Here is a 72,089-nt window from a genome sequence, read left to right as displayed (position 1 = left end):
ACATCATATTACACATTGTCATTATTTTTTATAAATAAAAATACACAAATATGATAAATAATTGATTTAATGTTGAAACTATATATAAGGAGAGAGATAAACATTGAAAATATATTGAAATAACACATTTTATTTAAAAAATTATTGAATAAAATGAAATAATAAAAATAATTATATGCCTTTCTATTTTTATAAAAACACCATATTTAAATAAGTTTACATATTTCAACAATTAATAAGAACTCCAAGAGCTATATAAATAAACATTACCATAAAAAAGACCAAAATCGTTTAGATCAAACACAGCAAATATAGTTAAAATGAAACGAAAAAGCCGCCACTATATATAAAAGCAGTAAAATTTTCCTAAAATCTCCGAATATTATCGCTAGCATTCTTGGTCCACAAACCTCATTAATAAATTGACTTCCTCGAGCTTCCATTAACACATATGGTACATTTACTAGTCTAAAACGAATGACATTTTTTTGCAAAACAATAATTTATTTATCTATACTCTTATATAATAATGCATTGTATTTTCCTTGACATTAGATCACTAGGATGTCGTTGATAGTTTTATATTTCGATTATTTGATCCAGGTCTACTTTTGTTAGCAAATTTAATTATTTCAAAGTATCACGGTACACTGTTCTATATCTTAGCAAAATGCTGTCTAATTTATTCGCTGATTCTTTGAATTTCACATTATTCGAATTTTACACTCAACAAATTCTAGTTACATCTTAGCTATGGAACAAAGTTTAAATCAATACTAAAATATATTATGTTTAAAATAAGTGTCTAATTATTACCAGTCACTACAGTTCTTGTTACTATTCTTGATGGACAAACCTCATTAATAACTACTCACAACACAACAAGAATCATTTTCTTACCGGTTCTTGTTCACTAAATTTTGGCATATGTTGATAATTATTCCAGGTCGTTGAAAATGATGTGTTATAAGTGTGGCAGCTAAAATTCCCACTATAAATAAAAATGATGCTGTTTGGATTTTATAACTTTTAAAAATGTAATCTTTTATTCTGCACTTACTCTTGGTCTTTCATATTTTAAGACCAATGTATGTTAGACCACCAAGAATAATACTACAATTTAATTATTATTAGTTTAGAATTATTAATGTAATACAAAATCTAAATATTTTAGATTTGTTTGTTGTTTTGGTCTCGAACGTATCGATCGACTCGAAAAGAATGGATCGCCGTTAGAAAAGGAAGACAATATAGTTTCATAGAGTTTATTTTTTTCTATGATCTATTCTAATCAGGAGAGTGCGCATGCGCCAAATTCGGATATGTTGGGGAATAATGTATCCTCTTCTTTGATTACCTGTTAAGGTATATATTATCAGATGTAGACACTATACCAAATAAATACTAATACTTTTTGTGTAATTACAGTATTACGTAGTATACGTTGCGTAGAAAAACAGTGTTGTTCTGTACCCAGTAAATTTCTTGTAAACATAATTGATGGTTGTCAAAAACTCAGGCCTCTGTCGATTTCCTATTATATAACATACAATTATTTGTAAATAGTATTCAAAATAAATACTAATAATTTGTTCGGTTAAATACAAAGCTACAATTTCACAAAACACAAAGAATCCTGTTTTTTTTTTCCTAAAAACGTAGACAACCAAACGCCCAATACTATTCACAGAATTGTAAACCATCGGAAAGGGTACTTGCCAAGGTGTTAAATAAAATATAATGGCAATTATCATTACCTCCTTTAACAAAAAAGTTCTAAGTGAATGGCACTTTCTGTCAAGGATGGGACTTGTCTGTCGGAAGTACCACTCATTTTTTGTACCATCACTCATAGCTGGCGCCACTGACTCCGTCTAACACTTATTTGTGTAATTAATAAAAGGTTGTATTTAAATGAGTACTTTTAACTAATTTAATCATAAATGAATGTTACTTATCTTAGTGCTTAATGCTTGACATTAATATAATTTATACAAGAATTTGTATTTCAAATATATTCAATGTAATTCTCAGTTAACCGTAATAATACAGTTTATCCAGTAATAAATATTTATTATATTCAACAGTCAGCTTTTGGCAAATAACAGACATCAAAAATATTTTTACAAAAAAAAATTGAACCGACTTTAAAAATTAAATAAAGAATTCACTAAAATGTAAAAAATAATGAAACACTGACTTTTAACAAAAAAAAACTTTTTGAAATAAAATGTGTACGTAATAATCGTTGTAATAACTAAATAAAAATCTGTGCTTAAAACGTTTTTTTGTGTTAAAAGTCTATGTTTCATTATTTTTTACATTTTAGTGAGTTCCTTATTTATTTTTTGAAGCCGGTTCAATGTTTTTTTGTAAAAATATTTTATTTTTCTCTTTTTAGTGTTAGATATTTACTCAATAAATTACGCGGTTATTTTCTTAAGTATTTCAATGGATAGCCCAGTAAAAGTACAGAGTGAGGAAAAGTAGAATATCAAGAAACAATGATTGGAATTAAAGAATGTTTCAGGCTCGTCTAGGTGATTTGATAAATGTTGCAACCAAACTAGAAAAACGAAAGTTGGAAATCGAACCCGCAACCTCCGCAAATGAGCTTAAGGTTCTAACTATTACACCATGAAAACAGTTGCCTACCATGTATCTAAGACTTCCCTTTTTCTAAGAAGAAAAAGAAATTTTAAAGGCAGGTACAATCTGCCTTTAAAATTTCAGGTTTTGCCCCCTTCCCCGATCTGATCCTAATTTAATTCCAATTACCCTTTCGAATAAAAAAATAATTAGAATCGGTCTATATTTGACAACATACATTAAAAATAAAAAAATGTAGAGCCGAATATAGAACCTCCTAACCTCCTCCTTTTTTGTCGGTAAAATGATATGAATTAATTACTATTTTTAAATTGAACAAAAATTACTTTTGAGTGCTGAAAGAGTATTTGATATCAGTTTTTTGTTGCTATCACCAAATATCTACAAATCTCTTACAATATAACTTGTATTTGATATCAGTTTTTTGTTGCTATCACCTACAAATCTCTTACAATATAACTTAATATTATATTTAAGTAGATCGAAAGCTTGTAATGTAAAAATTCATAGTTTATTTTATTATATTAATATTGGAATATTAGGTACTTATTTTGTTGTATATTCGTTCAATTTTCTTTCCAATGTAACTACCATTATGATAATGTTTATGTTAACCACATGGAAAAAGAAACGAATTACTGAAAGCCATTAACCTTACAAATTGTAATTATCATTCAGGGCGCGAACCCACTTACTGGCCCACAGACAGTAATAAATTTCCAGACCTGCTGGATTTCTACATTACAAAAGGCATCTCATTAAATCAAATTAGTACAGAAAGCTTGTGCGATCTAACATCTGATCACACTCCAGTATTGTTAACACTGGGCGCGACAATCCTAAGAAAAGCAAAAAAGCCTAATCTTACCAACAAATATACTGACTGGGACAATTTCAAATTAATACTGCAGGAACAAATCAGTTTAAAAGTAAAACTTAAAACTATAGATGATCTTGAGCAACAAACCAAACAAATAAATAGCAAGATAGAACTCAGAATATGAAGTACTCTACCTCCTCGAAATTAGAGAAATGATAAAAGATAGCCGATAAGCTACAAGACTATGGCACAGAACCAGAAATGCTGTAGACAAAACTACTTTTAATAGAATTAGTTATCAGATGAATCAAAATATCAAAAAATATAAACAGAATTGCTTTCAAAAGTATGTAAGTGAATTAAGCTCACAAGCAGACTAAGATTATTCTCTATGGAAAGAAACTCGAGGATTTAAAAGACTAATTATTCGAGTACCACCAAATAAAAATGGTCGAAATGAAAGGGTTCGACGCGAAAATGAAAAATCTGAATTGTTCGCACAGTACTTAGCTAACATATTTCAATCCAATGATATAGAATCTACCATGGATACATCTCCTGTTTATCAACCGGATGTAGATCTAAATTTAATCTAAATCTAAGGCTGAAGCATGTCCAGGAATGCTTTAAGGTGGCACAAATAATTATGCTCAAAAAATCGGACAAACCTGCAGAACAAGTCGAATCTTACAGACCTATTTCGCTACTACCTGCTATCAAAGCTATTTGGAAGACTGATATTTAAACGTGTTAAACATTTGGTAATAATACCAGATTTCCAGTTTCGTTTTCGAAATCACCATTCAACAATCGATCAAGTGCACAGAGTAACTGCGGCTATTGAAAGAGCGCTTGAGGAAAAGAAATATTGCCCTGAAATATTCCTGGATGTCTCCCTCTTGGGATTACTCTGTAAGATGAGCAAATTATTACCGCGTAACTATTGTTAATTGCTGGAGTCATATCTATTCGGAAGAAAAGTTAGCAAAGAAAAAATATGCACTAAAAATTCAAATCAACTAGTCATACAACGCTGTCAAAACAAGGTTCTTCGATTGATTACCAATGCCTATCGCTATGTAGCCAATGAAGAACTGCACGATGACCTGGAAATCAAATGAATTTGCAAAGTTATCCAAGATTTCGCCTTGAAACACGAAATAAGATTACTAAATCATACTAACGTGGAAACAACACAAGTGCTGAACAGCGCGCAGGATGTCAGGAGTTTGAAGCGAACAAAACCATACGAACTTATATAAAGTGTATACATTTAGTGTAAACTATAGCTATAAGTTAGTAATTAATAAATAATTATAATTTTCGTCTTGCTTGTGAATTAATCCAACTACATAGGAAAAGTAGTAATAAATTAATTGTAAATTAAGATTTTACTAAGTGTATCTAATAAAGATGTTATTAAAAAAAATGTTTATGTTAACCATCATCCATGTTCCATCTTAATTCATCGCTTCTCTATCTGTTTTATGTCTCAGTGAAAATACACACCCTGGTATGTACGTATATTACATATATTTTCAGGATAAAAATAATCTGATGGGTAAAAAGCGGATTTGAGTCTAATCAGACAACAAAAATATTAGTGTTTGTTTTAGCTAGTATAATACTATCCAAAAACCTAACTTTTTTTTAACTGTCTGTTGGGATCGAACAATAGTTAAAGAATATCAGGCCCAACTGATTTCTCTTCTTTTAGTTTAGCTTTTGTTTAATAAGGACATTTTTTACGCATATATTTAACCATCTATAGGAAAAACATCATCCGAGACAAAATAATTTTCTTATGGGTATTTACAAGGTTTAAAAATAGAGCAAACTTCCTGCTGCTAGATACCACGTGTACCGATGTGGCTAAATTATGACTTGACACATGTGTCATTTTATTCTATTGACATCAAGCTTCAAAGTTATACATGTTATATTTTGCGAAAGTAACACCGTGTATATATGTATGTATGTATGTATGTAACAGGTGTATTTATGGCACACATTAAATTTGTATTTTAATCGAAAGAAAAAGGTCTCTGAAAGTCATCGTTTGTTGGTAGAAAGATAAGGAACATGCTGGTAGACTTCAATCGTAGAACAAGTGAATCCGCAAGATTTATTGGATGAAGACCCAACCCAAACTCAAAAGCGATTGACAGAACCGTTAAATGTGGCTCAAGAAATGACCGGCGACCGATTGCGCGCAATGGGGCAAAATTAAAATATGGAAATTTGAGTGCCACACCGATTGAATGACAGACAAATAGAAAATCGAAAAATCTGCGGTGAAATGCTGCTCCAAAGGTTTGATCGGAGGTCATTTCTGCATCGAATAATGGTGGGTGATGAAAAGTGGATTTATTTCGAATACCCTAAGCGTAGATATTCATGGTTATTACCGGGAGAAGCCGATCGATCGACTCCAAGACAAAATCGTTTTAGTCGCAAGACAATGCTCTGTGTTTGGTGGGAATATAGTGGCGTGGTGTATTAGAAACTATTAAAACCTGGTGAAACAATTAATAGTGATCGTTACCAATAGCAAATGATCAATTTGAACCATGCATTGGTTGAAAAACGGTAAATTGATTTTACAACACGATATAGCGCAGTTTCATAAAGGAAAACCGGTCAAGGAAGCATTGAAATTATTTGGATGGGACATATTATCGCACCCGCCGGATTGTCCGTACATAGCCCCGCCCGATTATCAACTGCTCGCATAAATGGAACACGCACTTGCAGAGCAGCCTTCGCTAATTCTGAAGAAGTTAGAAAATGTCTCAATGAATGGTTTTGCTCAAAGGATAAATGCTCTTTTTGGGATGGCATCCATAAGTTGCTTGAAAGATGGGAAAGATGTATACAGTCAAATGTCCAATATTTTGAATAAATGAATGTTACCCTTTTCTTGAAAGTCATGTTGAATTTTTCCGAAAAAAATACGGTAACAACTTTCTGGTGCATCTAGTATTTAAGATACACATTCTGGAAATCATTTCATTATTATAGATAAAATTAGGTTATAACACATATATTCATAATTTATTCAAGCAAAATTACTTCATTTATTATAATTCGATAAAAATGAATATCCGGAGAGCATACATATATATGCATATAAATTATTGCCACAACACGACAAGAATAATCAAGGAAAACGTAATGACAACGCGGTGAACATTTCGATAAGCTCTCAGAAAGCATACTTTTCACGCATTCAAATTTTATTATCGGATTTGCAGCAGGCCGTCGTAAGCACCTCGTAAACATTTTTGTTAAAATAAAATAGTGGCCTTCAGCAACCTCGGAACGATTCGTATTTAAGCTGCATGTTTTATGCGGTTTGAAGAAAACGTTCGAGCTGTAGAGTGGACCATTCATGCCAGTGGTACGAAATTTGCATTCCATATATATTATTTTTCTACTAACTATTATTTATTTCTATTACGCTTTACAGCAACTATGTATATGAAAGAATGACTTGTATTAATTGTGATTAATAATTTTAATATTATTAGTGTTTTAACAATTACTATTTTATTATTGCATTGAATTTATTAACATAATAATAAATATATAACAAATAATTAAACCAAATCTGATGGACGAATTTCTCTGGTACCTGTAATAACCAAAGCATTTGTAATTCTTTTCTTCAAAAAGTTAAAACCAATCATAAATAACAAAAAACTAATACCTGCACATCAGTTTGGCTTTTTGAACAAACCGGAGGAAACATTTGCTCAGCTGTATTTTTGGACGCAACACAAGCCTTCGATAAAGTCCGACATAAAAGACTCATGACAAACTTCACAAACTATCAATTATTTTAATAATTACGACTTTATTATTTATTTTAATTCTTAAAAAATTCTGAGATTTGAAGTGTTGTTAATAGGTATCATTTTTGGATCATAAAAGGGTCTGTATAGTTTTTCGGTCTTTACAAATAGAATTCTTTATTCAATTACGACCATATCATGTTAGAAGCAATTCGCTGCGCCTTCCAGCCAAAAAGTCGATTTCTTGCAGAAGTCCTTGAAGAATTCGTTCACCTTTTATCCCACGGATATGTCAAAATTAATATATTCTGCTCATCTGGATTTGTTTTGCAACTGGCTCCTGATTGTTGCATCTTCAAACTTCAACCTAACAATTTCTTCAGAGAGTAGTTAGACAAGTTAGATAGTATAAATAAAGTAGTAATAAAATAAATGTGCCTTTATGTACTTGTTAACCATCAACTATTTATAGATATAATTATAGTTAAAAACCAGATTATATGATTTTAGATGTTAGATGTTTTAATAATCGATATAGTTAGCCGCTATATTCTAAAGAAACTCTTACTGCCTATTAATAGTATAATAATAATAATTAATTAAAACCTTATGCCTACAGACGTCAGATGAACAGAGCAATTGATATATTGTTGTAAAATAAAAAAGACCAGCAATAGTGAGTTACAAAGTAAACTTCTTCATGATACCGCTAGGTATGAGAGGTACACTATTGTTGCAAAATTATTAATATAATATATCAAACAAAACTTGTAACCAAATAAACTGTGGACTGTGGTAAAATAATTTGGTCACATATTTTGAACAGATTTGCGAAGCTCGTTGTACCAAAATTAAGTCTCTAAAGTAATAAAAAGAAACATCAATCACCATCAAGCTTATATTTATATAAATCTTAAAAAACCAAATCATAAAACTCACAATTTTGATTAAAGTAGCATTCCGATTAAAAAAACGTTCCTGATATTTGGAAAATGGCTGATGCTATCATCCCGGAACTGGCAAATGAAACTAAATATTAGGGACGAATTTCTCTGGTACCTATAATAAACAAAGCATTTGTAAAACTTTTGTTAAAAACGTTAAAACCGACCATAGATAAAAAAAACTAATACCTGCATATCAGCTTGGCATTTCGAATAAATATGAGGAAAAATTTGCTCAGCTGCATTCTTGGACGCAGCAAAAACTTTCGATGAAGTCTGACATAAAAGATTGATGACAAACTTCACAAAATGTTACCGAAGCTACCTACTGATCTCTTAAAATCCTATAGTTCAGCCAGGACGTTTAGAGTTAACAAGAAAAATCTTACTTAACAATAAATTGAACGAAATAGAAAGTGTTGGTTCACCAAGACAATTCACCGGGTTAAAAATCCATGAATTGGACTTCGAATTGCTTCCTCATCCAACGTAGTCTCCAGATTTGGCCCCCAGCGACTATTTCCTGTTCTCGGATCTGAAAAGAATGCTTACTGGGAAGAAATTTTCGTCGAATGAAGAGATGATCCACGAAACAGGCCTATTTTGAAGGGACAAATTATACTACAAAAATGGTATGGAAAAGTTGCAGGTTCGCTATAATCAGTGTATCATCCTTGAAGGGATTTATGTAAAAAATAAAAAAAACTAATTATGCCAAAAAAAATTGTTTTACTATGGTAAGCCGGGGACTTTTCAATTGATCTGCATATGTGTTATATATACATACTAGCGACCCGCACCGGCTTCGCACGGGTGCAATGCTGATACTAAATTAAATACACTACAGAAAAAATATGAACGTTATATATAAAAATATAGCGGCCCGCTCCGACTTTGCACGGGCATAAAATATATATGGCTATGTCACTCAATGAAAACATGATTAAAATCGATCCAGTATTTTTGGTTCATTCATTACTGCCCTTGGCCTGCACGCATTAAATTTGGAGTAAAACAATTCCTCTTCCCCTATACTTACTATGAAGATTTCCTGCTATCTTTGGAATATCTAAATTCATACAATTTTTATTACATTACACATTTTTAAACGCAAATTTTAAATTTGTAATATCTCCGAAGATATTTGTTTAATTTACATGCTGTAAGGAACCATATTGAACTATATTAATTGCACACTGTATTTAAGGTACTTAATTCGATAAGGATTAATGCCGTATTGCTTAAAATAGCTTCGTAAATAAGCCATTTTCTCACGTAAAATGTAAACATATACCATCGCGGACTTTTTTGTAGACCTTTTTATGGTGTACAATACTGTAGTACATTAATTTGATCTAACTCGTAGGGTTAGGCAGCGTTTTTGCTAATTGCTAAATAAGCCTAAAAAAATAGGTTAATTTACGACATCACGTTAGAAACCTCTAAAATTAGCAATGTTGCCTTAGTATATTATGCATGTATTATACATATAAACCTTCCTCTTGAATCACTCTATCTATTAAAAAAACCGCATCAAAATCCGATGCGTAGTTTTAAAGATTTAAGCGCACATAGGGATATAGGGACAGAAAAGGCGACTTTGTTTTATACTATGTAGTGATGTATAGAAGTAAGGTAGTTAAATGTTAAATGTACAATGAAAATATGTTAAATTAATGTACTGGTTGACGTGTTCTTAAGAGATACAAGAAATTACCTCGCGGAAGTTACAAATATTTGGCGTATGACGCACATACCGTAGCAATGTGCAATATTGTGGGAAACATAAATTTGGTGGGGCCCATGGCGGAAAGACCGACAGATAAGCCCGATCCGCATTACCGCACTCTTTAAAAGTCCATTAGCAGAGAAGTATAAAAGGATACAAATGACAATGGGTCCAACGACGACAATATTAGAGAGTCGAGTTTCGGTTAAAAAGACGGCGGGGGGCCTGTCGTGAAACGCAGGGGGGCCGCCGAGGTCTCCTCCCTTTGTTATTGGGTCGCGTTCGGTCTCTTTTAAACACTCAGAGAGAATATTCAATGGGTCGCCCCAGAGACGTAATAGCGGCTTTCTTGGCCGCAAACGACTCCAACCAGAAATACGTACGTTATTTCTTTGCGGTGCGGTTTTAATGAAGTGGAAAATAATACCAAAACGAAACCCAACATTTTCGATGTCCATTCATTTTGTGTCATTAACTTATCTGCACGAATTTATATATAGTATATTCAAAGAGTTTTTTTAGTAATGCATGATGGATATTTGTGACGTCGAAATATTGCAATGTTGCCGAATTAACTCTGAGTTTTAGTTCAGTTTGGCTTTGACATACCAAAAATTTCTAATCTAAATAAAATAATTGAACAAAAATATTATGAAATATATTTTATTTTAACATTATAGTACATCTAATGGATACATTATCGAAATATGTAAAACTACAATTAAGACACAGCTATAATAGTTGGTAGGTAAGATTTGTTTTGCTTACATTTAACTATTTTCAACACCATCCATGAGATAGAGTTTCCAGGCGCCTTTTTTATGTAGTGGTATTCCCCTGGAGACCTAATCCACCTAATTAACAATTGTATATCTGAGAAACCTATTTTACTTTCATTCGAGAACATATTTACTTTTTTCGTTTAGTTCTTGTTTACTTCAATGGTGTGTTTACTTGTCAAGTCATCTTGGTACCACTGTATATATTATTTCTTCTGCTACTATCTATGTGCACTATTCTTCCTAAAATTAATCACTGAATTCTGTCAAACGCATTTACCATATTTACAAGACAGTTTCATTCATTTCCTTTTCTTCATTCTCTCCTCATATGTTTTAACCTAATACTCATGTTTAATTTGAACAATTACAATCATATCTATGCACACAAATCTTTCACACCCTACAATACCATTTTCTACAGTTATATTCAATTAATTATGTGCATACCTTTAGTTGTTTCCACTTTCATCACACTGTATCAGGAATTTCTAGAATTGTACAGCATTATCATATATCCTGAAAGTTTCCTTCAGTCCCTTTCTTTGTCAAACAATTTCTAATCTGAAACATGTTCACAATTCCACCATTTATTAATTACTTCCTCTGTATGTCTAATCGAGTCCATCCAAACCCAAGGTGTTATGGCTGACAATGTTTCCTTCGACATATCCAAACAGTTATTGGAATATCCTTCTCGATCAGCAATATATCTGCAATGAATTATTAATAAATATAATGATCAACAAAACCTAATCGAATACTATTGTAACTTTTACCTTTTTCTATCAATTTTTGTTTACACTTGTTTTGTTACCGTTTTGTCAAGAGTGTCACAATGAACCATTTTGAAATATCCAAGTTGCATCAAGATACACAAATTCAAATAGTTTATCTTCCTTGGTCTTATTTTAAGCCTTTAAAAATTTAATTATTTTTAAGGTAATGTCTGGAAGTTTTATTAAACCTCTCCGAGGGTTATCTTTACACTCTCTAAACTCTATGCCCTGTATGAGTGTATAAAAGGAGGTCTTACATACCTCAAATATCCGCATATTCCTAATTCTTATATGTATACTTTTCAGACAGACAATTTTCTCTAATAATTTTATTAAATTATCTTTATATCGATAAAATAGTTTGTGTACTTACTGCTATTATACATTTCGTATAATTGATCTCGAATAGAGCCAATATCAAGATGGTCAGGATTCGTCACCCACTTTGTATGTAGACGGGTTTTCTTGAGTGAATCTAACGTATTATTCTTCATTTTGTAAGCGATGTTATTCACAGTACTCACAGTAATTTAATATCATCAATAATTACCTCTCTAACGGAATTTACCAGCAAAAGGGGGCCTCCATTATCTCGTCCCTTTTTGAAATAACCTATTAAAGCCGCAATCAATTTGTGACCCTGAATATCTATTGTTTTAGGCATTTTTAAACGAAGTAATATACATTTCAAAATAATCAAAGGACTAAAATAATGTTTGCCGGTTTATAACCTGTAGTAATTATAACTAATATTTTGAATAATTTAGCGTACATCTGACAACCAGACGGCGACCGGGTGTCAGATGTATGGAAAATTCTTGAAACCGATAGTGATAAGATGTTTTAACTCTTACTTATCAATTTTTGTGGCTGTATAATTAACTGCAGTTTTTAGATATGTTATAATGTTAAAATAAATTATATTTGATAACATTTTTGTTCAATTATTTTATTTAGATTAAAATTTTTTTGTATGTCAAAGCCAAACTGAATTAAAACTCAAAGTTAATGTGGCAATATTGCAATATTTCCACGTCACAAATATCCATGATGCATTACTAAAAAAACTTTGAAGAGAATATAGTTACTTCCTTTCATCATAAGTAACGCTTAATCAAGATATATCTCTTACTTAATTTAACTATCATCATAATTGATTTTAAGATTAAAACGTGCTAAACCACTTATAACTATACCAGATTACCAGATCGGATGCCCTGCAATACTTATAGACGTTGTATAAAGAGGAAACAAACCGTCTTATTTCTGGTGTGTCAGTTTCCCGCTGAATGGAGGTATTTCTGGCGAGGTAACATGGCGGATCTGATAGGCAACTTGTAAAGCAAAACTTTAATCATCCGAGACAATTTACTTTTTCTGCAGTTGAGTGGGTTAAGCACCGTGGCCTTTTTAGATTTATTTATCCGTATTGACCATAGGAATCTACGGTCAAAGATGAGGTCGAGATATGTGGCTTTTCGTCATCACGGAATTGAGACTTTTTCCACTCTCAGCTAGTAGACGCGAATTGGGCGGTTTCAACATTTTTCTTCATTGGAATGTCTGACATGAAGAGGTTGGGTAATGCTGGGGCTAATGGGGAACCTTAGGGGACTACTGCTTTGGCTGATTTGAACTGAATTGATATTTACTTGAAAGGACCTCTCCGACAAAAAGAAACGTAGTAAAATTGTCTGGTCTTCGAATAAAGTTGCTTCGATGGCTTTGTGTATTAGGAAGCCGTGCCAAACTTTGTCAAACGCTTTTGGTAGGTCTAAAAAAACTGCATAGAGCTTGTGCTTTTTCTTCATGGCGAAATTAATTTCTCTGGCTAATTTATTGGTCTGATGTGCACAAGAATGTTTGGCTCTGTACTCGTGTTGTTCGTCTGGTATGATATGGTTCTGCTCAGTGAACCTGTTGAGTGAACAGTTGGGTACAAGCAGTACCGCTTTTTCAGCAATTTTGTACATTGACCTAAGCAGGCCGATGGGCCTGTAATTTGAAGGTGAAGAATCTGCTCCTTTTTTCGGAATCACGACTATGTATGCATGTCCAAAGTTTTGGGAGGTGTTGTAGCCGCATGATGGAATTTATGATGTTGGTTAGTTCCGAGAGCTGTTGAAATACTGAAATTTCATATCGTATTCAGGTGCCTTTTTGGATTTAAGATTGCTGATGATATTTTGTAGCACTTTTGATGAGAGGATAGATGATTTTGGAGATAGTTTGCAGTCGCTATTTTTCCTAGATTGTTGGGCTCTCTGATGGACTTTTTATTTCGAACGGCGCCACTTTCTTTTTTAAAAGGTAGGTATTGCATTTGTTTTTCGAACAATTCGGTCAGAAGCTGATGAGACTGCGAAATTACCTGATCCTTCAGACTTCTGATGGGGGGAATGTCGTTTTCGTCGCCTTTTCCTTCAAATCGAAGTAAAAAAGTAAAACTTGCCGCAAAAGCGATTTACTCCGTACAAATTCTAACAAATAAATTTATGGTTTACGCTTCGACGAAATGACACTTAGTGTTAAGTGAAGTTTCAACATAATATTGGGGGCAAATGTTCCCGAAACGACTTAATATACGATTACACCATCTGTTGTAAATCCATTCATGATAATTTATAGGCTAATATTATTAATATGTGTTACGTTTATATATTAATGTCTCCTTTTACCAACTAGGGATTTATCTCGACTGGACTTACGGTTTAACGTGGGCTCCAAACCACGGTCCTCAGCATTAAGCCTACCAACTGGCGAGTGATCAACTTTAGAATTCACCCCAGAAGACATTCGGTCTTACCCAGCCTGGTTACTGGCGTGACTGGGACCATTTTCCTCGCCGAATTTTACACTCTTGCCTAGAACAATCACAAATATAAAACAATCACAGACATAAATTTACAACCATGCCCCAGTGGGATTCCACCCCCGGCTATCGCAACAGTAGGAGGACCGTCCTGTCGCCTTTACCACTGCGCCTCCAAGCTGTAAAGAATGGTAATCACCTATATCGATTAATAGAATGCATATACAATTTTTTCGTGTCGTAATCCATCAGTTATTCTTATAAAATATTCTTGATATTAAATAGCATCACCTGAGTAATACTTGAGATACGGTTCTGTATAACTCTCGGTATAACAGCCGGCGAAAGACAAACGCACGCCGTATAATAACGTACACATATATTTCGGAGGTATTTAATATTTATTGACTTTTAAATCAGACAATCGCTGTTTTGGTTGATTGACAACACACACTCCGCTCATGTTTCACTCCCGGGTGGACTGCAACAAAGCACGCGGCCGTCTTATAAATGAATAGTTAATTGTGCGAGCGAAACAAAAAAAAAGCGATGTTTCGTTAAAGGCGAAGAAGAAGCGATAGCGGACAAGAAAGGAAAATAACATTTTAAGATATTCGTTATGTATATTTATGATGCATCATCTTCTTATAGAGATAAAATGGTTTTTACCAATTAGTTTCTAGAAATATATAGCTGGAAGTGTTAGCGTTAGATTTATTTGGTCTTTCGTTTTGCTCGTGGTCGTTTCACGGTAACTCACGGAACTGACATTTTTATGATTGGATTGCCGTTGAAGATGCTGTAGGATACTGGATAAAAATATTGTGAACAGTTAGTTCTTGTTTTCCTATATTTACGAAAGGGTGAAATAATTTTAAAACATGAAGTAAATTTAGAACTACTTTATTTATATATTAACTTTTTACAAATCTTCAAACAATGTATACAATATGTCAAGCCAAATGAATTTTAAATATAATTTGAGGGATTTTATTAATTGCTACCTCAAGATTGCCAGATTTATTAGAAAGTCATTAACGGCTTTTTGGGATATAAAACTACATAAATATATGCCATTAGATTCTATATATCTTGCATATCTTTCGGACCATTTATGTATCTCATCTCAAAAAAACGACTTCGAAATGCTACTCTGCAGGCGCGTATCCCATTGAAAAGTTGATAGTCCGACGTGGCAAAGTCTGGACAGTACTACAGGTGGGATAATATGTTCTATCCAAGTGATTTCGTCGCTTCCTTGACCGGTTTTACATTATGAGACAACGCGATATTGTGCTGATAAATCGCTTTACCATGTCGTCGGGCACATTCTGGATTAATGCATGGTTCAAATTGATCATTTGTTGTCGGTAATGATCATAATTAATTGTTTCACCAGGTTTTAACAGTTCGTAATACACCACGTCACTCTGGTCTCGCCAAACCCAGAGCATTTTGCTGCAACCAAAACGATTTGGCCTTGCAGTCGATCGGCCAGCTTCGCCAGGTGATAATCAGGTTTTTTTGCACTCAGGATTTTCAAGATAAATCCATTTTTCATCACTCTATTGAAGTCACTATTTGAAGCAGCTTTTTACAAACGAACAATGAATTTTCCTGTCGCCTGTCGCATTCCAAATAATGTTAAACCAATCTTCCCATCTTCCCATCTTCCCATTGCTTGCAATCGGTCGCTAATCCTTTATTGAGTCACATTTAATGTTCGTGCCAATTGTTTTTAAGTTTGGGTTGGGTCTTCATCCAATAACTCTTGCAGTTTTGCATCTTCAACTTTTTCAGTCTACCAAAACGTTCTTTGTCTTGGACATCGGAATTAACACTTTTGAATTTTCGAAACCATGACTTTCAGTGACTTTTTTTCTGATTATCTATGACGGTATTACTTTCACAAAATATGACATATATATCTTTTAAGACTGATGTCAGTAGTATAAAATGACGTGAATCCATTCATAACGTTACGTACTTAAGCCTAGTTCTGTTCTAGTGTATGTTAAAAAAACCGGTAATGACTTTTCGATACACCTGCTAATAACCACTACTGAATCATATCATTTCAGTCATCAATCTGTCAAGTTGAGAGGTTACCAGGCAAAGTAATCGCACTATTCATGGCAAAAACTTCTAGGGTTAGTATTCTTGGACCTCCACTGGTACCTTTGACAATATATGGCATCATCGTCAGTGATCTCGTAAACCTGATACATTCACACTTCATTCCATGTTAAATTCGGTGAATATTGCTGACCGGGAAATTCATTCAGTTTGATGTTACACAGAATTCTCCATTCGGCTCGGTACTGCTCAATATCTGCATAACTGATGTCCCTAAAGTTGAAGCGGTTACATTCTAATTTAATAAGGACGGCGCTGCTTTTATTTTACGCTTTGGATAGTCTAAACACATACTTATCAAACTTCAAGTTCATAAAAGGAAATTCCATCATCAATAATAGTTAATTCAGTCTATTTTTAAGAGCATACCGAGTCTTAACGAAGAAAGGTCTTCATACTATTGCCGAATTAATTTTGTTAGGAATTAATTAATACTCTTAACCCATCGTTTAGGTTTCTATCAGTAACGTATAACGTATAACGTATTTCCATTGGCAGGTTTTCTATTTTTTTGTAGGTGAAATCCACATATGTATACTTAGTAGAAATCAATCTTATTCCTTAGCCCGCTCTGTAATGGTGTGTTCTGTTTGTACTATATTTACAGTTGTTTCAATATTGCTATTTGTAGCGATGAGGCCATTATTGCTTCTTCACATTTAGAGATATAACTAGTATGGAGTAAATACAATGTGGGTCCGTGGACATTACCTTGTTATTTACCCCCATAGCCCAGCTTCTATGTGTATATGAATATTTGTCACTATATATCATCTTGAAATGACGATTAGAAATATAGGAATAAGAATCTGGCCCCTCTGAATAGGTAATTTGTTAGGCAACGTCTATAGCTATACTATAGCTGAACAAATTTGCGTTTTTAGGTTTTTCACATTTGGATCCGTAATATATCTGACAAATTATCGATTGTTTGTTTCTAAATCCAAATAATCGAGCCAGGATGACTCGCTTTTCTTCAGTAATTACTTTGTCCTGGCTTTAATAACAATTGCCCGAATAATTTAAATATTATTGGTGTTGTAAGGTCTTATTGTAGGGCGATGTATCTGATAAATCTTCAACTGTATAACAAGTCAATTGAAAAGTCCCCGGCCTACCATAATAAAACAAATTCTTTTGGCAAAATTTGTTTTTTTTTATTCAACATAATTACCTTCAAGGGTGATACATTGATTATAGCGACCCTCCAACTTTTTGATAGCATTTTTTGTAGTACGATTTGTCCTTTGCTTCAAAATAGGCCTCAGTTTCGGCGATATAGTCGCTGGGGGTTAGATCTGGAGAATACGGTGGATGTATGGATTTTTGCCATCGTTTTCACTGACTTGTGACACGGTGCCTTGTCTTGGTGAAGCTGCATTTTCTTTCTCTTCAATTGCGGCCGTTTTTCGGCGATTTCGTTCTTCAAACGGTCCAATAACGCTATGTGATAGTCGCTGTTAATGGTCTTTTCGTTTTCAAGGTAGTCAATGAAAATTATTCCGTGCACATCCCAAAATACATACGCCATAACCTTGCCAGCCGACTGTTGCATTTTTCCACAGATCGGACTTCGGAGTGAAATGATGAAGTCATGTTTCATCCGTTGTCACATATCGATGCAAAATCTCGGGTTTATTACGCTTGATCATCCTCGAACACTGCTCCAAATCATCAATTCGTCGTTATATTTTATGACGTTATTACGGCACCCACTTTGCACAGGACTTTCTCATACCCAAATATCCGTGAATCATATAATGTACACGTTCAGTTGATATATTTAGAGTGTCTTCAATTTCACTTAATTTCAATTTTGCGCTCATTGAAAATCATTTTGTGGATTTTTTAAATGTTTTCGTCGATAACAACCTGTTTGGGCGTCCACTGCGTTCACCGTCTTCGGTGCTCATTTCACCACGTCTAAACTTAGCATAACAATTGTTGATAGCTGATTTTCCTGGGACAGTGTCCGTAAACTTGGCATCAAGCCAAATTTTTGCGTCAACTGTATTTTTTTTCTTCAAAAAGCAATACTTTATCAACACGGGAAATTCCTTTTTATCCATTTTTTCACAATAATAAAAGTTGCTTCACTCAAAATGTTATAATTCACAAAGTAATGATCCGACATTTGTCAAATTTATACACGCATCTTTTGATGGTTAGGGCTAACTAAAAATCATTTGGATTTAATTCTAGTAGCGCCATCTATGTGGCAGGCGGGGGAATTTTCAATTGACATGTTAGTCATATATTGCAGTATAGTGTTAAATATGATATGAATGGTAGATAATAAAACTATTTTATTATTCCGTTTCTTAGCATTTATTTAAATACTTGACCTCTTTTTAGATCATATCCTGGAGCCATTTTAATATTTATCTGTAATTAGTTGACAAATTTGTTTGAAATTATTGGGTATATACATTTTTATTGTTGCAATCTATAAATTGCATTTTGATGATTGTGAGTATACATTAATTATTCTGTATTGAATTAATATATATTTAAAGGAATATTGGTATCAATAATATAACATTGACTGGATTCCATATAATCATACTTATTATGTTTCATATTATTTAAATTTATCAGTATTATCTTACGGTATTATTATAATATATATTCAACCACAATATCTTTTTTAAATTAGAATCTTTTTGATAGTATATCAGTGTATGGGATTAAAATAAATATTAGTCATCAAAAACCACATAATTTTATTCAAAAATAGTAATTTTTTTACAATATACTTTACAGGATGAATGATATTATTTAATTACAAACTATAATACAAGTAACAATATTTGTACAGTTTTTAATACTAAGTTTCAATCGATCAATCGCCTTCATCTCCGCTGCTTGTCTTATTTATTATCGAATCTATACTAAACCGTTGAGATTGCGTCGAAGAAGCCGTGTTGGTGGGTCCCGAACTCGAACCGGCCGAGTTGCTGGTGCCCAAGTTGTGGGTGAGACTGTGTCTCCTGAGATCGCAGTTCCTCCGGAAGACCTTCCCGCAGGCGGAGCAATTGTAGGGCTTGATGTCGGTGTGGGTCAGGAGATGAGTTTTCAGGTTCGAGCGCTGGTTGAACGAGCGAGAGCACACCGGACATTTGTGCGGGGATTCCTCCATGTGGAGTATCTTGTGGACAGCCAGGGTTCGTGACTGGCAGAAGCCCTTGCCACATTCCGTGCACTTGAATGGTTTTTCTTTCGAATGTATATATCTGAAAACAAAACAAAAGTTAGTTTAATGTAATTTTCATTCTATAGTCCTTCCAATGAAACAGCCAATGCACGATGAATCAACACCGTCGAGCACTTTGCCAAATTCGGTTTATACAAACGTAAAATGCCTTCTAAACACGGAGCGTTTTTCTTTTTCATTTTACTAATTAATATTACTCTAGTTAAAAAAAGTTGTCATATCTTATATGTAAATATAATAAAACAACTCTAACGTACAAACTATTGTGCCTGTTTAAACTGTAGTTCAAGTTCATCAATAAATATGCATTAGATGTATTATAATGTTAAAATAAATTATATTTCATAATGTTATTTTTTCCAGTCACAGCATGAATAAACCTACAAACCCACCTGGAGCAAATACAATTATGGTTGAAGACATGGCGCATTAAAGCCAATGAATCAAAATCCACGCATATAACGTTTACCCTGCGTAGAAGAACATGTCCACCAGTAAATATCAATCATCGTCAACTCCCCCAAGCAGAGCATGTTAAATATCTTGGTATGCATTTAGATCGACGCCTAACCTGGAAGAAGCACATACTCTCTAAACGGAAACAACTAGGACTAAAATTATATCAAATGTATTGGCTCATTGGGCGCAAATCCAAGTTATCATTAGATAACAAGGTATTGCTGTATGAGTCTATATTCAAGCCCATTTGGACATATGGAATTCAACTATGGGGTACCGCTAGCAAATCTAATATATCCATCATGCAACGGTTCCAAAATAAGGTGTTGCGTGCCATTGTGATGCTCCGTACTATATTTCAAATAAAGTGATACAACGCGATATTCCTCTAGAACCTATAACGAGTGTAATCCAACGTGTTTGTGTGAAGTACTTCGAAAGAGTGTCAGTGCATCCCAATGTACTCGCTAATCAGCTAAATATGCGACGTGATAGTGAAGTGCGTAGACTAAAACGTTTAACACCACCTGATCTGATTACTGGACATATGTAGAGTGTAGAATAAGCATTAGAATAAGACTAATTAATTAAGATAATATTTTATACAGAAGATTGCTTAATGAAGTGATTTTCTACATGCCATGTATATATAATATAAACAGAAGAAATACTTATTGCCAATAGGGCAGATTGTGGACTCACGAAGAGTAATAAAAAAAAAATGTTATCTTTATTTCATTATTTTATTTATTTGTCAGAGTCCAAATAAACGAAAACTTAGATCTGGTGCGGCAACATTGTATGACATCAGTTTTGATGACGCATTGGCTGATTTATCGGACGGACTATAGGTCATTCCGATTTTAAAATTAACCATTATTTTTTTTGCTGTGCTAACTTTAATTTAAATTTATGTATTTGCCGTGCAGTTTAATGTAAAATATCATTATCATTCATTCAATTTGAAGGAAATTCAGTGCTATTACAGCTTTGAGCCTGAAGTTAAGAATTCCTATATTCCCAATTCAGTGAAGTGAGATGCTAATGAATAACTCAGCTGAAAGTTGTATTTTTATATATTACTTTAATTACTAATTAGTAGCATCTTGTTCAGCGTTGTCTACTTGTGAGGAATTTCCTAATCTGTGGGGAATATCATGTTGATTAGAGTTTTTCTGGGGGTCGGCATTATGCGGGCACTTTAACATCTCATATATACCAGGTGTACCGGAAAGTCATTACTGATTTCTATGACACATGTCGCTAGGCTTAAATATGTAAAATATTGGTTTTACATATATGTAATTTTATTCTACTGGCATCAAGTTTCAAAGCAATACATGTTATATTTTGTAAAAGCAGCACTGTCACAGATTTATAGCCCTTTGAAAAAAGTTTCGTATCTGAAAAGGTGCATTTGCGGCACACATTACTTTTACGCTGAAAGTCATCGTTTGCTAGCAGAAACTGACGGTGGGCATGCTCCAACCTTAAAAACATGTGAAGCATGGTACTTAATATTCTAAAGTAAATGTGAAAAAAAAAGAAAATAACACTCACTGTAATGGAATAATGATGAATTCACTAAATATATTTCATGCCATAATAATATTTTATTATTGGAATTTGTAGATTACAAAACGATACCACAAAAGTTTATATAGTCATGTTAAACGAGTGCTTTGACTGGAAATTCAAAAGAGGGAGAATATGAATAACTGAACTTAGATGCATACTTTTTATAACTTTTTTATAACAAAATCTTAATTTTACCAAAATATTTGGATTTCAGAATCACCCTTCGACAATCGCCTTAGTGCACAGAGTAACAGCGATTGTTGAAAAGGTATCCGAAGAGAAGACTGCCCTGCAATATTCCTGGATACAAATTGGGCAAATTGCTACCGCTGAATTACCGTCGCCTGCTGGAATTATATCATTACGAAAGAAAATTTAGCGTCTCGCGTGAAGGGGAGTTCTCAACATTTAAACCTGTTTCGGCTGGAGTTCCACAAGGTAGTATCTTGGGAACATTACTCTATCTGGTCTGTACTGCTGATATCCCATCAACAAAAGAAACAGTACTTTGAGCAGTTGCTGACGATACAGATATAATGGAAAAAGATGTATCTGTATCTAATGCTATAGAAAAAGTACAGGTAACGGTCAACAAGATCTACAAATGGACTAGAGACTGGAAAATACAGCTTAATAGCTCCAAATCTGTTTATGTTAATTTTGCGTTGCGGCGAATTGACAAAAACTTAATTATATCACTTGACGCAAGCCCGATACCTCAAACAAAATCAGTTAAATACATTGGAATATATCCCGATGGCAAGTTAAATTGGAAAAATCACGTGAGACCAAAAGCAGAGCAAATTAGACTCAAAGTCACACAACTCGACTGGTTAGTCAGGAAATACTCTCAACTTGACCTAAAATCAAAGAGGTTGGTTTATCAGTCAATTATATTATCCAATCTGTTTGGACCTATGGGGTGCAAATATTTGGTTACACTAAAACATCACACAACTAGTATCGCTACATATCCAACGAAGAACTGCACAAGAAGTGATCTAAGATTTTGCCCTACAACATGAAACAAAGTTGCTAAATCACAGCAACCTGAAAGCAATAGAGCTACTGCACAACATGCAAAATATCAGAAGATTGAAGCGAATCAAACCATACGAACCAGTTTAGTGTATAAGTGTATTTCTAACTTAAGTTTAAGTAGATTAGTTTTATTCCAATTTGGAAAGTACAAATTGATGTATTAATCCTGTACACGCCTTGCTTGTATATTAATGCAGGTACAACAGAACAGTAGTCATAAATTAATTTGTGAATTAAGATTGTACTAAGCATATCGATTGTAAAATGTAATTAATAAAGAAATTGCCAAAATCTCCCTCAAATCAATTAATAGAAAGAATAACTAGATTCAGAATATTAGTTGCATTATATTGTAGAGCTTCTTTATAAAATAAGGAATACCAAAACATATCATTAATTTGTATTAAATCGCATTTAATCGACTAAATTCTAGTCTTCTAACTTTCGAAGTTATTTGGCAAGATTCTGCTTTTTGTAAAGAGGTTCTATTAAATATATCAGTCAATTATAAAGCCAAATTAAAGATATGGGGTGCAAACATGGGTTGAACTAAAACCTTAAACCAACTAGTAATCCAACGCATCCAAAACAAATCTACGATTAATTACCAATGCTTATCGTTACGTAACCAACGAAGAGATGAAGGATGACCTCGAAGTCAAATGAATATCGAACTGATCCAAGATTTCCCTTTAAAACATGAAACAAGGTGGCAATCACAAAAAGCTCAAACACAAGCTCTCGGGATTAACGAACATCATAAATTCCATCATGCGGCTGCAACACTTCCCAAAAATTTGGAAACATGCACATATAGTCGTGATTCCGAAAAAAGGAGCAGATTCTTCGCCTTCAGACTACAGGCCCATCAGCTTGCTTAGTTCAATGTCCAAGATTGCTGAAAGAGCGATCCTTTTTGCACTCAACTGGTTCACTGAGCAGAACCATATAATACCGGATGAATAACATGGGTTCAGTGCCAAAAATTCATATAAGATCATCATATCAAATGCACATAAGACCACTAGATTGGCCGCAGAAATTCACTTCGCTATGAAGAAAAAGCACAAGCTCTGCGCAGTCTATTTAGACCTAACAAAAGCGTTTGACAAAGTTTGGCACGACTGACTAATACACAAAGGCATCGAAGCAGGTTTACCCGAAGACCTGATAATTTTACTGCGTTCCCTTTTGTCGGATACATCCTTTCAAGTAAAGATCGGTAATACACTCTCCAGTCCTAAATCAATCAAAGCAGGAGTCCCCCAATGTTCCCCATTAGCCCCAGCATTAATCAACCTGTTCATGTTAGACATCCCAATTAAGAAAGATGTGGAAACCGCCCAATACACGGCTGACACAGCTTTCTTCACCAGTTCCCATTCTGTAGATGCCGCTCAGAGAAACTTCAAATTCAATTAAAAGCCACAGTTCAATGGTCAAATTTCTGGAGGATGCAAATCAACCCCCAAAAAACCCTGGCCATAATCTTTCACAATCAAAGAGACATCCGCGCCTACCAGCTGAGAGTGGAAAAAGTGTCAATCCCGTGGGGACAAAAAGTCACATATCTCGGCCTTATCTTTGACCGTAGATTACTATGGTCATCACATATAAATAAAGCAATCTCCAAAGCGTACGATGTCGCCATAGTGCTTAACCCTCTCATCTGTAGAAAAGGTAAATTGTCTCCGATGATTAAAGTTTTCCTTTACAAGCTGCTTATCAAACCCGCCATGTTATATCGAACACTTGGTATTCGGTTTATCAGGCCGGAACTAGTGGAAAAACTTCACGTAATGCAAAATAAAGTTCTCAGGCAAACTCTGAACGCGCCATGGTTTGTGAGAAATACCTAAATTCATCGGGAAACTGACACACCAGAAATAAGACGGTTCGTTTTCTCCTTATATAAGAAATTCCTTGCAACCTCAGCTCTCTCCAAGAATTCTCACAACAGATCCCCGTCAGAGGCGTTCCTAATCAGGTAACCCCGAAGACTATCCCCCAAAAGCAATTTTTCATTCCGCCAAAGGTTCTCATACCCCAATATAAAGCGCCTTCACGGGCAATCCTCTCTTATAAATTGAGTTAACATCAGCAAGGAAACCTTTTCAGCTGGTAAAAAAGCAGGCCCAAAAAAAAACTGGCAAGTACAGCAACGTGGAAGCAATACAGTTAATGGCAAACATGCAAGAAATCATAAAATTGAAGCGAACCAAGCCACACGAACTTGATGAGTATAAAGAGTTACTCTTAAATTCAACTTAAGTTGTTTAGTTTTATTTTAATTTGGGAAATACATACTCATTTGGGGAATATAGACTAAATCTCGTACTCTCCTTGCTTGTCTATTAATGCAAGTAAAACAGAGCAGTTGTAATAAATGGAATTGTAAATTCAAATTATACTAAGCATATCTAATACAAGATATAATTCATAAAACAATTCTATTAAATATGTGTTCACTTCAAGAATTATTAACATTTAATTTCAGATAATTATATACAAATGCTTTTCAAATTTTATTTGTTCAATATTTAATAACAAGAAAAACATGAACACAATGGAAAAAGTTGGTTTATTTATATTTTTTACCGAAAAATATATATATGGTGAAAAAGTTGATAAAAAAAAACTTTATTTTAATATTATAATAAACGACAGTTAAAGGAATGTTACAGAGAGAAAACAAATAATAGTTTAGCTTAAAACTTTATATTTTTATGTGAACTAGTTGTTGCAAAACTCTCGAAATATTTACTCAACACTAAGGTAAAGTATTTCTCTTTTAAACACACTGGACTCGCTTGAAAATCAATTACCGAGCGTAATTTCTGGTATTAAAACGCGCCGTTCATATTTTTACTTTCATTTTCACAGCCTCATGGGCTGGCATTAAAGCAATTACATGCAGAATCTTTATTACGAACAACAATTGATTACGGATAAGTAACCATATTGTTAGAACAAATTGCTGACCGTTCCTTGTTCAGTTACAACACCGTGACGTCATCGTAGTTGAGTAATTGCGTTACAGTATATCAAATACTTAAAACGGTTTATAGTAATAAAATTACTCATACTGATATTGTAGCATTAATGACCAGTACTGGTATTAATGAAGTATCTGTAATATAAACAGTGATGAAATTATCAACTGGCTTAATAGGCTGGAGCCTAGAGTAACAAATTTGGTCCAAAAATACTCTTGATCTTATACAAATAAAAAAATATTATGGGTCTCGAAAGTCTTACAAAAATTAAGTAGTAATTTAATAAAAATTACAATATGTTAGAACTACACTGTATACAAAATTTGAAAAACAATTATTCGATAGATCATTTGGCATGACTCTATTTACACTAGTGACAAATTGTTTGGGCAAGAGGAGCTTTTTTTGCTTAAAGGGAACGAAAAATTTACCTACTTTATCTCAACTGTAAGTCATGAAAGGCTGAAAGCTTTAGCTCATTTGTGCCTCATGATATTGAGGATTTAATATCTCGTAAAAAGGTAATGTATTACTGTCATAATTTGAATGGGCTTATTGTCATCATCAACCAGATTTTTCAGCGCATAAGATATTACCCGTATTATTTTTAAACTATAAGGACAATATTTAACAACATATATCAAATTTACATTATATTTATAGCGGGTTGTGTAGCTCAGACCTATACCCAAAATAGTTGTATAAATAATCTAGGAACTGGCACAACAGCCCTCTAGTTCACAATCAAACGCAATGACGGAAATAGCAGAAATCATAAAATTGCAGATTGGACTAGGGTAATAGGATACCAACTGAGGACACGCAATATACAAGTCTCATTACGATTTCTTCATATTTTTAAAAATATTTGGCTTTTCAGGTGAGGTGACAATATTGGCAGCTTATGGTGACATTGTTGTTTCATTTGATAAATAACTCATTATAAAACTACTTTATATAGCCTTAACTAGCTGTGTAGTTAAACTAGCTATATGAAAGACTTGGAATTGCCTAAAAACTTCTATAAAAAGTTCCAATGATGATAGGGAATGCCCTTTATATTGAAAAGATAAGTAATAGGAAAACTTCCTTGGACATGCTACATATGAATATTGTCTATTTTCCTAGATAATATATTTGGAGCAACTCACCAGTATATCATCACTACATAGTATAAAACAAAGTCGCCTTTTCTGTCCCTATATCCCTATGTGCGCTTAAATCTTTAAAACTACGCAACGGATTTTGATGCGGTTTTTTTCAATAGATAGAGTGATTCAAGAGGAAGGTTTATATGTATAATACATGCATAATATACTAAGGCAACATTGCTAATTTTAGAGGTTTCTAACGTGATGTCGTAAATTAACCTATTTTTTTAGGCTTATTTAGCAATTAGCAAAAACGCTGCCTAACCCTATGAGTTAGATCAAATTAATGTACTACAGTATTGTACACCATAAAAAGGTCTACAAAAAAGTCCGCGATGATATATGTTTATCTTTTAGGGATAACCCACATTAACCATTTTTATTGTTTACTTTTTACGTGAGAAAATGGCTTATTTACGAAGCTATTTTAAGCAATACGGCATTAATCCTTATCGAATTAAGTACCTTAAATACAGTGTGCAATTAATATAGATCAATATGGTTCCTTACAGCATGTAAATTAAACAAATATTTTCGGAGATATTACAAATTTAAAATTTGCGTTTAAAAATGTGTAATGTAATAAAAATTTTATGAATTTAGATATTCCAAAGATAGCAGGAAATCTTCATAGTAAGTATAGGGGAAGAGGAATTGTTTTACTCCAAATTTAATGCGTGCAGGCCAAGGGCAGTAATGAATGAACCAAAAATACTGGATCGATTTTAATCATGTTTTCATTGAGTGACATAGGCATATATATTTTATGCCCGTGCAAAGTCGGAGCGGGCCGCTATGTTTTTATATACAACGTTCATATTTTTTCTGTAGTGTATTTAATTTAGTATCAGCATTGCACCCGTGCAAAGCCGGGGCGGGTCGCTAGTATTCTATATAACATCAACTCTCCAACAAATGAGTAATTAAATTTCCATGAAAATATTTTAAAATGGTTAATATTCTTTTTAGCAGAAATTAGTGTATTTATTTCCTTCAATATTCGGTTAGTGCATTGTTAAGAAATGCCCTTAGTAAAAAAACTTGAAATTATTCAGAAGTAATTACCATCAAAATGTATAAAAAAATCTTATTCACCTTTAGAATTATATCTTCTACAATGATACTTTTCTTAGCTGTTCTCTATTCACAAGACATCAAATTAAATGAAAGGCAGATTTCGAAACTGTAAATATTGTGTTAATAATCATCTAATGCAACGTAATTAATGAAAAAAAAACGTTCCTAGTTTCGCTAGTTCGTTTTAGCATCGTTCCAAATATAAAATTTGGAGGTTTATATTCAAATAAAAATTTTAATTTCAAAAATTAAGCATCTGTAGTTGCTTTACGTACAAAGAAACGGCGAATAACGACCGTATGAATTGGAGCTGGTAGCGCGTCGGCCAGAGCAAAATTAATTATTTATATATTTTGTTTCACCGTTCTTACTGGTTGCTTGATTTGGGCGTATTTCCTTTTATTGGGATTTATTTATTTGTAGCGCATATCATACAAAAAGGTTAGGTCTAAAAATTCTTACCCATTTTAACCTTTAACCGAGCCAAATTTCACGCCTCCAAGTGTCCCCGTTTTCCTCAAAAAGGGAGGCAAAATTTTCACTAAGCTGATTCATATAGAGAAGAATATTTCTCCGGATACCAATAAAAAACTCTCGTAAAGTCAGATGTAGATTATCGTAATGTGCATGTGCAGAACATATTAATAATATAGTGCATTTTGTTCATTTCCTTGTAGTATAAATAATATATAGTCTATTTAAAACATTAGTGACGCATGTCATCAATATGTGGATAGAGAAAGTTGTAAATTCGTTTTACAGTCAGACAATATTTTCCTTCTCATTTTATTGTATTTAAAAAGAGATAAAATGCTGTTTGACAAGCCTGCAAAAGTCGCCCGTTTGTCAAACGTTTGCAAAATTCTTCAAAATATTATAATTACGGGTTATAAACCGGCAAGCGTTGTTTTAATAAATTTCAAATTGCCGCTTGTTATTACTCTGGTTTAAAATGCCGAAGCCGTGAAAAATCTGAGTCAAAAACTGATTGCGTCTCTAATCAGTTATTTCCAAAAGGAACGAAATAATGGAGGTCTTTTCTTGACAGTATAATGTCTTAGAGAGGTAAGCATTTTTACTGTAAAACATAAATTTTTATTGAAAATATTTTTAGCCTGTTGCATCTGTACTGCATATTAGTACGGGCAAGGCCACTAAAATATGTTAAAAAATTAAAAACAATATTTAAAGAAGACCAAGAAGAAACCATTTTTATGCGAAACGGGTGACGAATGAAGATCAGCTTGATGTTAGCTGTGTCAGAGTTCAAATATATGAAATGTATGAAAACTAAGTAGTTTTTTAATAGGAACATAATTTAATACAATAATTTCAGAGGAAATTGTTAGTCTTGAAAGTATCCACAAAAAAGCTAAAATATATGCAGCTATTTGGGTGATGTAGAACATATCTTTCATACTCTTCTTCTCTTCATACGTGTAAAGATTACCCTCGAAGGGGTTTAATGGAACTTGCGAACGAAATTCGGCAGCATTCAGATCATGTGGGTTCACTGATGTTATAAATAGACTATATGTATCAAATCATAATATCGCATACGTGTGGCTAGTGAAATCAGTTACAAAAATAGGAAAGTGATTAACAACACACCTGGTACTTTTTTAAGTTGCTAATTCATTACAATAGTGATTTAATTCATGGTATAATTGCAGAAATAAACCGTTAGTTGATCTACACTTTTATATTCTCAATTCCGTATGTTCTATCACAGTTTTCGCTTCAGATATATCCGATAATAGTATAATAAAAACATCTAATCTTATGGTAATGCTGTTTTCGTCTTTAACTGTACTTATACACGGCCAACTGGCTCTCGATGAGCCGTCTGTCCATCATTATCATTCCTCGACCCTAAATGTCGTTTGGAATATTTTAATTCATTTGTCAGGACGTCGGATCAGGTACTCGGGCGGCCGCCAACGCGCCGTCCGATTATGTTTCTTGCAGATGGAAACGCGACCTGTCCCGTTGTCGTGTTGTTTCATTTGTTTTTGCACCTGACTCCGACACACCTGTATACATAAATTTTCCGATAGCCGAGATTAATACGACGAAATTTCGACAATCGAACGTTTCGGACGTTTTTCTTTGTTCGCGTCTACGGAAAAAAATTGGGTGGGTCTGCGAAACTCACACCATAAGTCCAAAGATTGTTAAGTTTGATATGTTTTGCCAAAATACATTTATATTAGGAAAGTTGATATTATAATTACGTGTCGGCTTTGTGGCGCAGCGGTAAAGGCGACAGAACGGGTCTTCCTATTGTTGCGATACCCGCGGTTTTGAATCCTGCTGGGGCATAGTCTCAAATTTATGTTTGTGATTGTTTAATAGTTGTTATTGTCCTAGGCAAGAGTGTAAAATTCGACCAGGAAAATGATCCCAGTCACGCCAGTAACCAGGCTGGGTAAGACCGGATGTTTTCTGGAAGTCATTAAAATGTTTGTTTTGTAAAAAGTCATTAAAATGTTGTGTTTAAAATGTATTGCCTGCAGCAATTTGTAAACTCGTTTCAGAATCAGACAATATTTTCTTTCTCGTTTTATACTAGTTAGAAGGAAAATGAACAATGCTGTGCAATGCTGGAAGCTCTTGAGGGAGAGTGATGAAAGTGGGAATAACTACAGGTAAGAAGCTAATTAATAGATTATACCTATAGAAAATGGTATTGTAGGGTGTGAAAAATGTGTTTGCATAGATATGATAGCAATTGTTCAGAATTAAGCATGAGGTTAGAATGTAGGTGGAGAGGATGAATACGAACTCTTTTATAGATATTTTAAATGCATTAGGCAGAATTAAATTTAGTTATTAATTAATTTAATCAAGAATGGTGTATACAAGTAGCAGAAGAAATAAAAATACAGTGATATCAAGGTGACTTTCAAGCAAACACACCATCGAAGGAAACAAGAAATAAACGTAAAATGGCAAATATGCTCTCTAATAAAAGTTAAGTACCTTCCTTTGATATATATAATTGTTAATTAGGTGGATTAGGCCTCCAGGGGGATACTACTACATAAAAAAACGCGTCTAGAACTCTACCTCATGGGTGGTGTAGAAAAGAGTTCAATGTAAATATAATAAAACATCTCTAACCTACAAACTATTATACCTGTGTTCTTAATTGTAGTTTTAAGTCCTTCGATAGTATATGCATTACATGGATTATAATGTTATAATAAACTATATATCTTTGATAACATTTTTGTTTCATTTTATTTGAACCAGAAGTCAAAATGAACAAAAACTCTGAGTTGATACGGCAACACTGCGACGTTTTGACGTTACAAATTTAGATGACGTGTGTACAAAATAACTTTGAATAGATTATTTGCGAAAAATTCACCCCAATATAGATTAACAAATTTCGAGAATTACGAGAATCGTCTGCCCTCTTTGTATACAACATATTTACATTTGAGAAATCTCTTTCTGATTTAGTTTAATGTCTAGTAAGGGATTAACGACTGGTAGTACTTGATATTGTTCTGGATATTTTAAAGGTTATTACTTGATTTTTTACAGGTTTCTTTAGTAAATGCATTTCTTGACAAAACACTAATTGAATATTACAGTTAATAAATATGTTAATTTGTACATCAAGAATTAAAATGAATGTTACAAAGAATATTAACAATTAATAAATAGCTTCATAGAATTTTAATTCCTGATATGTTGGTGACTTGCCAGTCCCTACATGGGATATAAGATTAAATAGAAAGCAGAAGATTAATGAAAGAAGGCAAATTAAAGATCTGCAAGAGTGAGATAAAAAAGTGGAGCAAATAAGCAAAGAATGATAAGCAATTTTATTTAAAAATTTAAGTAGAGATATTATTATTTTAATTAGCATGGTGTATTTATTGTTTTTGGAATGATTATTAACAGTAAATTTGTAAAAAATTTAAAGATATAATAATTATTAACGTGTTTAATGTAATATTATATTGCACTATATGACATTTTATTTTTTGAACGTTGCATTAATCATTTTAATTATTTACTTTATAGATTTTATATAGTTTTGAGAAATCAATTCGATGATTGTAAATACATTAATTTAATATATATTTCCAACATAATTCTAATAAAGTCAAATATCAATATCAAAATGTTTATATTAATACAGTTTCTGTTTAATTACTTCATTTATTATTCCATGTTTATATTTATAATATAAAAGTAAAGCAAGATCATATATACTTATACGTGAATCTCTGAAGTTGTTTGAGTTCTGCAAATAATCTTAATTATGATACTTTATTATAATATTTATTTTTGTAGAAATCAAAGTCTCAAATCAAGTTTAGCAGCCGAACTTTGAAATGCCATTTAAAAAATAGTAGATAGTATTCTTAAGTCTTTTGTCGAGTCTTGAGTCGTGTTCCTGTCCTTTTGTTTTATTCCCTTTACTCCGTTATCAGAGAAATATAATTAATTTAATAAGTTGTATTCCAATTTCGACCGGAGGTCAATTACTAGTATATATAATTAGGTATGTTTGGAAAGTATGAGAACTTCCATAGGTAGCTTCTACTTTTTCTCTCATTTCCATCGAAAGAGTTCTTCATTTCTTGAAGCTATCCACCGATTATTTTTAATTTCTGCGTCATAGATAAATATGAAAAAGTTTGGTTAATATATATTGTTCTACTTTTTCCAAAAAGTGAAAAGTTATACATATTTCAATGTTATTGTCGAGTCGAGAGGCATCAGGGATAAAAATATCATGACCATTGATGAAAAATGATGAAATATCAAATTTTACATTGAATTGTTAGCTTCAAAAATTGATTTATTTTGATAATTTTACATAAAAAAAATTAGAGAGCACTACTAGTGATTATTGAAACAAAATGTATTGTATAAAAGGTGGTAATAGATTTATGAATTAATTTTAATTGATTTATTATGGCATAGCCCCTGCTACATCAAATTAGCTACTTTCCACGACTTATTTCGCCAAATTAATTAGAAAGAGGCTGTTTTGTGAGCAGATTTATTGGCGCCTGACATATAAATGACTTTATCTCCAAATTTTCTTATATCTAACCCATAGCAGGTGTCAAAAGTCTTCAAAAGGCAGGTGTCAAAAGTTCAATACAGTTTCGCGTTTGGTACAAATGACTCTTATTTTTAAACAATGCACCGTATCGCAAATCAATAAAAGTAAGATGTCCAATTCGAACGAATTGCTTTTTGAATTACGTTGTTACCCACTGTATAGACCAGAACTGATCTCTAGTGATTACTGATTGTTCAAGACACAAGTTGTCTATAACGAAAAAGGTAAAATAAAATTACGGGAACACTAGATTGGATGTATCACTGCTAAAGAAGAGTATGTTGATAAAACCGAATATTTCATGGAATTCTACTGCAGTCTATAACTGATGAGTAATGATTAGCATAACAATATTTAATACAACAATTTAAAGAAAAATTGGTGGAATGAATAATTAAACACAAACAAATGAATGATCATAAGGAGGAAGATCGGACAGTGAAGACGACCCCATTAAAGAAATGTAGTGATTGACGCTTAAATATATATTTTTTTATCTAAGCCTCAGATTAGATTGAAAAAGCAGAAGTATCAGACCCAGATATTTTAGTTCATTGAAATTACGGGCGCAGACATTGAAACAAAATAATGCAGAATAAAACTGAAAAGTATTTGTCTTCTAACTAAAAAATAATTATCGTTGTTGAAATATTCCCTTAGTTTGTAATGCATATAAATATATATAGTATATTCAAAGTGTTTTTTACATACGTCATCAAGACGTTTGAAATTTGAAATTGAAATTTGTTGTAAATTCGTTTCAGAATCAAACAATATTTTCCTTCTCATTTCATTATAGTTAAATAGAGACATAATGCTGTCTGACTAGTTCGAATACGTAAACGTATGAGCCCGTCAAAGTCGTCTGGTTGTCAGACGTATGCAAAAATTCTTGAAAGCAATAGTGATAAAAGGTTAGAACTCTAACCTATAAACTATTGTGGCTGTATAATTAACTGTAGTTTTTAGATGTACTATAATGTTAAAATAAATTATATTTGATAACATTTTTACTCAATTATTTTATTACATTAGAATTTTGTCCTTGAGGCAGGTCGAATTTTATATCGTGTAATAACGGTCAACAAAGTACCCAGAAATATAATCCCAGATGTTAAACTCGGACAGGGTGCCAGCAGCGACAACTAGAAAACGACAACGAATAGCTGGCAACCCCGAGACGTTTGGTTTAGACGTGCCATCATCGACTGCCCAAGCCTAGTCCCCAGGTAACACCGTTGCCATCCGTTTTATCTATTTTTGTATTTTCTATATATTTTTTATATTGCCAATAAATAACGGTCACATAATGTAAACACCACTGTTTCATTTCGTTTTACCTCCATTCCCCGAGCCACATCATTTACCCTAAAGTTTTATATCGAAGCCCTACTGAACAAAAACTCAGAGTTGATACGGCAACATTGCGACAAATTTAGATGACGTATATACAAAATAACTTTGAATAGACTGTACATCTTTTCTTTCGATAAAAGATCTACTATTTAAATCACTTAAATCAAGTTCGTTAATGTATACAGTTCGATACTGTGGACTAGACTTTGTTTTAATTAGTTCATATTAACGAGCGTCTTCTATACTATGTAGTAAACATAAACTCTTGCAAATTCAATATTCAATTCAACCATTATACAATAAATAATTTTAGGGCCATAAATTAGTTTCAGATTTTTTTTAAATTTAAAATTAAATGAAAAATTACAATGTACTTTATTCAGTACATCAAGAACTACATACATCTAAGAACTATGAATCTTTTGAAGCACTGCTTAGACAAGTTATGATACTTATATCGAAACAGAGGAAGGTCTAGACAATATGGCGGATGAGATAGCACTTCCCATTTTAACATTTTTCTAAGTATGTTTTCACCGGTTTTGCAACATATTGTCGAGCGTTGTTGTGCTGAAGAATAACATTGTTGTCTTTGCTCATGATTCGGTTAGTGATTCCCATTGATGATTTAATTGGGTTGTAGCAGCTTATAGTACACAACACCAAGCCGATCCCACCAAATACAGAGTATTAGCTTCTAGCCATGGATATTCGGTTTTGACGTTGATGTTGCTGCATGACAATGTGGGCATCATGATATTTTTCGGTTTGGATTATCACCATGGATCCATTTTTCATCACTTGTAGGAATATGAAGCAAAAACCTGCTCGATTTTTCCGTTGAAACATGACCAAACTTTCAATATGTCTTGGCTTTAATTCATACGGTACAACATACCCAAGCTTTAGGTTAGCCTTTTTTTTCGTTCCCACGTTCTTTAAACGATTGGAAATAGTTTTTTATGTTGCTCCCGACAATTTTGCATAATTTTCTTGCATTTTTATGGACCATCAAGGAGTAATGCCTACAAATATTTTAAAATCCTTTAAATTCTTTAAAATTAATTTATGGGGCTGTTATAGAATATATATATGTTATAGAAACCCTTAGCGGATCACATAAACATTAATTATTAGCCTCAAAAGACTCGTCGGTTTGAAAACATGAAAAATATAATAAACTAGCTGACCCGGCAGACTTCGTACTGCCTTAATCGATAAATAAAAGACCTAGTAGTCCGTAATTAATTAAAAAAATGCTCGGTATGATTGAATTTTTATTATTATTTTCGATTAATTACACATGATGTTTCGTACTTAAAAAACATAGTTTTCCTGAAATACTGGCTATTTATAAGGTTTCAGTTAGATATTCACAGACACACACAGTTATGATACAGTCTATTAATTGATAAACTATATTTTTTGTTATGTTTTGTGATGCGTAAATAAACAAAGATGACGGTTTTCCGACGCGCGAACACGCGACCTATAATTGTCCATGCGCGAAACAGAGAAACTCCATGTTGACTCCGCAAACTTCCAACGACTGACCTTGAGATTTATTTATGGTCATCGCAAAGGCTAGACGTACTGGATATTGTAAATGTTTAAAATCGAATGGTAAATCCGTTGGAATCATCCGTACACTTTTTCACAGCCAGTCTTGTTCCATTGCACAGTCGAGGTTGATTAATGTTACGCAGCATGATGACAACTGATCCTAATTTTAACTTCAAATTGTGAGGTGGTAATCCAAGCAATTCCAGAGAATTTAAAAACTTCGTGGGATAGTTGACTACGTTGTCCTAGTTCTTAACGGTGTCGACTGATTTGAAGGAAACCAACTGTCCCTGAAGAAAATTCTGAGTGGTCTCATTGAGATCCTCGACAATCTCGAATCCTCGACTATATTTCGCCTGACCGTTTTCTAAATGGACTTTCAAATGGACTTCTGTAGGGTGTCTTTCATGAATCGCAAATGAAAAGATACGCCAAATTGCTTCGTTGCTACTTACATAGCGACCCATCTGGTACTATGATATTTCGTCATTTGCATTGGTTACAGCGAAGACGGCCATATCGCTACCTTTGTTAACATATTTACATATGTACTTTATCGACTTCACAGAGTTACAATATTCCACAATGATGTGAGTCTCAAAAGCTTTGGATAATATTGGCGAGTATGGCACGATCCAACGATTGTCTATATAAACATTTTGTCCTCTTACTTTCACAACTACCGATCGCCCATTGTCCGCAACTGATCGCCGACAATACAATGGGTATCCATCATTTCACGTTATGGTTTCAGCAATCAAGTTTCTTGGGTATACCTTGGAACACTTCCCGTCAACCATACAAGATGAATTGTAGTTGAAAACTCCGCAAGGTTCATGTATCATGTGTTTGGTAAATACTGCATGCAATTTTGGATCAACTGTGGGAAAGTGGGCATGCAATTGTCCTGTATAATATATGTAGCGCCAAATGATGAAGAAGTGCTTAGAATCATTTCCAATCCCAAAAACTAAAGAGTGTAAAGGATCTGGTGGTGGGACCAATTGCGGCACTTTTACTTTGCGTCCAGCACAACATAATCCAGTAGATTCACCACCGTATTTTAACGCCTTGCATTATTTACAAATTATTGTCATTTTCTCAATTGTTACCGATTTGTCGACAAAATAATCTATTGCCGCATCATAGTGGATTGCAGCTCGCTCTAGGATCACAGGAGCACTGTGTCTGCGCAATCGCTCAATTTCATTATGTCGCGCTTGCTGTTGTTGTGTTCGATGTGCACGAACTCGTTGCATTCTAAGCCTATCTACTTCATTGACCCTCTCAAAAGAACCCAATTCTGACATAGCAATACGACTATTTTCTTGAGCTGTCTCTCTCTCTAGTCATCAGTGCGGTTAGCACGTGAGGTAGCTCTTCGCACATTTGATTGACTTCGACGACCTAAGTCAGGTCGTCTTCTCATCGGCATCGTAAATTGTAATTAATCAAAGTGAGAAAAGTTCTCGCGCACTTAGCAGTAAAGTGTCACTATCACAAAAAATCAACAAAAAAAAGAGCACATAATTTGAAATGTCACTATCACCAAGGATCGCCGAAGTTAAGAAAGTTCTCGCGCACGTAGATTGTCGGATTCTATCCAAATAAAATTGTTGTTTTTATTTAATTTCAAGCATTTTCATATTTATTCACCTTTCAAACCTTCCCTGGACCTCCACAAGTAATTCAAGACCAAAATCATCCAAATCGGTCCAGCAGTTCTCGAGTTTTAGCGAGACTAACGAACAACGATTCATTTATATATATATATATATATATATATATATATATATATATATATATATATATATATATATATATATATATATATATATATATATATAGATTACAAATTTTAAAACCTTGAATATACAAAAATCCCACAACATATTGGAATATATTTTAAAAAATCTATGAACTTTGAGGGACAACACATAAATTATTCGGATATAATTATCTGGAGAAAATTAAATACATTGTGACGCTAATAACAGATGCCAGTTCAAAAATAGGGAGGTATTTTACGAGTTTGCTAACTCTGTGGAGTCTGGTAGGCGTGGCCTAAGAATGGGCGGAAAACCGGTATTGATACTAAAGACTTAAACAACTTGATGTATAAATACCGTCGTAATCTTTATTCTTGTAGCTGGATTTTAATTGAATATATTTTACAATTTCAGGTTTATCATGGGCAAGAGACATAGTGGATAATGTTTTATTACGAAATCTCAGCATTACCATTTATAAATAAAGGTACCAGCATAGAAGATGACTGTTCATTAATAAAAATCAAGCTTTTAATGGCTGGTGGATGTTATATGTTTATTCAACATAATTATTAGTTATGAAAATTCCATAAGAATGTAAGTAAATGTATGTAACATTATATATTCATTTTAATTTATTAATTAAGCATTCAATAACTATAAAAATATTGTAATTAATTTAAAATGAATCATAATCCATTACCAGCATTTTTTTTAAAATTGTAGTTGAGTTCAATTTCTTTGATTTTACTTATTAAATTTGCTTATACTCGTTTTATATTTTCTATATTTCATTTTGATATTAGCAGACGTGTTACGGGTTAAAATAGATATAATGTAGTACTTTTCCTAACAAAGGGTGGCACCATTATTGTGACGATAGATTCCATCATATTTTTCGTAAATTTGATATATAATTTATATTACATTTGATATAAAATAACGCTTCTTTAGAATTCTTATACAAACTCAATTTAACACATCGTGCGAAGTGTAAATCGGTTTCAGTCATATTACAAGAATGGCTGAATGATAAAAACATTTCAATGATTTTCGCTATGAAGAAAAATAGAACTGAACGAAAGACCTCTAGAAAAATTAAGATAAAAAAAGAATCTTCTATTCAAACTATACCATATTCAGCGATATTACCAGTTCCAACCATTAAATTAAACCAATCTGATAGAAAAACCTGCAAGCCTTTAATAACTATAGTTTTGTAGTCGATGAACAGTATGGAGGATGGAGACAACCTCAAGTCATCATGTTGAGATTGATTTGTCCCTTCCAGGATCAGAGTTATTAAATGGAATTTGTTATATGTTAGACTAATGTGAGAGGGAAACCCAACACATAGAGCCTCATCATCATAATTTTCTGTATAATTTTGTTTAAAGTAAGATAATAGTGATAGAAATTGATATTTATATTGGATTTTGAAGTCATCTTCTATTTAGTTTCAATATGTCAATGGAGCTAAATCGTGCTAATATATCAAGAAATAAAAGATAATGCCGAAAAACTGAAAAGTAAAGTGAAAATAATGTTCAGCAAAACAAAATACTGATATTCGTTTGTAGTCGCAATATTTGTTGATAAACATTGCATATTTAATGACTGATTATTAATTTATTTTTATATAATATTTGTTTTTGGAATTTCTTATAAATTTTAGAGTGAGGCTGACCTTTAGTAATTTAATGTATCCTTTTACCAACGAGGGTTTATCTGGAGCAGACCTAGTATTTAACATGGGTTCTGAACCACGGTTCTCGGCATTAAGCCTATCGACTGCCGAGTAACCAATTTAGAAATTATTCCAGAAGACATCCGGTCTTACCCAGTCTGGTTACTGGCGTTATTGGGATCATATGCCTTGTCGCATTTCGTACTCTTGCCCAGGACAATCACAAATACTAATCAGTCACAAGCCTAAACTTACGACCATGCCCCAGCCGGATTCGAACTCGTAACTATCACAACAGTAGGTGGACCGTCCTGTCACCTTCACTACATCATTTGCATGTTTAGTATTTAAAATTCAGTTAATATAACTAATTTCTGGTAAGTTAAAGATTATGTAATAAATTGGTGACAAATTACTGCTTTTAACATTGTGATAAGTGGTTTCCTTTTTGTAAGAATTTACAAGAATATTTATTATCAGGAAACAATATTGAAAACTCCTTGATGTTCTAGAACTCTGCTTCAGTTCTAGATGTATTCAACTTTTCGTTTGAAAAGAAAATATTGAAATTCGATATATAAAAATTATTGTCAATATTTTCAAGTAATATAGAGTTTAGAAAGCCAAAATTAGTTAACAATATAAAGAAACTATAGTTGAGGTTTGACTTAACGGAAATATTCATTATATATATAGACATGTTGTGTGTGTATAGATTTATATCTATAGACACACAACATTTGGGTGTTTTAATTTAAAAGAAGAATGGTATTTTAGAAGCACAAACATTACTAAGGCTGAATTTCACACCACTTGCTCTATTCCCCAAGGGTTTTAAAGACCAATCATACATAATATAGACCTAACTATTGTTCAGAATTCGTCACAATTACCTTTGCAAATTTGACACAGCGTGTCATAGATTTAAGCGCCATTCGCGGTAAATGATCCTTTTTATTTTAATTACAAAAAACTATCACTGAAGCAAGTAAAATGATGCTAGATATATACAGGAGCGAGCTTATTAGTGAAAAAACTGATAATTGTTCTGGAAGTGTAAAGCAGAGTCTGAAGCAGTAAAGTAGTGGCATTGGAGGAGCTAGTGGATGACAACTGACTCACAAAGAAATCAGAAGACCGTACATTAGAGTTTATTTAATTTTCCATCGACTATGAGTATATGTCAAGTGGTTCTAAAAGAAGAATATTTTGATGATGTGATATAAAGGACTGGATATGTTGAACGGCGTTTTCTTCACATGTTAAGAACTGTTTCATTAGTAGAAAAAAAAGAAGGTCTTTCACTTACTAGTCACTGGAAAGTAGTGAATATCAAGATAATCATAACTTACACTAATTTACAATCAACTGGATTAACAAACTTTCTGCAGTACTAAATTAATTTTAAAATCTACAACTACAAGTGATGGTCGTTAGTTACCACTCTATTACATATAGTTGATATACAATCCTATTAATAGCATATTCAATATCATTCATATATAAGTTACCAAAGGTTTTACGGATCATTACACCATCAGTACCGTATCATTCTTTTATTCATTTTAAATATCAACCAGATATCTTATTTATATCTAATATTACCAGATACCAATTTCGGAAACACTAAACAATTGAATTGATTAGATTGATCTTCGACCTGTTCGAAGGCCCCAATAAAATTTACATACGATAATAAGAATCAGAAATATATCTAGAAGGACATACATCATAATTTAAATCCAATATTTCATTCGAAACTTATATGTGCTATTAGAAAGACACACATCAATATGAATGAATTTAATTAGAATTTTGATAGTTAATAGATGGTGTTTCTGTTGAACGTTTAATGTAGTACGAGGTAGCTTCATCAATGTTCGATGAAGAATCTGGGTCAAAATATGGTTAGGTTAAATTGGTAAATGTTTTATAAAATAGGAATTAATAATATATTCATTCGATTTGAAATTGATTTGCATAATAAGTATTTGGTTTATTAGAATGCCTTTTACTAGTTTATAATATTTTTGTTAACCTGTAATAGTCACAACACTAAATAAATTTCCGGTCTATGTACCTTATATTATGATTAGAGATACACTGTAAATTGTAAACTAAAACTTTGAGAGATTATGTTAACAGAATAGTCAGAAGACTTATTATAACAGATTTTATTCAACATAATTCCTTTCAAGTTGGACCCTCCAACTTTTCGATACCATTTTTGTTCGACAAAAATTTCTTCCCAGCGAGCATTTTTTTGAGATCTAAGAACAGGAAATAGTCGCTGGGGGGCAGATCTGGAGGATACGGTGGATGAGGAAGCAATTGGAAGCCCAATTCATGGATTTCACTCACTTGTGACACGGTGCATTTTCTTGGTTAAGCAGCATTTTCTTTTTCTTCAAATGCGGCCGTTTTTCGGCGATTTCGTCCTTCAAACAGTCCAACAATGCTATGTAATAATCGCTGTTTATGGTTCTTCCTTTTTCAAGGTAGTCAATGCGTTTTCCCATGCTTTGGAGAGGGTTCATCGTACACAATCCGGTCGGATGAATGTTGATTGGACTTCGGAGTGAAATTATGTTTATGTTGTATGTTTGTATTATGTTTCATCCACTGTCACATATCGACATAAAAACTCGGGTTTATTATGCTCGACCATCTTCAAACACTGCTACGAATCATCAACTCGTCGTTGTTTTTGGTCAAAAGTGAGCTCGCGCGGCACCCACTTTCCACAGAGCTTTCTCATACCCAAATATTCGTCAATGATATGATGTACACGTTCATTTGATATCTTCAAAGTGTCTGCTATTTCATTCAGTTTCAATTTACGGTTATTCAAAATTATTTTGTGGATTTTTTAAATGTTTTCGTCGGTAACAACCTCTTTTGCATACTTTAAACTTAGCATACCAATACTTGACGGTCGATTTTCTTGGGACGGTGTCCGGAAACTCAGCGTCAAGCCAAGTATTTGCTTTAACTGTATTTTTTCCCTTCAAAACGCAATATTTTATCAATACGCGAAATTCCTTTTTATCCCTTTTCTTTCACAATAACAAAAGTGGCTTCACTCTAAATGCTATAATTCACAGCTTGCGGATCATTAGATCCGAAAGCTGTCAAATTTATACACGCATCTTTTGAGGGTTACAGCTAATTAATACCGTATAGATCTAATTCTAGCAGCGCCATCTATGTGCCAGGCCGGGGTCTTTTCAATTGACCTGTTAGATAGAGGAGGTTTTTTATTTTTAAAAGCTTGAAGATATATGCACTGTTTTAAATGATGGAAAGTATTGATAATACTAATATTGAAGTTATAATGTAAGAACAGAAATGTCGAAAGAAATAATGACTATTAATAAGTGAAGTCTCTTTTCAGTCATGTATTGCCATTTATGTCAAATGCATTCCACTGAAGAATGCTTTGAAATTAAGAATTAATTAGATAGATTTATATGTTAAATATCTACAGAGCAAAAAATGTATCTATAAGTAACGGTAAAAGGAGCTAGTGAATGACAACTGACTCGCAAAGAAATCAGAAGACCGTACATTAGAGTTTATTTAATTTTCCATCGACTATGAGTATATATCAAGTGGTTCTAAAAGAAGAATATTGTCTACCATTTGATATAAAGGCCTGGATATGTTGAACGGCGTTTTCTTCACATGTTAAGAACTGTTTCATTAGTAGAAAAAAAGAAGGTCTTTCACTTACTAGTATTGAAGTTATAATGTAAGAACAGAAATGTCGAAAGAAATAATGACTATTAATAAGTGAAGTCTCTTTTCAGTCATGTATTGCCATTTATGTCAAATGCATTCCACTGAAGAATGCTTTGAAATTAAGAATTAATTAGATAGATTTATATGTTAAATATCTACAGAGCAAAAAATGTATCTATAAGTAACGGTAAAAGGAGCTAGTGAATGACAACTGACTCGCAAAGAAATCAGAAGACCGTACATTAGAGTTTATTTAATTTTCCATCGACTATGAGTATATATCAAGTGGTTCTAAAAGAAGAATATTGTCTACCATTTGATATAAAGGCCTGGATATGTTGAACGGCGTTTTCTTCACATGTTAAGAACTGTTTCATTAGTAGAAAAAAAAAGAAGGTCTTTCACTTACTAATATTGAAGTTATAATGTAAGAACAGAAATGTCGAAAGAAATAATGACTATTAATAAGTGAAGTCTCTTTTCAGTCATGTATTGCCATTTATGTCAAATGCATTCCACTGAAGAATGCTTTGAAATTAAGAATTAATTAGATAGATTTATATGTTAAATATCTACAGAGCAAAAAATGTATCTATAAGTAACGGTAAATGTGGTGAATAGATTATTAACTATTACTTTTCCGGCGATAATTCAGCACAAGGACAAACACTCAGATATTGTTCTAGTATAGCTTCATTTAATAGTGCTCAGTCTTTATCTGTTGGTTTATAGTAAACTTTCAGGAAAAGAGGTACAATTGAGTCGTTTCTTTGCCAGTAATAATTATTCCTTTTCGTAATATAAATGATGCCAAAATTTTCTTTACCTGATTCTTTACATATATGATATTAAAATTTGATTATAATAAGTAATAGCATTATATAGTATCTTTGGTGTTGGTATTTTGTTATAATAAAACCTGTTGAACCGTTAATATAGGGAAGCGATTCTAAATTAGTGCTCTGATATTATTTCTAAATATATCCGTTGTAATTTTATTCTACAACCATCCTGGAACCATATGAAGAACTAACTTTTGGTGTTGAATTTAGTATTAACATTTTCCGATAGAGTTTATTTTATCTTAGAAAACATTTTCTGGAAGCAGTCTTATTGCATTTTAACTACACAAACCCACGTGTAATGATAGTGAAACTATTTATAGAAATTTATATTCTGAAAGAGTGATTTCTGCTGTTGGTGTCTGATAGATAGCATCAAAACTAGATAAAACTACATGATATGGTTTTTTTCTCACTATAGTCATCAACATATAGTCTTTCTATCAAATGTGATGCCATTTAGAGTTACATTATCATTGAGTATTTTACAGAATGATAAATATTTTTACACAAAGAACTTCTTGATTTTTATTATTTTTATAGAAAACGGATACTAAACAAAAATAAAAAATTTAATTTCGGTTATTCCTACTTGATGACTTTACAGCATGTGTCTAGTAAAAATTATTGAGTGAAGCCATATTATAGCACATTTGAACGGTCAGGTTCATCATGGAAGAGATATTTGCGCAGTTAGTTAAATATTATTTTAGACGTTAAAAATTGATTTATTTCAAAAGAAGAAAAGCTATGTTATAGATGGAAATTTTCAACAATATATACAATGTAATGTATGGTGTTTATGGTTATAAGTACTAAAAAATCCGCTTGATGGTTTGATTTTTTGATCCGAAAATATTGATAGAAAAAATAGATAAAATTCTTAACCATATCAAGGTAGCACCACAAATTTCATCTAATTATCAATGGTAAAACCGCCTTCGACCATTTACATTTGACTGATTACTAAAAGAAGCTTGCTACTTATGCTCAACATGTATTAACAGATAAAAATATAATGAACCGAGTTTCCATTTATGAAAGGGTACAAAAATCAAGCAAAATGCAGTTTTTTTTAAATAATAATTACGGATGCCGAAAAGTAGATCACTCAAAAGGATAATGTGTGAAAATGGTAGTGGCCAAAATCACAAGCTTCTTAGATGGTTGCAAAGTCGATCTCCAGAGAGGGTGAAACTAAGTGTTTAATGGGATTGGAAAGTTGTTTACCATAGGCTGCTTAGATTTGGTCAAGCCGTTCATTCGTTACTCGCATGTCATCAGCTAATACGATTGAAATAGACGATTAAAAGAAACTGCTGTCTTCTATCACAGCAACGCTGAACTACACGCATCCCTGATAACTCAGTAACAATTGCAAAATATTAACAAGGACGTTTTGATGCATGTACCATATAGACCCGATTTTGCTCCATCCGACAACTAATTGTTTTGGTCTCTGTAAAACCAAACGATGTAGAACTGGTTTCAAAAAGTCTTGTCAACGTAAAAAGTTTAATTTTTCTCCCAAATACCAATATCATGACGGAATTATGATTTTACCACAAAAATGAGCAAGAGAAATGGACCATTGAATAAAACAGCACATATATCAGCTTAAGGTCAATTTCTTTTTAAGTTGTTGTAATAAATTTGTGACTATTGTTTTAAAACATTATATTTAACACGTAAATTATAACTGAAGCTGTATCTATGAATATCAGTTGGGCTCTGAACTATCTTTATAGATGTAAATAACATATTAACTAACAAAATATAACTCACCTATGATCTCGGAGGTGATCCTGTCGTCTGAATGCCTTCCCGCAGATGTCGCAACTGTATGGTCTCTCGTCCGTGTGTGTTCTTTCGTGTATCAATAAATTATAACTTTTGGTGAACTGACGGTTACAGAATTTACAGATAAATTGTTTCTTCGGCCTCGCCGTGCCTTTCTGTCTACCCAACGCGGCACCACTAGTCAACTGTACCACCGTAGCCGTTGTTACACTAGTGGTGGCATCTGGAGATGCTGGAGATCCCTGAACCGTCGTGCTGGAGCTGCTGCCGGAGCTTTGATAGACGTTATTCATTATTAAGGACGGGTAGCTTGTGTCCACTGGGCTCGATGACAGGGAGAAGTTGTTGAGAGCTTCCTCGCTATCAAGCAACGCCAGGTCTTCTTCAACTTCTTCGGATAGTTCGACGTCTTCTGTTAGGCTGGTGGTGTTGGTGTCTTCACTGGTGGTTTCTTCATTGATTTTAGCAGTGTTGGTCGCTATTTTCAGGATATCGACTTTCGGTGTGAGGATGTCCACTTTTTGTGCCACTGGTGCCGTTGCCCAATCATTCTGTGGGTAAGAAATGAAGTTATTCAAACTGTTATTTTACCTGCTCTCATTAGACTACTTACCGTGTTAGCTGTAACGGTTGTGGTCAATCGCTGAAGCGTCAAATAACTCTCCAAAGCCTGCAGATTCAGAGCCGCAGCAGCTGCGCTATTCGCCGGCAACAAGGCCGCCTGCTGAAGCGAGTTCAACATGGCGTTCTGCAAGGTCAACGCGACATTTTGTATGGACCTTTGCAGGAAATTATCCTGAATGATGGCGTTCGTTAACGTGGCGGACGCTGACGTTCCCCCCTCTTTGGCGGCCAGTTGTTGTTGCTGCTGCTGCTTATCCTGAAGCATCTTGGTTTCGGTGGACGTCTGCATATTGACGATAATCGCATCAAAAGGAGAAAAAAATCCGACAATAAAAACGCCCAAGCCAAAGGTGACAACAAATTTGTCTTTTTTCAACAGCTGCTCCTCCTCGGCCTTATCTGATGCGAGATTCCGTCGAAGGATTTATAGTTTTATTAGAGAAGAGCTTCTTTTGTCTCTCTGTCTCGTCGTGGTCGTTTTCAGAACCGACAGGTCCGGTCGTGTTGAAATCGCTTTATCTGCGAATAAAAAGGAAAGGCCAGTGGTTAATTTCAAAGGTTACATTAACGATTTTGTATATATATATATATATATATATATATATATATATATATATATATATATATGTATATAATTTAAAAAAATTTGCAATTGCTGGTGTTAGTATGTATTGAATCGCATTTTAACCACCAGATCGAAGCCTCACAGACCTCACTTTTTAGTATGTGCCATTTAATCGAAGTGTGAACAAGAAACATTTTCAGTGCGCGGAAATGTCTGACCTTGTACCGAGTAAACCACATTTGCAGGAAGTCTTACTTTTTTCTCCAATTTTAATAAAAAGACGGCTGAAAGTCATCGAATGCTGCGTGGAGTTTATGCCAACCATGCTCCATCGATTTCAATATGTGAATAGTAGTTTTGACATTTCAAAAGTGATGATTTTCATCATCAAAGCCAAGGAGTGTTTTGAACAGTCCAAAGAAGTTGAAGACGAGGATTTGAAGGCATGAGAACACCAAAAAGTTTGCTATCTAACTACCTGCTTCCTACAGTTAAACATGCCTCATAGAGAGGCTTTGTTATGATTTTGGTGGTAATATCGTGATATTCAGTAGCTCCTCCCATTCACATTACTTAGCGGATTACTGCAAATTAATATCCCAATATCCTCGATGATGAAGTTCTTACTACGACTAGCATATACTGTTAAACACTGCCATATTCCAAGATGAAGATGCATTCACACACACAGCCAAAAAGGTTTAGTCTTGGATTGAGGAACATCAGAATTCCATTAAATATCTTATCTAGTCAGCAGAATCCCCCGTCCTCAATATAATATAATATAATTCAGAACTAGAAATTCTAGGTAATTTCAATTCCCCGTATGTCGTATAAATATAACCAAAATATCATTAGAATCTAGCAATTCGTTGTTCGCACCTAACATGTTGGTGTATATTTACACTGGCATGTGTATAATAAGCTATCCAGAGTGTAGTGAAAAACATTGTCACTAAAAATTATTAAAAGCTATGGAAACCCATCTGGAAATGGTAAATGCTTTAAATGAACCTGCTCGTTGAACTGAAAACAGTGATTTTAAATAGATTGATTGATTTAAAAGAAGTTGTATCCAGACATATTGACGATGAATATGTGCAAATAGTATTTTAAAAACCGACTGATCAAGAAATATATAGAAGTTCTTGACAATTCACTAAGCACACTTAGCAGTCTTTTGATTTAAATGTTGAATTTCCAAGAACTGTGTACAAATTGGGTACTACATAATATTCTAATGTTAATTATTATAAGATAGATTCACTGCTATGGTCTTGAATCTAAATAAGATAATAAGGAATGATCTGTTATAATGGGGCTTTTAGAACACAAAATGAATTTTTTCCTGCATTTCCCAAAAACTGGTAAAGTTATTACAATAATGTAACCTTTTAGATCATTTCAAGTTCTACTGAAAGATAAGAAAAGATTGATACCCTCATTCAAAGAAGTTAGAAATAGGTGTTGAATTAGATCAGTAAAGCAACAGTTATAAGAAAAATTAAACAAGATGGTATTATATGCAAACATTCAAGGAAACAACCATAAACATAAAAACAACGTCTTTATGGTTATGGATTATTCAATTCGTCAACACCTCAATACCTCGCCAATACATCTATCCATGTAATAAGAGAAAGGCTAATTATGATGAACTTGAGAGAGGCCGGACTCTTCATAGAGTATAAACTGTTAGAAAATTCAAACAAAAACATATAGCTACAGATTAATTGAAATGTGTTTTATTCACTCCACCATTACACTTGTTAATATAGTCTATGTATTCTTTCGTCTTTACCTAACTCATACAGAAAATAAAACCATCGAACTGCCCAATATATAACATAGAACCCAGACATCTTCAAAAGTTATTTAATATTTTATGTATGTCCTTAAGAAATTGAAACATAAAACTACAAACAAAGTCCCCAAATTTATCTGATTGCTTTCATTATACATAGTATATGCCTAACATATAGCAAAAGAGAAATATGATACGCCATAGGAACGAACGCAATATGAAATAGTGAACAGTGAGTGTACAAATACATCTACGTTTTATTATTACATAAATAATTTTTGTATTTAATAAGTATCACATATATCTTCTTACATATATCACATTTTTTTGCTCCGCTATAGAATAACTGCTTTCTTTTATGTATAGTATGATCATTGAAATAAAAAGCGGACGCATTATTTATATTTAGACAGTAGTATTTTGTTTTTTGGCACGTCATATTGTATGGTTTAAAGGACCTCTAAAGAATAGAAACAACAGAAGTTATATGCAACATTGCCGTACAAGTCTTGCAACTTATTGCGCAACCCGTAACATCCTAGACTATTTTTTGTAATGAATTAAGTGATCTTAATAGTTATAAGATAACATTATTCCTTCAGAATTTATTGAATTCATTACATATTTTCATAGCATTTTGGTACAAACGCTTTTTCACCTCAACGATTAATATAATACAGAGTACAAATATGTAAATTAAGGTCCCAATATATAATCGTTTGATTTGGTGTGACGTGAGTTACTTCCCAAAAAACAAGGTCCTCAAGAAAGTTACTGACTTTTATAAGTACGACTTTAATTATTTAAAGGAGGCCAAATAGTTTCTGTTGAGTAGTGTAATACATAAAATACTTTTTAAGATTACCATTTGCAACTTGGAAAATATGATAGAAACTGTTCTGATAGAATCCAGCTTGAAGAAAGTCCGACGGAGATAAATCAGGTGAATAAGCCGGTTACAAAATAATACGACTGGGGTTTTTTATTTGAGAAAAGTCGCGACATTTCAGGATAGTGTGAGAAAAGTAACAGTTTCATTCAAACGACATAAACAAGCAAACAACGTTATTTTTTGACGGATTAGTCCGACTACATTCGAATACAGATTAAATATAACTTTTTGGTGCCGTGTAATGCCATTAAGGCTTTTTAATAGATACTGATTATATTACAAGATCGAGTTTGTTATAGGTACGAGGTCATTACCACAGATATTCATTTAACTTGATCCAAATTGAATATAAATACTTTTCTGTTATCAACCAAACTGTGAATTGAATATAATTATGGACTGGCAATATATAAAGAGAAAAAGAAAACCACGGAGGGGAGCGAGAAGAAGATACATGATATCATTAATATTCAATATGATTTTTTCTATGCTTAACAGTAGTCAACTAATTTGCTCAAAAACATTCTAATTAAATTTGAATAAATGAATTCTAAAATTATTATTGGGACTAATTTTAAATATTATCATCAAGTTGGATTGGCTGTTCATCAGGGTTCATAAAAATCTAAAAATATATTTACTATTAGCTTGTTTTGCTTGGTGGTACTTACCTGGGGATCCCGTTTTAAAATATTTAAAAGTTATTTGGTACCTTAAGGGGCATATTGTTATTGTTTGCAATTAATAAAAAGTAGTGATTAATCCTCGACAAATAACACAAACAATCCATAAATCAATAAAATTTTGACTGGTGGCTAGGTTACGTGAATTATTTCCAAAAAGAAAGTCTTCACGAAAGTTACTAACTTTTATAAATACGACTTTAATCTATTTAAAATAAGTAACAAATAAAAGATTATCATTACATTAGCATTTGGAACTTGATGTAAAATATGAAACTGTTTTGATTGAATCCAGCGTGAGGAACGTTCAGCGGAGTTAAATCAGGTGAATAGGCAGGTTACGGACCATACCATTTCAAGTTTTTATTTAAAAATTAGTCACGAAGAAACAGGGTTGTGGGAGAAACGTAACAATTTCTGTCAAACAACGAAAGCAATCAAAATATGTTCTTTTCTGTTAAGGAATCCGACGGAAGAAATTCATTGTGAATGACCATATTTAAATAGAGGTTAGAAATACGTATTTGTCGTTAATTTATTATAATATAAATTGATTATATTATGATATGGAGGAACAAAAAGTCTTTTCTATTATGAACTTAAATATAAATTGAATAATATGATGTAGAGGTAATTTATAAGAAGAAAAAGAAAGACGGATAGGGTAGCGAGAACAAGAGATATTATATCATGAATGTTCAATATGATTTTCTTAATGTTTAACAGTAGTCAATTAATTTGCTGAAAAACGTCCCAATAAATTTTAAATAAATTCATTCTAAACTTATTTTTGATATTAATTTTAGATATTATCATCAGGTTAGGTAGGTTCAGGATTAGGGTTGATAATATCCAAAACATTTGTTTGTTTTTAGCCTGTTTTGCTTGAAGGTACTTACCAGGGGATTCTTTTTAATATATTTAACCGTTATTAGGTACGTTAAGGGTAATTTTGTTATTGTTATTAATTATTTGTTGTTTGTTTTTATCTTTCAGCATAATAAACTAATTAAAAGTGGATTTTCGTGTATGGATCGTCAAGCATCGATTAATCATCGATGAAAAGCCATAAACAATTGCTAATGACCTCGAAAAAAATCAATGGCAGATGGCGCTTTTCAAAAAGTAACATTACGGTACACCTACTCACCCTGTACGTCGGCACGGTGTCGTCACGCAACTGTCACACGTCAAAACACCCCGATTTTGCATAATCAGCCCTCTCTGCAGTCGCGAGTGCCCGTTACCAAGATGCGATCAAGATCGTCGGGTACGTAAACATAACCGCGCGCGCACAACATACACGCTCTTCGGTAAAACAGTAGAAAGTCAACTAAGTCAAGAATCAAGGAGGCTGCGGGCGCGTTCTTCGACCGTTTTCACTCGTGCGCCATCTAGAATTTACCGGTCCAACGAAGCGGGACTTATGGGGGGTGGCGAACGTGCGACGAGGACGCCGATAGACGGACGGAGAGAGATGAACGGTCGCGCAGCACTGGAACCCTTTTGTTTCTTCGGAGGGGAAATCTGTGCGGAGACCCGGAGAGTTGACGTCAAGTGACGTAAGGTCAGATGTTCCGGCCGAGATAGGAGACGGTGAAGAAAGGGATCCGTTGTGATTCTCTCGTTTCTTCGTTTTTTTTTGTCGTCCGTTTTTGGACGTTGATTAAAACATTTTGTTATCGATAATTTGATTAGTTTGAATATAACATTACATGTATATATATATATATATATATATATATATATATGTATGTATGTATGTAAGAAGAGAAGACACACCAAAAGGAAAAATTGAATTTGCTTCAACATTTTCGAATAATAACATAAAGTCAATTTCCAGCCATTTCTGAGTCGACCGCGAAGTCGATGATGAAAAGTGGAGTTATTATGAAAATCCTGAAACCAAATAATGATGGTTATCACCTATCGAAGACGGCCGATCGGCTCCTGGGCCAAATCGTTTTGGTCGAAAGACAATGTTCTGTGTTTGATGGGATCAGAGTGGCGTGGTGTATTACGAACTATTAAAACTGCATAAAAATGTTAATAGTGATCGCCAGAGAAATTAAAAGATCAAATTGAACCATGTATGTATTGTAACATTTTATAGCAAGATAACGTGCCGTTTCATTAAGCAAAACAGGTCAAGGAGGTGTTGAAAGCATTTGGATACTATAGCACCTGCCGTATTTTGCAGACCTTGTCCCGTCCGACCATTAACTTTTCGGATCAATGAGATACGCGCTTGCAGAGCAGAACATCGGCAATTTCAAAGAAGTTAGAAAGTGTATCGAACGTATAGAATTAAATGAAACTAGTTTGAATAAATATATTTTTTCAATATTTTGAAAATGTATTTTTTTGGAAAACCGATAATGACCTACCGGCACACCTAATATATTAACATTTCCTAAGGTGTATTAAATAAAATTAAAAACAAAACAATAATAGCGGAATAATAAGGGTTAAACTAAATTCAATTTGAAGTAATCACACTTAATAATTAACTAAATTTAACAATAGTTTGAAAGATGAACCAAAATATATAATAAATAACTTATGGTTCCCTTATATAACTTATATAACTTAAAACCGTTCTATTATTTGTACTTGTAAAACGGTGTGAAAACTATAGAGGTATAAGTCTCCCATCATTTATTAGAAAGGGAGGAACTTCATGCAAAAAAATCTTTGAAAGGCACTCGACCATACAAACCGAGAGGTGGGTTTTAGACCCAATTAATTAATTCTCGTTCTGCCTTCGACTGTCCACACTGGCCCTTACTCTGGACAGATTTAGAAACCCTAAATGTTCTCCTAAAAGTTACTAAACTTCTTTAAGTGGTTCCATTAGCTTCAACACTTCGTTTTTGGTTTATTAATATATTATATTTTATGGTTCGTAGACTCTATTTAAAGTATTGAAACAAAAAAAATTGTACACAACCTTGTTGTACAAATTTTGCAACTTGTTACGCAACACTTTATCATTATCCCTTATTTTTATTATTAAATAATGGTAAATACAAATTAAGAATTTAAGAAATACAGATATTAAGATTATATTCTATAAACACTTAATTTGATAGATAGAAGTCTACTGAAAACAGTGGTGACGCACGACATCAGTATGTGCCAGTCGAAAGTCAGACACTATTTTCATTCTCATTTTATTCTATCTACAATGAGATAGGATGCTGTTTGACAGGTTCGAACATATAACCGAATGAGCGCGCAAAAGCCGTCCGTTTGTCAAATGTCTGCAAATTTCTTCAAAATATTATATTTACGGGTCATAAACCAGCAAACGTTGTTTTAACGTTTTGTTTTAATACATTTCATAAATTAAGGAAGAATTATTATATCTATTTGTATATCTAGATGAAACATTGGATATTTCAGAATGGTATATTGGGTCACTCATGGTAACATGATAAAAAATATAGTGTAAAGACAACAAAAGTTGATAGAAAAAGGTAAACGTTGGAATAACTATTGATTAGATTTTATCATAAAATTTATTAATAATTCATTGCAGACTATATATTCTATATGGTTCGTTCTATATTCTCGATAGTTCTTCATGCTAGAAACAGAAATTGATTTATTCCTGGTGCAGAATTAGTGTTTTCCTTCAAGTCCAAGGGTGACTACCATGTAGAAATTAACCATAACTTTTTTTTGAAGTTATTTGTGAAAGTCAGCTTGAATCATCAGTTGTTGTTATGGACAATGCACCATATCATGATTCATTGATGGAGAATATCTCAACAAGTGCATCAACTAAGGCTGTAATTAAGGAATGGCTTAAAGTACATAAAATAAGCTTTGAAGAAACCATGTTAAAGAATAAACTATTTGAATTTGTTACTTAGTATGTATAAATGAAATATTTAACAGCATTTTACGTAATTTACTTTTTTAGAAATAAGTCTGAGAAAGGATATATGGTAGATCAGATTGCTGAATGTTATGACCACAGAATATTATGCCTTCCTCCATACAATTGAATATTTAATCCAATTGAGTTGATATTGGGTATTGTAAAGAATTATTACAATAGATACTCAGGCCGAGAAGGATATCCAAACCAGAACTGACTGGATTTATGGAAAGAAGCACTGTCGACAATAACACCTTCGGTTTGGGTAAGTTTGGTAAGACACATTGAAGAAGAAATCGACAACTTGTGGAATCGTGAACAAGTTTTTGATAGATTGGTAATAGACATCTTAGTTACTCACTTGACTAATGATTCTGAAAGTGACAGTGATTGAATAAAACTTTATGAATTTTGGTTTATGATTCAATGCTCACAATTATCAAGACAGGATGAAAGAGGAAACAACTAAAGGTCACTATGTAACATAATTAATATACTTAACTGTAGGAAATTATTTTATAGAGTATATAAGTTATTAGATATCATTTTTGTTTTATTATTGTATTTAGATAGAATTTTGTTTCATATTATATATAATATATTTATTATACCAACAATCGCAAATTATATATTCATTCATACATTAAACCCTAACTAATGCTTGTAATTTAATTTAATATCTATCGTCATGAATAGATTTACGTCACAAAACCGTGTTGCGTCGCTTAACATTCTTGTAATAAACCTATTCCTTAAATCTGGTCACGAGATATCACGACTTAACTCCTTTTTCTTGTTCGAGATCGAGAACTGATAAAACTAGAAACCACTTTCTCTCGGGCTCATCTCTCACAGAAAGCGTTCTTTCTTCATACGATGAATACTAAAAACCAAATCGAGTGCTGACATTTTAAAATAAAAAAAAAACGCAGTGTTCTTGGTAAAAGGCTGTTTTACTAAACATCTACAGACTAGAATATGTTATATAAGAAATAAGTTTAAGAGGTATTCAAATAATATAGTTTCGTTAATTAGCAAATATTATCTGTATGGATTGATAATTAATGAACTTCTTTACACTTTTTATATATTTTCATAATAATAGATTTTCTGATTTCTTATTATTTGCATCGAACATTAGATATGTTTAGTAAAATCTTAATTTACAAATTAATTTATTAGTACTCGGAATGAATATTGATGCATAACTTCGGTGGAAAGAACATATGAAGAAGAAAAGAAAAGAACTGGAATTGAAATATAGGAAAATGTACTGGCTAATTGGAAAAAAATCACAATAATCAGTACATAATAAATTGGTATTATCTAAGCAAATGCTGAAACCTATGGATATACAGAGTTTAATTATGAGGATGTTCTGCAAAGAGTAATATAAATAAAATACAAAGTTTTCAGAACAAAGTCCTGAGAAGTATTGTGGGCACAACCAAATACGAGGGTCACAATTTTGGGAATTGGCAACACTGTTGTCATGTGAGTCCATCTGACGGTTGCATCGTAATGTTTGACATCTTTGACCATATACGTACTCAGAATATTTTGTCGCACGGACGCTATTTGCTTCTTTTATATTTAGTTGAAAGTTTCGTCTAGGCAAAAAATGGAATTGAATCGTGAATATTTTCGTGCGATGATTTTTTACGATTTTCGACGTGGATTACAAGAGTGCACCAATCAACTTAATTTGACTTTTAGCGATGAAGCTCCATCAAGAGCCACCGTGTATCGCTGGTTTATTGAATACAATCGTGGTCGTAATTCGCTGTCCGACGAGTTTCGTGAAGGTCGTCCAAAATCGGCTGTTGTGCCAGAAAACATGGATGCTGTGTGCGAAATCATTAAACAAAATCATCATGTCACCTATTGCGAGATTAAGACATCTCTAAGCATTAGTTCCACCAGCGTATATACGATTTTACATGAACACTTAGCTGTGCGAAAGTTATGTTCTAGTTGGATCCCAGGCAATTTGACAATCGCTCAAAACAGTCTCGTGTAGATTAGTGCAAAGAAATGCTTAACAAATTTAATCATGGATATATTCGTATGAGCCCGAAAATAAGCAGCAGTCGACTTTCAAGATGAATCAAATCCAACAAAAGTTGTTCGCGCACGAAGCGCTTAAAAGAAAACGGTGGCCTGTTTCTTCGGAAAAATTCGTTAGTGCCTCTAGACAATCGTAGAACAGTAAATTCTGATTAGTACACAAACATTTGATTGCTAGAAGTCTTCGGTGAAATAAAGAAAACAAACAAGGGACGCCGGATTGTTCTTCATAATGGCAATCGAAATGATGGGTCATCCGTCGTACAGCCCTGATGTGGCACTCAATGACTTCTTTTTGTTCCCATCCGTAAAGAATAAACTGCATGATCAACGATTTTCATCCTTCGAAGAAATTATTGAACCGTTAAAAAAATCATGTTTTGAAGATACCTCATTTGGAATGGAACAAATGCTTTGAAAATTGATTTAAGTGTATGCAAAAGTGTATCGATCATCGTGGCGAGTACCTTGAAAAACAATAAAAATATATTCGTAGCTTAACTATTAGTTTGTTTTTCCTATTCCCGAAATATAATTAGTGACCCTCGTAGTACTGGACTGGCTACCTGCATTGAGACCTTCACATATCCACAGTTAGTTAGGAAATCAAGAGAATTGCAAGGGGGCATGAGGAAAGATTCCATTCTCATGAGAATATTGAAGTATTGTAACTTTTAGATATCACCAGAGCAGGACACAGACTCAAAAGTTTTAAACCATCTTATCTTGTCTAGTGTTGTGTAGCGAGGTGCAGTTAATAAAAAATACAGCAGTGACATGTATAAACAGTATTTCACCAGAGACTGAGATAGGGCCGATGGGCCCTCCTAGTTATATACCTCGATATAAGTTATCATAAAGACAAATTGTAGGTTAGTAGGAAACGACAAGTAACAATGTAATAATTAAATAATAATTAAAAAAGTATTAGTATGGTTCTGCTGTACGTGCATGAATACACGAGCAAGACGAGTATGGGATTAATACATCAGTATGTATTTGCCAAATAATAATAGGCGTCAAGGAATTATGTTTATCAAAAAAATTCACCAGTTAATTAATACAAAATTGTCTGTTTTATCGTAAAATTAGATATCTACCGGTAACCTAAGATTATCAATCAATCACTTTTTATAAATTTGTATCACATGTTTACGGACCTAATATTTTCTTTTCCCTCTCTTCTACTTTTGTTCTGAGTAAGTATCATTAAGTACTAAGCTATTTGAAAATTCCTGGGGATTCATCCAATTAGACTTCTAATTCACTCTCTCTGAACCTTTTTCGATATTCCAAGCCTTAGTATTATCAATGACATCAAAATTTCAACCGCAATATACATCGCTCATACATTACATTGATTTTTACAAAACACTGTAATTAAATATTATTTAACACTTGAATGAGAAGTTTTCATAACACAAAAATAACATGATCTAATCTAGCATTTAATATGTTTAACAAATATATTATTTTTATTAATTACATCTTACATTCGATATGCTTAGTACAAACTTAATTTACTAATTAATTTATTACTACAATTCTGTTGTACTTGCATTAATATACAGGCAAGGTGCGTAGGCGATTAATATTAAAGTTTTTGTTAATTCGCCGCTCCATAAAAATAACATGGACATATTTGGAGCTATTAAGCTATATTTTCCTGTCTCTAGTCCATTTTTAGGTCTTGTTGGCAACCACTTGTACTTTTTCTATAGCCTTAGATATAATCTTTTTTGTAATAGATCTTCTACCATTATAACTGTGTCGCCAGCAAATGTCCCAAGTATTAAGCATTCTTCTATTGTTGGGATACCTGCAGTATACAGAGAAGATATAAAAATGGTCCCAAGACACTACTATGTGGAACTCCAGCCAAAATAGATTTAAGTGTTGAGAATACCCCTTCATGCAATACTCTAAATTTTCTTTCGAAACGATATGATTCCAACAGTCGGCAGTAATTCCGCGGTAACAATTTGCCTATATTGTAGGTCAATACTGAATTTCATTCCCGGCCAAAAGTCTGTGAGACATCCAGGAATATTGCAGGGCATAATTTATTTTCTTCGAATGCCTTTTAAACAACCTCTCGAATGGTAATTCCAAAATCCAAATTGGACATATGGTATTCCTACAAAAGGGCGTTTAACAGCAGTTTCTCAAGTAATTTTGGTATCGTAGGCAGCAGCGAAATAAGCCCGTAAGATACAACTTGTCCTACCAGTTTGTCAAGTTTTATAAGCATAATTATTCGAGCAACGTTAAGACATTAGGGAATATGGTTCGGTCTCAAAAACGTATTGAATACATGTCAACATGATTATTGCTTCTTGTGGCAGCTCTTTTAATAACCCATGATAAATATCACCAATTCCAGAAGCCTTTTTAGGATTCAGGTTGTTGCCAATTTCTATGGCAACTTCCAATGGAGAAATCAGATTTACAGCTATATCGGTCTGATAAACAGGATTTATGTCTACTGTAGATTCTATATCATTCGGTTGGGATACATTAACGAGACGTCCTGTGCATAATTCAGCTTTTTCATAATTGCGTCAAACCCATTCATTTTGATGATTTTAAATAGGCAGTACTCTAATAATTGGTCTCTTAAATCTTAAATACAAAATAACTAAATCTAATTGAAATTTAGCCACCATTGTTATTTCAGCGTAAGTCTTAAAATGCGAAATAGTCAATTATATGAATAATTCTAAATTATTTTATTATTAACAGTTACAATAACTCGCTACTTTTTGATGTCGTAACCTATGAAAATATGGTTCGAACGTTGTTATATAAATATCCTTACAATGATAATAATTCATCCAATGTTACGTAATAGCTAGCATATAAGTCTGGTTCAGTTCAAGTATTATTAAGCAATTATTGTAATATATTTGTTCAGCAGTGAGAATGTTAGATTATAGGGTAATAAAACATGATTGAAATGATATTATATCAGTAATATTGAAATCAATGAAAATATATGAGACTACGGTTATGAAATTCATATAAAAGATTATGTATTTGTTATAATAGTCACACGAATTGTCTTCGTGGATAATTGATTAGAACTAGAAAACTATAAACATCAATTTTTTGGTAGTGAAACTTTTTATAGATTAATTATTATCATTAACGTCGACATATAGATACAACTAAGGACTCAATTTTTCTCTTTTATTGTAAAATTACAATACGTTTATGACAAAAACCCTTTCACGTCTTATAATTGCGTAAAAACTGTGCGGTGTTTTAAATTTATGTGTAGTAAAAATCTTAACTCTGGACTTTAAGGACAATATTATTGAAAAATTATTAGATAGTGAATATATCAAGCTTTTGATACTTCAGGAATAGATCTTGTTTTTGGTATTTATCAAACGTTGTAGTAGGTCAAAATTTATGATCAAATTTCCGCTAATATATAAACCGTTCAACTGAATCGTTTCAATTCATTTAAGTTGCAGTTTAGAGCGACTTTGCACGGTCTTATATGTGATCGGTTTGCCCTTTGGTGGGTTGACAATTACTGATTAAATTAGGTCTATAAAAAGCCCTTGTGTACTCAATATTTTAAAGAAAAGTTCTGTGATATGAATAGATATATATATATATATATATATATATATATATATATATATTTGTGCTACTTTAGAATTTGAATGAAATAATTTAAAGATACTTTAATATATGAAATCAAGCTTCTTCTTCTTCTTCTTCGTCTTTATTATTATTATTGTTTTTATTGACACAACTGAGGAAAAATACATTGGCTAAATTGAAAGAACGAATATATATTAATGGGTGCATGTCCATGAAACAAAATATATAGCAAATAATAAGAAATAAAGCCAAGGATGAGAAGCAAAAGGGCCAAGATGTACATATGTACAAGAGGACGATAAGAGGAAGGTATAAAGAAACAGTTAAAGGTGAGAATTGAAGAGTGACGAGAAAAGAAGGTAAAATTTATTCAACAACAAAAAAAAGTAGCACTGTACTTACGCTATGAAGATATATATTATATTGCCTATTGTAGTTTGTAAATGAATTTTATTACCACGCAATACTCTCCTTCTTATTTTATTCTGGTTAAAAAGAGATACAGTACAGCCTAATATATTCGAACATTCAAACATGTAACCGAATTAGCCTGCAAAAGTCGTTCGATAATCAAATGTCTATAAAATTCTTCGTAAAAGTCTAATGGGATTTCCAAATATTGTTTTTAAAAGATAACAATTTTTAAAAGCATATGAATATATACAAACATTTGCTTAAAATATACGAGGATATATAATAAGAGGAATACTAACTGTCTTATAGATATGATAAATGAATTAGAGTGATTAAATCTAATTTTATCAGGAAAAATGTACAAATATATTTAGAGAAGAAACTAATAAAAATACAGTTCTATTAGCATGATTTGACAACAAAACACAGCAACTAAGGAAAGAAGAACTAAACATGGAAAGGTAAATATATTCTTTAATGAAAATAAAATATATTACTTGGATATACAGGTAATTACGTGGATTAAGCCTCCAGGGGATACCATAGGAGGCTTACAAAAGAGCTTAATGCATATAAAATAAAATTACTCTAACCTGCAAACTATTGTCGTTATTTAATTGACTATAATTTAAGTCCTTCGAAAATATATACATTAGAAGATAATTAAATACTTAAATTAATTTCTTTTCAAATATATTTGTTTCATTACCTTTTTTACATCAGAATGTTGCTATATATCGAAGCTAAAATAAAGTAAAATGCGTAAAATGCGGCAACACTGTATAGTTCTGACATTATAAATTGATATGATGTCAATTCACTGTTAGTGTGGATGTAATATATCTATTACTAATATATCGCTACTGTTCTTCTACTAAATGCACCTCACTAAACTACAATACACAAGATAAAATGGTATGATTCTTTTGAGTCTGTGTCTGGTTCTGTGTTATGCAAGAGTTATATTACTTCAATATTGGCATGACATTGGTGTCTGTCCTTTCTCTTGATTTCCTGGGAGACAGTCGGTATCTGAAGGTCTCGATATAACTAACAGTCTTATGGTATCTCGTTGCACCTACAATACTTTTCAGGATTTTGTTCTGGAAAGCTTGTATTGTGTTTATATTCGTTTTCTCAGAACATTCACATGATTTTATAACGTATCGTATGTATGAAAGCGACATTCAATGTTTGTTTGTACAATGTCAATTTATTATATACTGATAATTTTAATGTTCGTCCAATTAAGCAATAAATTTTTCTTTATTTGAACTTCAGTAAGAAATACTCCCATCATGTCCTATCTATCGGAGAGTTCTTTATATAAAATGATCAGGAAAACACTTTCCAATCGAAAACAAATCGACTCTTGCATACCTTGAGGTTCCTCGCTGGCTCTAGCCTTATTTAACCTTTTTATTTCAGATCTGCAGAGAAAAGAGCCCATTGAGGTCGGGTTTTACGCTGACGATACTGTTTTTTCAATGGCCTCCAGGCTCGAGGTTAACATTCAAGGATGTTTATAGAAGCAGCTCGATTACGCAGGTTACAAATCAAACCCCTGAATACCTAGGCCATCATTTTCCATAAGAAGCGTTATGCACTTCGCGTCTCGCAACTTAAGATCGACACCCTAACAATTCCATGGCTGGATAACGTCACGTACCTGAATCTCCACTTCGATCGACGGTTGGGTTGACACTTCCAAATCCATAAAGTAATCCATAAAGGTTTCGGTGATAGCAAACCTGTTGTCTTCGCTGATCTGCCCTTCTAGCTGGCTTCCGATCTCCATCAATGCTTATCTTACAAGATCTTAATTCTGTCGCTACTCCTCTAGGGATCTAATGTATACTCCAAGTTTGTTACACCCAAAAAGGTGAAACGTCTTCAAGCTATCCAAAATAGCTGTTCAGGAAAATCTTAAACGCTACATGGTTTTTTTAGAAATAATCAAATTCACAGGAAAACTGGAAATCAAGTACTTCATATCTCAATCCCTCCACAAACAACAACTCAGCTCAAGTTCTTCTGAAAACGCACTTGTTCGCGAGCTGGTCGACAGCTGGGAGCTTAGCACCGCGTCACCGCTAAAATCCCCCTTTCCAGGCTGAAACGATATCATCCGTCACTGCAGTCATAACTTTTGCCCCCATACAACAGCACCCAGTCGGGTGTTAGCTCAAGTTCGCGAATAGTTTGTTTCACTATCTGTTGTTTCGCCGGGTCCTCGTGCCCAATAACGGCTGCCCAGTTATCGGGGGCCATATCTCCAAATTTAATGCAGTATCAGGGTCGAATGGGAGGCGGTTTCGGTTTAGTGTATTGGTAAGCCCAGAGCCGGTCCCACATAACCCGGTCTTGTCACTGCAGGCAAGTCTCCGCGACCAGGTGTGCGTCATGCATTCTACCGTCTGCTTTTAAGCCAGAACAAAAAATACAAATATTCAACAAAGCATTATAATGCTCACTATCTTGACTATAGACAAGGTACTACAATGGTAATGGCAATAACAGGATATTCTTCGAGAGACTCTAAGAAACTATATTATTGTCTACTAGCGACCCGCCCCGGCTTCGCACGGGTACAATGCTGATACTAAATTAAATACACTACAGAAAAAATATGAACGTTGTATATAAAAACATAGCGGCCCGCTCCGACTTTGCACGGGCATAAAATATATATGTACCTATGTCACTCAATGAAAACATGATTAAAATCGATCCAGTATTTTTGGTTCATTCATTACTGCCCTTGGCATGCACGCATTAAATTTGGAGTAAAACAATTCCTCTTACCCTATACTTACTATGAAGATTTCCTGCTATCTTTGGAATATCTAAATTCATACAATTTTTATTACATTACACATTTTTAAACGCAAATTTTAAATTTGTAATATCTCCGAAAATATTTGTTTAATTTACATGCTGTAAGGAACCATATTGATCTATATTAATTGCACACTGTATTTAAGGTACTTAATTCGATAAGGATTAATGCCGTATTGCTTAAAATAGCTTCGTAAATAAGCCATTTTCTCACGTAAAAAGTAAACAATAAAAATGGTTAATGTGGGTTATCCCTAAAAGATAAACATATACCATCGCGGACTTTTTTGTAGACCTTTTTATGGTGTACAATACTGTAGTACATTAATTTGATCTAACTCGTAGGGTTAGGCAGCGTTTTTGCTAATTGCTAAATAAGCCTAAAAAAATAGGTTAATTTACGACATCACGTTAGAAACCTCTAAAATTAGCAATGTTGCCTTAGTATATTATGCATGTATTATACATATAAACCTTCCTCTTGAATCACTCTATCTATTGAAAAAAACCGCATCAAAATCCGTTGCGTAGTTTTAAAGATTTAAGCGCACATAGGGATATAGGGACAGAAAAGGCGACTTTGTTTTATACTATGTAGTGATAAGCGTACATCTCAAGATTTCAAATTAGCGATTGAGTTATCGGGGGCCCTCTAAGTGATTCGTCAAAAATTCCGATTCTGTATTTACTCATATTATTTTAATTATTTTCAAGTAAACTTAAAATGTTTTTTATTTTAAATCCTTCACATTTCATAAGGTATACAGTTGTTCGAAGAGGTCTTAACGCCGAGCTAAATATCCCAGCATTCGCTCGATTAATCGGATTTATATTCCCCGAACGTGACGGGATTATGGAAATGTACTGGCGGAACTGAACGGACCGAATGAAATGCCAATGTAAATATTTGGTCTGCCTCCAATATTGAGATGTCCGCGTGTTGCATGTTCGGCGATCGTAGCGCCTCCAACAGCGAAAAGCGTTCGCGGGGCATCGTCGAGTTGAGGATCTCGTGCCGGCGACAGATAATTCAGGAGCGATCGCATTCGTGATCCGCCTAGGATCTGGTCTCGGGCGCAGAAATACAACCGAAACGACAAGCGGCCTCGGACTCCCGCGGGAAACCACAAAAGTTTATAAACAACGTCCCGGCGCATTTTTGCGGCGTTTCGTGGGTACGAGTAGTCCTTTATTTCGATGTTTTTACAGCCGGATTTATGTTGCGCAACGCGTAAAAGTTGTTTAAGAGTGTTCGCCCCGTGATATTAAATAAATAAGATCGGTATGGGTCACTGATGCGTGGCGTGGGTTTGTTTCGTTCTGAATATAACATATTCACGCGTTTGACTCCATATTATCAATTGTTATTCTGCAAAATCCATCAGTTATTTTTTGGGCCTATAAATTAATTTTAAAAGGTTTATAACAGGTGGTGTTACTGTGTAGTAAATTGTAAGAATGTCCGTCTGGTCGGTCGGAATGTGTGGCTGTCGATGCGATTGTTTGTCCGAAAACTCACTACCATTTTGTGGAAGTGTCCCGTTTCGTGGTACAAAGATGTACATGCGTTGATGTCTTGCATGATGAGCTTCTGTGGTCGTCATCCATCGCGTTAGTCTCATGGGATAACGTCGACCAACTGATGTTGATGGGTTCCTCGTGCCATCCTTCCATGCACGTGTCGAGCTCCTGTCGAGTGGATTCTGTAGAGATGGTTTATCTGTTAGACACTTCGATTACGTCGGCGTCACTAATTGTATGAATGTTCGTCTTGTTGGTCGGAATGTGTGGCTGTCGATGCGATTGTTTGTCCGAAAACTCACTACCATTTTGTGGAAGTGTCCCGTTTCGTGATGCAAGAATGTACATGCGTTGATGTCTTGCATGATGAGCTTCTGTGGTCGTCGTCCATCGCGTTAGTCTCATGGGATAACGTCGACCAAGTGATGTTGATGGGTTCCTCGTGCCATCCTTCCATGCACGTGTCGAGCTCCTGTCGAGTGGATTATGTAGAGATGGTTTATCTGTTAGACACTTCGATTACGTCTACGTCACCAATTGTATGAATGTTCGTCTTGTCGGTCGGAATGTGTGGCTGGCGATGCGATTGTTTGTCCGAAAACTCACTACCATTTTGTGGAAGTGTCCCGTTTCGTGATGCAATAATGTACATGCGTTGATGTCTTGCATGATGAGCTTCTGTGGTCGTCATCCATCGCGTTAGTCTCATGGGATAACGTCGACCAACTGATGTTGATGGGTTCCTCGTGCCATCCTTCCATGCACGTGTCGAGCTCCTGTCGAGTGGATTCTGTAGAGATGGTTTATCTGTTAGACACTTCGATTACGTCGGCGTCACTAATTGTATGAATGTTCGTCTTGTTGGTCGGAATGTGTGGCTGGCGATGCGATTGTTTGTCCGAAAACTCGCTACCATTTTGTGGAAGTGTCCCGTTTCGTGATGCAAGAATGTACATGCATTGATGTCTTGCATAATGAGCTTCTGTGGTCGTCGTTCATCACGTTAGTCTCATGGGATAACGTCGACCAAGTGATGTTGATGGGTTCCTCGTGCCATCCTTCCATGCAGGTGTCGAGCTCCTGTCGAGTGGATTCTGTAGAGATGGTTTATCTGTTAGACACTTCGATTACGTCGGCGTCACTAATTGTATGAATGTTCGTCTTGTTGGTCGGAATGTGTGGCTGTCGATGCGATTGTTTGTCCGAAAACTCACTACCATTTTGTGGAAGTGTCCCGTTTCGTGATGCAAGAATGTACATGCGTTGATGTCTTACATAATGAGCTTCTGTGGTCGTCGTTCATCACGTTAGTCTCATGGGATAACGTCGACCAACTGATGTTGATGGGTTCCTCGTGCCATCCTTCCATGCACGTGTCGAGCTCCTGTCGAGTGGATTCTGTAGAGATGGTTTATCTGTTAGACACTTCGATTACGTCGGCGTCACTAATTGTATGAATGTTCGTCTTGTCGGTCGGAATGTGTGGCTGGCGATGCGATTGTTTGTCCGAAAACTCACTACCATTTTGTGGAAGTATCCCGTTTTGTGATGCAAGAATGTACATGCGTTGATGTCTTGCATAATGAGCTTCTGTGGTCGTCGTCCATCGCGTTAGTCTCATGGGATAACGTCGACTAACTGATGTTGATGGGTTCCTCGTGCCATCCTTCCAAGCACGTGTCGAGCTCCTGTCGAGTGGATTCTGTAGAGATGGTTTATCTGTTAGGCTCTTCGATTACGTCGACGTCACCAATTGTATGAATGTTCGTCTTATCGGTCGGAATGATGCGATTGTTTGCCCGAACACTCACTACTATTTTATAGAAGGAATTCGCACGGGAACTGAAAAGACTGGTTGAATAAAAACTTGTTTATTTCTATATTAAATGATACATATGGTCGACGGGATGTTGGGCAGGATATTAGGTTAGATAAAGGAAGTACTGTAATAAGGGGTAGAGAAAAGAACAGAAAAGAGAGCGAAAAGTCGTCTTGGTGGTCTTTTCTAGCCGGGAACCGCATGGTACAAATCCACCAGCGCCAACCTTTGAACTTGATGTATGTGATTATTTAGTGTCCTAAAGAGTCGTAGCTGTCGCTACCAAATCGCTTAAGGTGCTTTTGTAACCAACTTCACCTTCACTTTTCAATATGTGGCATTTCGTTGAAGTGTGAACGAAATGTCTGATTTTGCAAAGAGAAAATGGTATTTCCGGAAAGTTTTACGTTTTTACTTCAAATTTATAAAAAAAGGTGCAGCTGAGGCTGGGCGAAACTTATGGCAACGATACACCAAAAACGCGTGAATATTGGTTCCAAAGTTTAATCCACTTTTAAAAAGTGCTGATTTTAATACCGAAGACAAAAAGCCTTCAGGAAAGCCAAAAAAATACAAAAAGGCGTTTAGCCGTGTGTGAAATGCTACTTCAACGGTAAAATACGAAAGGCTAGTTGTATTGTATTGTTACTGGTGATGAAAAATGTACCCATTACGATAATCAATGGCAAAAAAATTTTGGAGACCTACTGGTCATCAACATCAACGGCAAAATCGAATATCTATGACTCCAAGTTGATATTTTGTATTTAGTGGGATTAGTTTGTGTGTTTGAACTGAATACTACATGAAAAACGACCACAATACGAGAAAAGAACCAACAAGGTTCAAATTCTTCGGCTTGGATAACACTCGACCACTCTTGCAAAACTAGTACGAACACACTTGCAAACACTAAAATGGGAAATGCCATCCCATCCGCCGTATTTCCCAGTCATTGCTCCTTCTGATAACTACTTGTTCTGACATATGAGTCGTGACCTGTTTGAGCAGTGCTTCACTTCTTATAAAAATGTCAAAAATGAGTCGATTCGTGGATAGTACCTTAACGGGTACATCATTCTTTCGAAACGGAAACCGTAACTTGTCTGAAATATTGAAAAAAAGTAGCGGCTATCGATGGACAATACTTTTAGTAAAATATATTGTACCGGCTTTTCAGAATAAAGCTTCAAATTTTAAAAAAATACATTAGAAACTAATTTATGGACCTAATATATTAAAACTGATTTTCTAGATCAATTGTTTTTTCATGTCTAAAAACCAAAAATATGATGTTCCAGGTTGATTTTCCCTTGACTTTGTTGGTACCGTTTTGATAACTATGAATCTATAATGAATATTAACGAACTGAAAGTTGTGATCAGCATGTATCCAGAGTTCTAATGGATGATATCCTTATTTCGCATGTCGTTAGAATTATTTGATCTATGCTAATTTATTTTATTAATTTCTCCTTTGTACTCTTCTATACGATATTGATAAGGAACCTGTTATTTTTACCAGATGCCTTTTAGTTATGGATGTTAGAAAGTATCCGAAACACTTTCCTGTATAAGTTATAAGAACCGGAAGAAAAACTTCGTTTCTCTTTGAATAAACCGAAGAACTATTGAGTAAACTTCTTGGTCTTTTTTGCTGCATGGTATTCATGGACAGCAAAGATGAAATATGTTAATATTCCAGAGCAAAGTTTTAAATAATATGCTCAATATTCCTCAAAGCATGAGCTAAATATCGGTTGTGAACAGGTAACAGAAATAAGTCAGCATAATACAGCTCTAATGACTTCTGAATGTCTCTCATCAAGTCCTACCTATTAGACAAATCATTCTAGGTCAAGATCAGGAAAACACCTTCTAGTCGAAAACAAATCGACGCTGGCGTACCTCAATGTTATGCGCTGGCCACAGCCTTAATAACCTCTTTATCTCAGATCTGGCCAGAAAAGAGCACATTGACGTCGCGTTTTACGCTGACGACACTACTTTCTTCAGGGCTTCCACGTTCGAGGTTACAATTCAAGAACGTTTACAGAAGCAGCTCGAGATTAAGTCTGTACCTACACTTCTAGGGATCTAATGTCTACGTCAAGTTTGTTACAACCAACCAGGTAAAACGACTTCAAGTTTTCCGAAATAAGCTTCTCAGGAGAATCTTAAACTCTCCATGGTTTGTCAGAAATAATTAAATTGATAGGGTAACTGACACTCCAGAAATCAAGCAGTTTATATCTCAATCATTCCACAAACAACAACTCAGCTCAAGCTCTGAAAACGTGCTTGTTCGCGAGCTGGTCGACATGCTGGGGGCTTAGTACCGCGTCACCGCTACCCTCCCCCTTTTCCAGGCTTAAACGACCTCATCAGTTGCTACAGTCATAACTTTTGCCCCCATACGACAATATCCAGTCGTATGTTAACTCAAGTTTGCGATTAGCCTGTGCAATATCCCTAAATTTGATGCAGTAGCAGTAGCAATCCATAGGGATCAACTGTGAGACGGTTTCGGTTTAGTTTATTGGTAAGCCCAGAGGCAGTCTCCCATAACCCGGTCCAGCTTGTCACTCCACCGCCTGGTTTTAAGGCAGAACAAAAGAAAACGAGACTCCTGAATGAAATGACAAAACGTATCAGTGCGGATGATCCTAAATACCCAATGCTTCATCAGGAATACTCTCATCCAGATGGCCGATTTATTTTAATTTAGTATGAGTCAATTTCTTAATATGTCTATTAAAAAGGTAACAAATAAATATAATTAAAAAAATAGGTTTGGGAGTAACATTAGATTCTCTACCGACATAAAAGTCTCCATACGAACTTCTAGTTATATTGAGATATTGTGACTAGCTTAAGGGAAAACTTAAAAAAATATTTATAAGACCGCATAGCGTAACTAGAAACATAAAGTTAATTGAACAAACAAGGACCTTTCAAAAACATTCCATCATTTTTAAAAGGAATAATATGTAGTCATTTTTGTCAACAGATTTATTGTAAAAATATCATCTCATTATTGAGATTACATCTAAGTAGTTTGTGATTTTATGAGAATCTGGAATAAATTATATTCGTTTTCTAACATATATATATATATATATATATATATATATATATATATATATATATATATATCACTACATAGTATAAAACAAAGTCGCCTTTTCTGTCCCTATATCCCTATGTGCGCTTAAATCTTTAAAACTACGTAACGGATTTTGATGCGGTTTTTTTCAATAGATAGAGTGATTCAAGAGGAAGGTTTTGTATGTATAATACATGCATAATATACTAAGGCAACATTGCTAATTTTAGAGGTTTCTAACGTGATATCGTAAATTAACCTATTTTTAGGCTTATTTAGCAATTAGCAAAAACGCTGCCTAACCCTACGAGTTAGATCAAATTAATGTACTACAGTATTGTACACCATAAAAAGGTCTACAAAAAAGTCCGCGATGGTATATGTTTATCTTTTAGGGATAAGCCACATTAACCATTTTTATTGTTTACTTTTTACGTGAGAAAATGGCTTATTTACGAAGCTATTTTAAGCAATACGGCATTAATCCTTATCGAATTAAGTACCTTAAATACAGTGTGCAATTAATATAGATCAATATGGTTCCTTACAGCATGTAAATTAAACAAATATTTTCGGAGATATTACAAATTTAAAATTTGCGTTTAAAAATGTGTAATGTAATAAAAATTGTATGAATTTAGATATTCCAAAGATAGCAGGAAATCTTCATAGTAAGTATAGGGTAAGAGGAATTGTTTTACTCCAAATTTAATGCGTGCATGCCAAGGGCAGTAATGAATGAACCAAAAATACTGGATCGATTTTAATCATGTTTTCATTGAGTGACATAGGCATATATATTTTATGCCCGTGCAAAGTCGGAGCGGGCCGCTATGTTTTTATATACAACGTTCATATTTTTCCTGTAGTGTATTTAATTTAGTATCAGCATTGCACCCGTGCGAAGCCGGGGCGGGTTGCTAGTATATAAATTAAAAGAGATAAACGTTGTTGAAATCTAATTAATTAGTTTAATAATTCTAGTGAATCTAATAATTTTTAATTTGAATAACCAAAATCAAGCAAAACTAAAAACATCCAGGATTTAATATTTTGACTATTGATTTAATTTAATATCATGATGACTTGTTTTAGTCGCTTGAGTTATATTTTTTATCAGCTATTGAAACATTACTAATTAATGTTAAAATATGGTTATAACATCTCGTTCGATCTGTTTAGTTCCACTAGTCTATTCCTATAGCCTCTAAGCGTGTGGAAAATATAAATCGGATTAATATAACTCGGCTAACGCATAGTTAACAGGGTGTTAAAGTTTCTTGATGACCGTGACTTAAATAAGGTTGATAATCTTCGTAGTAATCGGTGAACTGTGAGCACCAATATGCTAATATACTTTTGATTGATTGGGTACGAGATAACTCTGTTGACGAATGTTCAAAAATGTGTAATATTGTTTACCTACACCATCGCATATCAGCCAGGCTCTTGCCATTTCTTAACCGACTTCGAAAAAGGAGAAGGTTCAATGTTCGGCTGGATATATGCATTTTTAATGTATGTTCGTCGATTTCTCCGCCAATTGCGGGCCGATTTTCAAAATTCTTTTTTTATTCGAAAGATTGCGCTTTCGAGGTGGTCCTGAACTGCGAAAGAAGTAACTCAATGGCCCTAAAACCTGGACACTTGACGATTAGAAGAATGTGGTTATGGCTCCATTAATCAAACGGACGATTTTATATGGAGAACCTCAAAAGATACCAACGATTTGAACTGCCTTCTTCTTAAAGTCAAGCATGGAGGAGGTTTTGATATGATTTGGATGACAATATCGTGGTATTCACTTGGTTCCCTCATTCACTTTACTGGCCGGATTACTGCGAATACATATCTCGACATCCTCAATGCTAAAGTTTTTACCATGACTAGCATATTGCTGATAAATTCTATCTTGTCTCAAGATGATAATGTGCTCATATACACATCTAAAGTCGAAACAGTGGATAGTCGAAAAACTATCGTGAAAATTAAAATTACTGTTTTCAGCCAAATGCATGGTTCGATTGATTTTTTCGTGATGTCAGACGCAGATGTACGAATCCTTTACTGTTTAAATTGTGATGAAGAAAAGGACGGAGATAACTGCGTCGAGCAGTTAATTTTATATGTGCTTATATTTCCCAACGGTAATATAAGCGAGACGGAGATGTACTTATTCCTTCGCGTACTAACTTAAAAAAAATTACTGAATACTACTAACATGTAATTAATAATTTTATTTTAAAGAAGTAGAATTACTTCTATATTTGAATGTTCTGTGGACCTGTAAAAAGGAATGGAATTTTTCTATAGAATGGAATAATACCCTACAAATGTTATATAGTATTTTAATATGTGAATTGCTATTTTAAAATAATATACTATAATAAATATAGACAATATGAGATAAGTTAAACAAATAAAGATGTACAATAACCATAAATACTAAATAAAAATTAAACATATACCTAATCATAGAGGAAAAAC

At 33.6% G+C, this 72,089-nt stretch overlaps 1 protein-coding gene across 1 annotated transcript; it reads right to left on the bottom strand.

Annotated features, from left to right (window-relative positions):
* Positions 1 to 19,135: 19,135 nt before the first annotated feature.
* On the bottom strand, positions 19,136 to 46,816 carry LOC143194739 (protein sister of odd and bowel). Its single transcript, XM_076401417.1, has 3 exons — positions 46,383 to 46,816; positions 45,755 to 46,320; positions 19,136 to 19,636 (listed from the first exon to the last, which is right to left on the bottom strand). Exons 1-3 carry the CDS (start codon positions 46,680 to 46,682, stop codon positions 19,246 to 19,248), a joined length of 1,257 nt encoding a protein of 418 aa, XP_076257532.1. The 5' UTR covers positions 46,683 to 46,816; the 3' UTR covers positions 19,136 to 19,245.
* Between the last annotated feature and the right edge of the window lie 25,273 nt (positions 46,817 to 72,089).

Source organism: Rhynchophorus ferrugineus, unplaced genomic scaffold, assembly GCF_030347505.1.
Source record: "Rhynchophorus ferrugineus isolate W39M unplaced genomic scaffold, kcgeb_rfMv2 rfM1, whole genome shotgun sequence".
Classification (NCBI taxonomy): domain Eukaryota; kingdom Metazoa; phylum Arthropoda; class Insecta; order Coleoptera; family Curculionidae; genus Rhynchophorus; species Rhynchophorus ferrugineus.
The sequence above is the reverse complement of the archived record's forward strand: the minus strand, read 5'-3'. Positions and strand labels throughout refer to the sequence as shown.

What these genes read in the sequence shown, in the direction of transcription:
- LOC143194739 (XM_076401417.1), bottom strand. Translation starts at nt 46,682, where the DNA reads ATGCAGACGTCCACCGAAACCAAGATGCTTCAGGATAAGCAGCAGCAG. An exon ending in CAACCGTTACAGCTAACACG is followed by an intron (nt 46,321 to 46,382) that starts GTAAGTAGTCTA and finishes TCTTACCCACAG; the next exon opens with AATGATTGGGCAACGGCACC. An exon ending in GATCACCTCCGAGATCATAG is followed by an intron (nt 19,637 to 45,754) that starts GTGAGTTATATT and finishes TTTTGTTTTCAG; the next exon opens with ATATATACATTCGAAAGAAA.